This window comes from Vulpes vulpes, chromosome 5, assembly GCF_048418805.1.
Source record: "Vulpes vulpes isolate BD-2025 chromosome 5, VulVul3, whole genome shotgun sequence".
NCBI lineage: Eukaryota > Metazoa > Chordata > Mammalia > Carnivora > Canidae > Vulpes > Vulpes vulpes.
Window position 1 is genome coordinate 12807622 of NC_132784.1, and position 72089 is coordinate 12879710.

Below are 72089 nucleotides of genomic sequence, written 5' to 3' on the forward strand. Positions count from 1 at the left end.
CTGTGTGTCGCTCTGTGATTGTTATTGTTTTACTCAACTCGTGCAAATGCCCAAAAGACTATGGGAGCTCCTTTATACAGGTGGTTACTGGCATCCCAGGAGGTAGCTATGGCCTAACAATCCAAGCCTTGTAATAACTAAAATAACAGAACAAGTATTCAACAGCTGCCCCAGGAAGCCTGGCATACGGTCCTTCTTTTTAAAGGGTTAGTTCAATCTGAGAATTTAGATAAAAAACAAAGGCCTATCTACCTTCCTTTGTCTCAGAGACATGGTTCTAAAATTCTTGTTTGTTTTGCTCTGCTTTTTTAAAATAGAATATTGCAAAGAAGATGAATAGATGAGAAAAGTCTTTCATGAAGCAGAGATTCCTCATCTGAAAATATTCATCTTCGTAGGTAGTTTGTGTAATACAGGTGACTACAGCTCTAGCAGGTGGCCCCTTATAATTAATTTGATCCCTCATCGCCAGTTTGGCAGCTGTTATCCTAGTAGTTTTGACTTGTGGTTCCCACTATGTTAACTCATGGGTGCCAGAGATCTGTATGTAGTGCCTCCTCTCACCTTATCAACTCCTCTAGATTGTATGCCAATCCTACGTTAGTGCTGTTTCCAACCAGATAATTAACAGGGGGCACTAAATCTGCCCTACAAGTTTCTTGCTTTATATGTGGATCTCATCATTGCTACTCAGTAAATGCCACTGAGTTTGAGTCCTTTTTCATTTTCACACCAGTGTAGTTAACTCATTCACACCCAACTGTGGCAAAGACATGATGCTATGCACAGTAAGACGTAACCAAGTACATTATGAGACTCTCCAGAAATGGCATGCATGACAGTCATTTCGAGCTTTAAGACAATATCACTGGGAGGTAGCAAATGGGGATAAATGAGTTAACCAGTGCCACGCAAATCATACACTCCAGACAGGTGATATTCCTTATAGGCAGTGGCCTTTGGTGAGCTTTTTTTTCTTAATCATCATATGTGACAAATCACATCTTAATTTCAGGTTACCCCACAATAAATGATCCCTACAGCCAGCAAATCCAAGCAGCAGTGTGTTTTCTAACTGGTGGCACATCTTGTGACAAGAAATTAATTATCCTTGTCAGTCTCTTGGAAGCAGCTCTTCTGCTAAAGTAGGAATCGGACAAAGTAGAAGGACATCTCTTAAACTGGTCAAATGATTTAATACAATGTCTGTGAAGTCACTTTATCAGAAATCCTTTAACTCACATTGGGGTAAGTAGAAGAGCTAATGACTCTAAGATTAACTTCAAGTGCTGGTTTCAGCCTGTGATTCTAGGCCCAGCTCGCCAGAGAGAGCTGGCATCTCCTCATTAGGAACTGGCTCAGTGTGACAGTGTTCAGCGCCTGTGGCTGCCATGTCTGCAATCTGTCCGGTGGAGTGACATATGCTGGGCCCGGGTGAACGCATTGGGCAATTTGCAGTAACAGTTGAGAGCAAGAGAAATGATCACTGTCTCCTAGAATTTGTCAAAGTGATACAAACTTCAATGTCTTATGATAATTTTGAGAATAAAAACAGCAGTACAACTATTTTTTCCATTTGTTCACATGGGCTGAGATGTCAGCACTTAGCTCCAGCTTTGCCTCTTCCATGAAGTCTTTGCAAGTGACTCAAGCCACTCTCTCACCAATTTCCCAGGTCAACAGTTCCATTCGTTTCAGACACAGGCTAGTGGACATTTTTACTTCATTGTTTAACAGATTACATTATTATCTAAACAAAGAGGTGCTAACTTTCTCCTCGACTAGAATTAAGTGTAAAACCCTGTGATCACTGAGAATAGGCCTGCACTTCATACCTCTTCTATTTCCTGAAGATAACACAATTCCTGGCCCTCTCGTAATCACATTTTTGCTTCCAGCCACTATCTCATTCTTCTTCTTTTTAAAACAAAAGGTTTTAAAACATTTTTTCCATACACACTATTTCTAATTATTCTGTTCTGACTTCCATTGGGCCACCTCCCATCACGCAATGACTACTGCCCTTCCACCAACTTCTCTTACTAAGGTCAGCAGTAACTTCTACATTGCTAAATCCAAAGTTCAATACTACATCCTCCTGTTCCTTATCAGCTGCCTGTGTTAGAGATGTTCATTTCTCCTGCCTGAATCCACAGTTCTCCACTAGCACCAGGTTATCATAATCATCTGGCATCTCTCTAGCTTTCCCTTCTTTGTCTCCTTGGCAGGGTCCTGCTCATTCCCCTCAAGCATTAAATATTGGAGCACCTTTGGGCCTCAGCTCCTTTCACTCCACATTACTTTCCTGATGATCTCCCTTAGTCTTATGTCTTTTTGAACCTCTATATTTTGCTTACTTCCAAATTTATATCTCTAACCTACATGTGTCCCATAATTCCAGTTTTTTTCCTCTTCCCTTCTACCGACTACTTTACACCTCTATTCAATATTTAATTGGCATTCAAAGTGAACATGTTGTAATCTGAGTTCCTTATTGCCAACTCCCAAACTTGTTGTTCCCACTGTGTCTTCCATCTCAGTAAATGGCATGTCCCGTCTTCCACTTACATAGGTCAACATTTTTAGGGTCATCCTTGACTCTTCTATGTCTCTCAAAACCATCTATTAATATGTAGTCCATTAGTAAATAATTCAGCTTCTACCTTCAAAATATGTCCACAATCCAATCACTTATTCTTATCTCCACCTGCTATCACTCTGTTCCAAGCCTACCATCAATCTCTTACCTGGTTTTATTATCAAGGATCTCCTCAGTTTCCCTGATTCCACCTTTGGTCTCTTTTAATCTAATCTCCACATAGTAGTAACCATTGTTGTATCTGCAAAACATAAGTCAGTTCATGAGACATAGCTATTTAAAACCTTCCAATACTTTCCAATCTTCCTAGAATAAATGCCAAAAAATTCCTTAAGAACTTTCCTAATTGATCCCTTTCCCTAATTACTCTTCTGCACTCATTTCCTATAATTTAGTGTTAATTCCCACTGCCCTAGTCAGACAGTTGGATTGCTCTTCTTCAAATGTGTCAGCTATCCCCACGTTAAGACTTTCTTGTTGCTTCTCTCCCTTCCTGAAACTCATTTCCCTAGGAAAGACCAATGCCATCTCTCTTGACTCCATTAATTCTTTATTCAAATGCTGCCTTCTCAGTGAGACCCTGGCCACCCTATCTAATACTATAATACCTTTGCCAACTCAGATTTTCTATCCTCTTTCCCTGTTTCATTTTTTCTCTATAGAATCTAGCTCCATCCAAATACCATGTATTATACTTACTTGCTTTATTTATACTTTGCTCCTTTCCAACTAGAAAGTCAAATCTGTCAGGGTTCAGCCTATGCTCTGTTTATTGCTATATACCTCACATCTAGAAATATGCTTGACAGATAGTAGCTGCTCAATAAAATATCATTAAATGATTAAGAAATAAATACAATAGTTGCTTAGTAGACATTTGTTTGATTACATCCAAGGATGTTACCAGTAATCAATCACTTAGCAGATTAATGGATGGCCAGTTCCTTCCTATCTGATCACCGCTGATATCTGATTGGCTCCTCATCCTCCACTATCCCCCAGTTTTGATTACCCTGGCCTGCCTTCAATAAGAATTCTCTTAGGTGAGTTTAGCCAGAATCTCCTCTAATCCCTAACATTCCCTCTTAATAATTTCCCATCCATCAAGCCCCACCCTAGTCCTTCCATCTTATATTTGGAAGTGAGACCAGCTCTACACTGAGATCTCTTTTCCTCTATTACAAAATTTTTAAACAAAATTTGCTTTTAACATCTTAACTACTGTTCAGCTCTGATTGTTCTTTTATACTAGTAAAGACAAAAGATTTTCCTAGCAGAATAAAAGAGGCCAAGCCTAAGAACAACTATATGGATGTCCATAGGAAGTGATGACTTCTCTGAATGTCTACCCCCTTGCCAATTTGATGAAGGCAATTGCTGTGCCTCATAAGAGATGGGTAGATAGGAGATTGCTTGTGGGCTGTAGTTAGTGCCCATATCCATCACAATTTTGGAAACAGAAAATGGACATTAAGAAAAGAAATAAGACCTGTTCTCCATCTAGGCAAGAAGACTGAGGCATAGAAGATGTGCTACACTTAAAGGTCATGTATGATGAGGATATAGATTGCTCAGAGGCTGCCTTTTAAACTATGGGTTCATCTACTATACTTATGGAGTTTGAAAATAATTATATAAAGTCAATGTCTCCTTAACTTCCCTTAGCCTTCTCTTATTTCATCAATTAATAAATATTAAATGACAACTACTCCTAGATGCTGAGCACACATAAAAATAACTCATAAAACTTACTTTCACTATTTAAAAATTTTCACCATCAACAGTTCAAAAGCAATACTCAGACCACCAAATCCAAATTATCAGAAATCCCAGGTTATTTTTGGTCCATTAAGGCTGCTATGACAAAAATACTATAGACTGAATAGTTTATAAACACCAAACATTTGTTTCTCACAATTCTGGAGGTAGAAAGTCAGAGATCAAGGAGTCGCAGATTCAGTGTCTAGTGAGAGCTCACTTCCTCTTGGATGGCTGTCTTTTCACTGTAAAATTACTTGGCAAAGGGGGAAAATTAGCAATCCAGGTCTCTTTTACAAGGGCATTAATTCCAGTCAGGAGGACTTCACTCTCATGATCAGATTAACTCCCAAAGACCTCAGCATCTAATAACATCACCTTGGGGGTTAGGATTTCGACATATGAATTTCAGAGAGACACAAATATTCAGGCACAGGTCAATAGCTTCCTCATCAGTAGATCTATGTGCCACTTTTCAGAATTTAGGAAAGATGCAATATTTATGGAACATGTATTTAATTGTAATGTACTTGTTGCTGGTAGGGCCATTCTTTCTCTTTTTCTCTTTATGGGAAACACATAAATAAGTGCAAGATATGCCTCAGGGAGCCATTTACAGGTTTTGTTAGGGTAAACTGATATTAACAATTGTGTAAGAGATATCAATAATATTCTTTTGTCAGAAAATCCCCTTTCTATATATAGCCCAAGGCATTACTCCGTGAGCTGCAAATGTATTCTCTTCAAAAGCATGTCAGTCTAGAATTGGGTAACCCATATTTGTTGAATCCTGGAAGTGCAAGGGGAAAATGAGTAAAAGCAGATGCTACTGCTGTGGAGATACACATATGCAAGTAAGCAGAAATTAATTGCAGCATGTAGATAAAATAGATACAATATATTTAATTATCTCTAATGCTCCCTGCCTTGTAAATTATTACAAATCTATGAAGACAATGCCATATATTAGTACAGGGATTACGAAAACATGTCTGCAATTTAGATTTATCTTAAGCATAGGAGAGAGCTTACATTATTCCTATTATGCACTGGCATTCTTCCAAGTAGTTTCCACACCCTTGAGAATTTTCACTGACATATGCTAGGTAAATCCTTAGGTAAGTAGCCTCAGTTGGAATGATAAAACAAAGTTTGTTTGCTTGTTACTAATTATAGGTTATAGGCCCAGAGTCTGCCTATACTAAATTCTAAAGTTACTACTGATGAATTTGGGCGCAAACATCTAATGAGAAATTATTTAAATAGATTATATAGTAAAAAGAAGGATCATCAACGGTAACTTGTTCTAAATTAAGTCAATAAATTTTAAAAGCTACTTATTCTGCCTATTACAAAATTTCCTCTTCTGTCTATACAAAATTCCTCTGTGTCTAAACACTTCCCACTAACCCACAGACTAGAGAGCACTCTTGAAGTTTCCATCTAAATCATGGTTCGTGAACAAGGTTGTTATCCCTCCATCCAAACGGTTCATACTCAAGTAATTCCTAGAGTTATTTGAAGTCTGTAAATGTGTGCACAAATGGCTTAGAGACCAGGAATCCGTGGAAAATAGGGGATTTTTGTAGTCCTTAAGAGAGAATATTCAAACCAAATCAGGACTGGTGTTCTTTGAAAGGCGAAAACTCAACCTGCAGAGTTGACTCTGATGGCCCTTTGAGCTATGTGTAAATGAGTAAATGGAGGGAACTTGTCAATAGGGAGAAGAGATTTGACGAGGTACCTAGAGATAAGCAGAGAAGAGAGAAATGGGGAACAAGGAGTAGGTTTCTGACTTTCTGGTTCATGAGCATGTATTTCATTGCAGTTTATGCCTGGTTCCTTGGAATTGTGAAATCACTATCTACCAATAGTAAACCTTTCACTTGTTACATCAGTTATGCAGTGAGCTTATGTTCAAAATATGTTTTTGAAAAAGAATCTGGACTAGAAAAAGATCTTGAACTTGCATAAGTGAGAAATGTGTAATATAATCCTTCATGTGGAGAGACAGAAATAAAAGACATACACAGGGAGATGGGAGTTTGTAAAGCATGTTAGAAAATACGAAGGGTGTGTGTCTGTCATAAAACTAGGTCATATGGGGCAGTTTTTTACAATAAGCATACAAATAGAGTTTGGAGACAGATTAATACCTTAGTACCCAAATGAAGTGTTTGTATTGGATTCCCACAAGCAGCAGTGTCTGCATACAAAGGTTTTGAAGCTGGTGAATGGCACAAAGGAATTGGCTGATCCGTGAAAGAAAGGGGCCCAAAATTTTTCAGTTGAGTTGGTTTATCAACATCATCCAAAGAGAAGTGTCATCATGCTTCAAGAAAAAGAAAAGAAACGTAGTAATCAAAATTTTAACAAATGAAAATGAAGAGGACTGTATGTTAGGTCAGTTACAGCCCACAGTCTGGTAGAAGTAGGAGAAAAGAAAGAGATATGAGAACAAGGGTTGTGAGTTAGCACACGCTTGAGGAATTTTGTTTATAGGATGTTTAAAATATAAAGGGTTATAGAGATGGTCAATGTCAAAAGCCTTTTCAGAATCTGGGAAATTCCATATTGGAAGGAAAATGAGAGGGCAGATGAAGAAACTATGAGCCCAACTTTCTAGATTCAACTACAGCAATTCCTCTTTCATTTGATTTCCATATTGAGATTACACAAAATGTTTCATTTTTAAGGGTGCCATTAATTTTAAATTTAAACGGTATAAATCTGTCAATATTCTAGGGACAAAATAAGGGAACCCAAGTAACTGTGTTAGAACTACAACCTTTCATGGACTCTCAAGTCCAGGGCCCTCATTCTTGACTTTGGAGGACTCCTGCTCTTGCAGCATGCCTGTTTAAAATTAACTATAAATAAAATGAATAGCTGATATTTATAATTATAGTAGGAATTTTATTTCATCTTCTTTTTCTTAGATATGTAAACTATTTTTGTTTATAATATTCTATTTGCATAATTTTTGAAATTGTTTATGTGGACAAAATCATTTGATTTCTCTCTGTAAATGAGAAAAATAAGTTGGTAAATCAGCTAAATTTATATAGGACATTACTGGCTGCAACATATAAACTTTGCTAATTTTTTGTGGGATAGGAAGGAATATTTCATTTTCAGTACTCGAAATATAAGGATCTTGGAGGGTGACAACAAAATAATGATGGAATATGTCATTTATTTGGATATCCCAGAAACACATGTAGGATGATAAGAAAAATTCTCTTTGTAAATGAAATATCAAATGATTTTAAATGGCAATTAAAATGCTCAGTTTCAATTTTCTGAGTTATATTGTCATGCATTGCGATCACAGCATATTTTCATTTGCTTTAAGAAATGAAATGTTCAAGGAAATGAGGAAGGGCAACAGAGCAAATTACCTAATTTACTTTTAATACAGACAAAAATATAATAGAGTGATATTCAAAGAAAAGAAAGATGGAAGTCCCAGTATGCGTATGATTGTGTTTGTCAGGGCTGGTTGTCCTTGGATATTCTCTTTGCCTGTCCACCTCGAGATTGTTACCTCATTCAAGACTAGCTTTTTTTGAAACATCTGGAGGTTTAGTAACCATTTATGTTTCTATTTAAAAAATAAGTCAGTATTTAAGGTCAAATACTTAGCCTTGACTTTTACCTTTTTTTACAAGTGCCCAAAATACAATCTTGGATTCACTTGACAGAACTCTCAGTCAGCAGCCCACATACAACTGTCCTGCTTACATTAATCTACAAATCCACACATTCGATATGCAACACCACTCTTAGGGATCATGTTCCTGCTGAATGCCACTACCTTCATAGAGACAGAAGGAAAGAATATCGCCATTATAGTATCCCGTGCCTAAGGGTTCAGTTTAAGTTCTCAGACTACAACAGGAAAATAAAATCAGTACTGTGAATATTGTTTTTCCATCTTTCTCTACATATTCAGGACCTCTACCACTGATCTTGATAAAAAATTGTACATTGCATTTCAGTTACTTAATTCTCACATGTAAAACTTACTCCTAAATTAAATTAGATCAGAAATCACTCCTCACTTCATGTTTTATATTTTCTCTTATAAACCTCTAGCAGACAACGATGTGCTTAATGGTGACAGATAATTGTTGTTTGGTGCTGAGTGAATAAAAGGAGGCCATGAATGCTTATACCATAACTTTCCTTACACTGTTCATTTTTATCAACTTCTTTTCTTTTTTCTTTTTCTTTTCTTAATCTTTTTCTTTAATTTCAAGTAGTATATCAAAATATATGCTAAATATTGTAAATATGTAATAGGCCATGTGTAATGCTCCTAAAGACTAATTATTTGATAATTTATTGGTACACTTGAGAGTTATAAGTAGGTACACTGTCATAGTTAAAATATAACCAGACTAATAATAATAAATATGAATACTTATTTTGTATATTACTAGTAAAAAACTTTCAGCCCCACAATTCTTATGATTTAATTTCTTAATTTCTTCCTTCCCCAAATGTTAAGTTTATTGAGGCATAATTTACATAGAGTGAAGCTCATAGATCTTAAGTGTATAGTTTGATCAATTTTAACATATGGATACATCTACTTAACTACACAATAAACTTATTAATACACAGAGCACTTCAACATCCAAAAACTTTCTTCTACCCCCAAAACTAAAAGCTTGTGCATATTGAGGGAAACTATCAACAGTTCAAGACAACGTTGGGATAAAATATTCACAGATGATATATCCAATGAGGAGTTAACATCCAAAATATCCAAAGAACTTGTACAGCTAATTATTAAAAAATAAAAAACAATTAAAAAGTCAGCAAAGGACCTAAATAGACTCATTTTTCCAAGGAAGATATACAGATGGCCAACAAGTACATGAAAAGATGCTCAGCATTACTCATCATCAAGGAAATGCAATCCTCACCTACACTTATTATTCTTGTCTCTTTGATACTAGCCATTATGACAGGTATGAGGTAATATTTCATTGTGGTTTCGATTTGCCTTTCCTAATCTGTGAGTGGTAATATTTTCCTTCATGTTAAAAATATAGCTACCATACAATCCAGTAATTCCACTTTTGGGTATTTATCCAAAGAAACACAAACACTAATTCAAAAAAATATGCATCTCTATGTTCATTTCAGCATAATTAACAATAGTCAACATATGAAAGCAATCTAAGTGTCCATTGACAGATGTATAAATAAATATATATTACTCAGTCATAAAAAATAATGGAATCTTGCTATTTGTGACAACATGGTTGAACCTAGAAGGATTTATGTTAAATGAAATAAGTTAGCCAGAGAAAGACAAATACCACATGATTTAACTACATGGAATCTAAAAAGCAAAACAAAACAGAAACACATAACACAGGACGAACTGATCGTTGCCAGAGGGGAGGACTGTGGTGTGAACAACATAGGTGAAGGGGATTAAAAGGTTCAGTCTTCAATTATAGAATAAATAAGATATGAGAATGTAATACACAACATAGGTGATTTAGTCAACAATATTGTAACAACCAACTCTGTAAGGTGATAGATACTAACTAGACTTGTGGTTGCCATTGGATAATGTATATAAATATCAAATTAGTGTGTTGTACACCCACCTGAAACTAATACCATATGTCAATTATTCTTTAATAACATTTTTTAACCTCATTCGATTAGATGTATTGTCCTTTCCTTTCTTCTTTTTTTCTTAAAGATTTTATTGAGAGAGAGAGAGAGAGACAGAGAAAGAGGGCATAAGAGTGGATGTAGGAGGGGGGAGAGGTGCAGAGAAAAAGAAGCAGATTCCCCACTGAGCAGAGAGCCCAGAGGACTTGGAGCTCCATCCTAGGACCCCAGGATCATGACGTGAGCTGAAGGCAGACGCTTAACTGACTGAGCCACCCAAGTGCTACTGTACTATCCTTTTCACTGTGATTTTGTTTTAGGACTTCTGCATCTATGTGTATTAGAGATATGGACTTATAATTTTCTTTTCCTATAATATTTGTCTCATGATAGTTTCGGGATGATGCCTCATAAAATAGATTGGGAACGCTTACTTTCTCTTACTTTCTTAGAAACTTTGTGAAGGTTCATGGTATTCCTATCATAATGTTTGGAAGAATTCAAATGTGCAGCCAGTTATGCTCCAAGTTTCATTTATGGGGACATTTTATTTTATTTTATTTATTTTCATTTATCTTTTGTTTCTGAAACATTTTAAATTATTGATTACATTTAGCAATATATGTTTCATTCAATTTTTCTGTTTCTGTTTGGGTTTGTTTTGACAGGCAAAGTGTGTTTTGAAGTAATTCATTGGTTATTAAACTTAATCGTACTGTTATTCATAACATCATCTTATATTTTAGAGTCTGCAGGATTTTTAGTGGTGTTTGCCTTTACATTTTCTTATGTTTTTGATTAATGAGCTCGTTCACTCTCATTCTTTTCTCTCTCATTTACAAAGGGATTATCACTTTTATTAATGTGATACTCTGTCTTATAAGAGAACAAATGTCCAAGTATCTCACCAATTTTTATCATTCTCTCATTGTTAACATACAGGAAGGTGTGAATGTGGAGTTTCAGGATAACCATTTTAGGTTATCCTAAAGTGTCTTCATACTGCAGGCATCCAACTTGGAAGTATACAATTTAAATGTAGTCATACAGAATGTGAATAAAGCATGCACTGAATGGAACTAAACTTAGTAGATGAAAGCCACTTTGACTTATTTCTACACCCCGTGCAACTGATTTCTCATTTTTGAGAGAATGTAAAAGGGGGCAATGGATTGGTGTTAAGATATATAGTAGCAGAGGCACCAGGGTGGCTCAGTCTGTTAAGGGTCTGCCTTCGGATCAGGTCATGATCCCAGGGTCCTGGTATAGAATCCTGCATTTGTTGGCTCTCTCCTGTGTAGGGAGTCTGCTTTTCCCTTCCTCTCTGGCCCTCCCCTCTTCCCTTGGCTCTCCTCTTTCCTCTCTTTCCCTGCTCATGTGCTCTCTCTCTCTCTAATGAATAAATGAAATCTTTAAAGAAAAACACACATGTAGTAGTAGAGGAGGGTTCACAGCTTTGGAATGATTCCCAACATATTCATAATCCGAAAAATTATGTACTTTAAAAAAAGGAAAAGAGGGGAGGTGGGCAGGGGGATGGGTGAAATAAGTGAAGGAGATTAAAAGCACACCTATCATGATGAACATTAAGTACTACAGAGAATTGGTGAATCATTATTTTTTACACCTGAAAATAATATAATACTGTATGTGAACTATACTGGAATTAAAATAAAAAGCTTAATAATTTTTTTTTCAAAGAATCAATTCATGCCCTTAATATTTGCAGATGACTCCTTTGTTTGTTTTTGCATCATTGGTTTATTCACACATTCATTCAACAGATACATTATATTCCAGGAGTGAAGACAGATGGAGTTAAAAGAGAAGTTTTCTTCTCTGTCATTAATTGGAATAATATATTTTTAGTCTTTGAGAAATTTGCCTTTTTTTTTTTTTTTTTTAGAAATGTGCTTTCTTATATATAAGTGAATATTTTCATTTGTCAGGTCTGAGGTTCTAAAACCTAAAGAAAACCTATCAATGAACTGTTCTCATATGTTTTTCTAAATTTTGAAAAGTAGCCAAATGATCAGCATAAGGTAGAGTGAGTCATAACAAATTGTTATTGAAGTAACAGCAATGTTTTAGGAATTACAATGCATGGCAAAATTATATTGTACTGGGCAACAATTGTTAGAACCATATGTTAAAACATTCATTTAAAATGTTCTTTCAGTGATTTATGAATGAGAAACATGCCCCAGTGGTTCTTCTCATTGTTGACCATGATCCCTCTATATAAGGCAGAAGTATTTATTTTCTCTAGGGAGACCATTAATTAGAGACCTCAATTCAGTGAGTGAGGGTGCACATGTTGTAGTTCTTATAAACAGTGTTCTATTTCTATTTTTATAGTTATAAATTTATGATTGTAGACATCACAAAAACCTTGTAACACATAGAGAGTGGAAAGAGACTGAGAAAAAGAAAACTAGTGTGATAGAAGAGAAAGGAAGATAAAAGGAAAAATAAAACCAGGAGGGAATGAGCTAACCTGGGTGGAGAGACTAATCTAATACTGACAATAAACTGATTCTTTTTAAAACCCGAACTGGAGTGTCAGTTTTAATTTAATATATCATTGTCATTCTTATGTGTACTAAAGACTCTATGACCAAGCTTATCAAATTTTGGCCCATCACCTAATCCGGATGAAGTTTAAAATCCTATTAACTAATGAATACTTGCCTTAAAACTTTCTTGGATGAATTAAGTATTGCTGGATCTGTATTAGTTGAATTTGCATACTGCACTTTACTTTGGCCTCTTATCATTTATCAACTCAACCCAAGATACTACACTTAAAAAAAAAAAAATGTTTCCAAGGGAGGAAATATCATCAGTCTTTGGCTACTTATCATTTTCTTCTGTGGTCTGTGATTTGCTGATTTTTGTTATTTGCTACAATTTCGTGAGATTGGTTCCAAATTAAAATATGTCCAAGATGTCGAATATCCGAGACCACTTAAGCTCTGAAAAGTTTTAGGAAAGCAGCTTGCAGATGCTTTATTTTATGTTAAATTTTCTATTGGTAGGTTTGAATGGTTAAAGAATGTCTCATATGTCTCAGTTGTAACACTTTCTTCTAAATTATGAACATTTGTTATTGATTCATCTGGTCTCCTTGGCTGAGAAATAAAGACACTAAATATCCTCCACATTTTAGTATAAGGCATCAGAAGCTAAAAGTTCATGAATGATTTTGACAAGTATAATTAAAAATCAGGAGCTGGTTAGAAAAGGTGTTAATAAATGCGTGAGCAGACAGAAACAAAGCAAATCTATGAATTAAGAAAATAATTTTCAGTAATTGGGGATAATACAGTTAATTATTCGGTAGTACAAAGGAAATACATCACATATAGATCAAGAAAGGCAAACATTAATGTTTTCATGGGGCCACTAGAGTCAGAGAGGGCTTGACAAAATGCAGATTCCTGCTACCTTCAAGACCTCCTGAATCAAAATCTCTGAGGGTAGAATCTAAGAAAGGCATATTTCAAAAAAAGTTTATCAGATGATTTTTGTATAAGATTACAGCAAAACTTGAGAACCTATACAATGCAGGATGCTCATACAGAAAAACTCTGAGGCATTATATTATTTCTGGACTGGGAAGGAAGAATGAGAGAAATAACTATCGTGTATCATGAATCTTTCATGTGCCGTCATTGGATGATGAACTTTTTATACTCACACATTCCCACACAATCCGACCACAATTCTACATTGTAGATATCAGCAATTCAATATTAAAGATGAAGATTCCTGAGGTTAATTTTTTAATCTAAATTAATCACTGCCATAAGAGAGTAGAGAAATGGAATTCATACTCAGATTTACCTGACTTTCATTCAACTATACCACGCTAAGATTTTCTTCACCAGTACTTACAAAGTGAGTATTTTAGAGACTGCTAACTGCTATTGTAGTGATTTTGCATCATGTCTAGGCTGTGCTTCGGCATGAAGGAAAGTACATCAGCAATTCTGAAGAGCTTAGTCACCAGATGCTTTTTAAGACCTTCATCCATTTTTACAAGCCTTTAGATAAAAGTATCTTTCTCAATTAAGAAGGTTTCTACTAATATCCCAAAAAGACTGATCTGGGTTGTACACCAGCCAACTACATTATGTGTTGCTCTCCTTATAATCCAATAAAACCTCCCTGTTTAGAACACCATTACTTTCCCATCCAGCTGTCTTTCTTTCTGTATTCATCAGCATTTTTTAAATTTTGGGTCATGGTTTCCATGAATTACTTTTAAAGGAAAAAAATAGGGACACCAATTCAATTGAAACCAGTAAAATGAGAAATTAACTACCATGATTTTATTGAAAAGCAAAAATAAAATGTCCTTGCCTTTAGAGCTAATTGTCTGTTCAAGAGATCTTAGGATCTTTAGCTGTGGCCATGCCAGTCAGTACGTTCTAAAAATTCAAGAGAAACTCAGGCTGTTAGGAGACTATCCAAACAGTGAGTTGTCTGTTGTGAGTTCCTATGTTGCAATCATTGCTACAGCAATTTTGGAGTCAATCTTAGTAAGGAATTTCTGCAACTCTGTTACTTTGGATGTTCACCAAGCAGCACCTCCTTCCACAGCTCCTGACTTCAGGTTGGAGAGCCAGGTTTAAAGGCGATCCTGAGCTCTCTTATGTAATTGTATATGCTTACATCCTCCAAGCTGGAGAGAGCTGCGCTATGGGCCATCTCTGTCCAGACCTCAAACAGTTGCTATTTATGGGTTATTGCCCATCGTCTTCCTATATCTAGTCTCCAGTGATTATCATATATTTCAACTTTTCTGTTTTCTCTATATCTTACCGACAGGGGAAAGGTGGGAGTTTGAGTATCTGGGCTTTTGTGCAGGTGAGCTGTTCAAGGGAACGGCTGCACCTGATTTTAAACACTCATTCCCTTAAAATTGGCTTTCAAGTCTGATATTCTCTTCCTCCTTCTTTTCTTTTTTTCCCCTTCCTTCCTGCCTCTCTCCCTCCCTGCCTTCTCTTTCCTTCTTCCTTTCTTTTCTTTTTCTTTCATAGTACACTAAATGAAACTTACAGCCCACAAATTAGGTATTTACTTTTCTTCATTCACAATTTATTGACTAGACAATAACTCATAGATGTATGTTACCTACTGTTTGTATTTTGAGTTAGTGATAATTTGGGGGGTCTATAATCTAAGAAAACATTTGCTCAAAAAAATCTGATTCTTAAATGCCAATTTGCTTACACTAATGATATAGTGTCATATTTCTTTTTTTTTTTTTTTAGTGTCATATTTCTTACTCTCGAGGGAAAATAACCTAATTGGACTTCATGACTTAAAGACATCTCTACTTACTCTTTCTATACATATCCTAGTATTTCCAGGAGGAAATGGGGATATTTACTCATTGGGAAATGATTCTCAATTCCATAGTTACCTATCACTTATTGGCCACTCTGGCTAAGGAAATAATCAGAAATTTTAACAAAAAATCTCTATGTAAGGAAGCTCATTGCAGTAATATTTATATTGATTTATAATGATAAATAAATGTGCATCAAGAGTAATGTTTAAGTAAACCATGACATATCCAAAACAGTATATTTTGCATTGATTAAAATGTTTTTGAAGACTTGTTAATAATGTGAGAAAAAATGAAGTGATTGGTAAAAGGCGAAAGATTTATGTGATCTGAAGAGAAACCAGAGTATTGAAGTGACTGGTAAAAACAAAGACACAAATTATAAATGGGGGGCAAAATAAAGTCTTAAGGAAATGCATCTAAAATATAAGACGTATATGTCATTTTGAGGTTAAGTCTGACATTATACTACAGTCATCAAACCACACTGGCATCCTTAAACATTCTTGAACAAACCAGGCAAATTCTTACTCAATGGATTGACTTCTGGAATGTTCTTTCCCCAGGTATCAGCTTGACTCACTTTCTTCAGATCTTTGCCTAAATATTATCATCACAATACTTTTTCTGTGACTGTTCTTTAAAAATGGTGACCTAAATCCCTCTTTATACTTCTGCTCTATTTCTCTTTTTGATGCTCCATTCTTGTCAACCAGCTGTAGCACATTATTTCCCAAATTTCTTTTTATTCGTTTTTCCTCATAGGAATATATCCTTCATGAGGGTGAGGACTGGGTCCATTTTGTTCATATTTTCTACTCTATCTCCTGCTACACATTATTGCCAGGTACTTTGTGAACTTTTAATAAATATTTGTTGAATTAATTAATAAATAAATGGAGAATGAGGTAATTTTGCTTTTATACTTTGGTTTATACTTTTTAAATTTATACTCTGAATAATTTTGATGTTAATACTCTACCATTAAATTATTTTTTGAAAGATGTGAAAAAGTATTTTTTTTTTTTTGATATGAGTTTCATTACTATGGCTGTATCTTATTCTTCTTTTTCCTCCAGTCACTAATGGTAGGAATTTGTTATACTATAAAATGAAGTATTCCAGTTTTTTTTTCTAATGCTAGAAATGAAAGAAAATGTAAACGAAAAGTTGTTTCTTTAAAATAGATGTTTGTTAAGTCTTATGAGTAGAGAGAATTGCCATGTATATGTTACAAGGACATTAACTAGATAAAGGAGAATCGAAAGAATTAAGTTATCTACTAAGAATCTGTTTTCAAATGGCTAGAAACTTTATAAGTTCTGGACACTTTATAAGTTCAGTGCATAAACACTGCAAAGATTTAAATGACATGAAAATACTTGAAACCCAGGCAGCCCAGGTGGTTCACTGGTTTAGCGCCGCCTTCAGCCCAGGGCCTGATCCTGGAGACCCGAATTGAGTCCCATGTTGGGCTCCCTGCATGGAGCCTACTTCTCCCTCTGCCTGTGTCTCTGCCTCTCTCTCTCTTTCTCTCTCTCTCTCTATCTCTATCTCTCTCTCTCTGTGTGTCTCTCATAAATAAATAAATAAATAAATAAATCTTAAAAAAAAAAAAGAAAATACTTGAAACCCAAAATAAACACTTTGGGACAAAAATATGAAGAATTTGTTAAATTAGAAATGAATGTTGAAATGTCCACAAAAGACAACAGTGTTTCAGCTTCCAGCTCTTTTGCTCATTTTTTAGTCATATTTTTGATTATTACTTTTGAATAATACCTAAATACACAAAGACATAAGCAAAATTAATCAAGATTTCATTTTATGGTGAATTATTCAGTATGATCTTTAGCATTGCATTATGTTACCAGTTATGCTCCACCTACACATACTGCCATCTCTTTCCATTAGGAGATTAAAATTTTATTTGTTTTTCTTTTGCTAAAAGTAAAAACAGTCAAATATTCTTTGGGACTTATCCAAGAAAAAATTAAAGTAAAAAAACTTTGAAAAGAGAAAATGCAAACTAATCCATAGAGGTGAGAAGTAGAGGTTGATTCAAAAGATGCATGGTGGAAATCTGAGGTTAATGGAAATATTACATAAATTGATTGTTGTATGAGTACTTAGTGTATACATTGGCCAAAACTCAATAACTGTATGCTAAGATGAGTGCAATTAATTTTTACATAAATTATATTTCAATGATGTTGATAACATTAGAAGAAAACTTCAGAAAAACGAGTGTGGTTAAGGAAAACAATGTAATTTGCTTCAAACATCCTTGTCGTCCAGTCAATTCCTTATTCAAAAGCCATCTGGGGATCTCTGGGTGGCTCGGCAGTTTGGCGCCGAAGGCCCAGGGCATGATCCTGGAGACCCAGGATCGAGTCCCATGTCAGGCTCCCTGTATGGAGCCTGCTTCTCCCTCTGCCTATGTCTCTGCCCCTCTCTCTCTCTGTGTCTGTCATGAATAAATAAATAAAATCTTAAAAAAAAAAAGCCATCATGTCTCCAGCTTCACAATACTCTTTATAGCTCGCCTCAAGCCAAAATTATACAAACCCCATCTCTTATCATGCATCTACACAAACTCTTTATTCTAGACAGCCAGCTTTTTCACTCCTCCCAATATATGCCTTCCTCATTCCTAACATACCCCTCTTCTTCATGACATTCTTTAACCTCTGCCTTCAATCCTCCACACTTAGCCAGTAAATAAATACCTGTTCATATTACCATATATGAAATTTCTTTGTCCTCTGAAACCTCCCTGGATCCTAAGAAGGAGTCTTTCTAAAAACTTTATCCTTATGATTTTAGCTCCACTACTTTTCTCTATCTATAGTTTTTCTGTTTTGTTTTATTTTGTTTTTGTGTGGTTTTTTTTTGTTTTGTTTTGTTTTTTGTTTTTTTTTTTTTTGTAATTGGCTTTTAACGCATGCCTCATTATCCCAATTGGACTTTAACATCTCCGATCTCAAATATCTCATTTTCCTGCTATCAAATTCTCCAGCATGTTTTGCGTTTTGTAGGTGCTCACTCATTATCCATTGATTGATAACCTACATGCTGTACACAGCTTTACACTGCATGGAAATAAAAGATGTCAAAGAGCCAAAGACATATTGTTTCTACTTTTGCAGATGGGGAAGGTGGAGAACTATAATTAGGAACAAAGGAGAAACATAATGAATCAATTTGATAGCAAATAATAACACAAGAAGATTAGTAGGCTTTCCTTTCCTCATATAGTTCAATGGAACAATGTAGATGAAGAATGATGGAGGAAGAGATAAAACTATTGTAATTACAGTTGCCTTCAATTTCATCATATTAATTCAGAAACCCTGGCAACTGTGCTCCACAGGAGACAGAAAATGATGGATGTAGCAAATTACCACTTCCTATAGCAATGTGGGGGTATTTCTCAAATTGATTCTTATCAATGGACAAAGCAGGACCAAAAAATTAGTGTCACTGAAGTGAAACCTTTTCAATTTAATCATATAAGGTGAAACCATGAAATTGAAGCTGATTATTTACAAAATACAATTCATAACTTTGAAGACATTAGCCAGAGAAATAGTTTAAGAAAACAGGTAAGTTATACACATTGGAGGATGCAAGCTATAAAAAATAATGTATGTTGAGCATGTACATTATTTAGAACGATCTTTATTCTCCATAGTATGTATTTTTTATTTGGAAAAAAATTTGCATTATCTAATTGCCAATGATTATTTGCTAAATACCCAATATTTGTCAGATATTGGTGAGGTCCTGTGGTTGAGTTATGAATAAGACATAATTCCCTCCATTAAATAAAGTTAGTGGCTGATTAAAAAGAATAAATGAGAACTTTAATAGAGGATTATGAGTCCAATGATGCAAATAAGTGTAGTGAAACAAGAGCAAATATAAGGGGCTGGAGTATAATTGGAGTCAGGAATATCATCACACGCTAGGTAACACATGAATGCTGTATCCAGTAGCAAATAGAACAAAGGATGTTAGGACAGGCCTGACAGAGGGAACAATATGTGCTCAAGAATAGAGTCATGTGATATCACATTTGTTTCGATTTATTTGTAAGAAAAATGAACTTCCTAGAAGAAAACATGGGAATAAATCTTTTTGACATGGGCCTTGGTAGTGAATTTTTGGATATTATACCTAAAGCACAAGCAATGAAATAAAAAAAACAAGTGGGACTATATCAAAGTAAAAAGAAACCATCAACAAAGTGAAAAGATAGACTACAGATTGGAAAGCATATTTGCAAACCACATATCTAATAAATGGTTAATATCCTAAATATATAAAGAACACATGCCACTCAATAGCAAAAACCAAACAAATAACACAATTAAAAATGAGAAAAAAATACCTCAATAGACATTTTTCCAAAGAAGACAAATGAAAGGCCAACAGGTTCATAAAAAGATGTTCCATATCACTAGTCACTGAGGAAATACAATTAAAAGCACAATGAGATGTCATCTGTTAAATGTTAACAGATGCCTGCTAAAATGTCCATCATCAAAAAGATAAGAGAAAGCAAATGCTTGTGCGGATGTGAAAAAACAGAAACCCTTGTGCACTGCTGGTGGGAATGCAAATTGGTGCAGCCACCATGGAAAACAGTATGGAAGTTCCTCAAAAAATTAATCGAACTACCACGTAATCTAGCAATTCCACGTCTGGAAATATATCTAAAAGACACAAAAACAGTTCTACGCTAAAAAACATCTGCACTTCCACGTTTATAGTAACATTATTTACAATGACTATTGTAAATGACACATGAATGTACAATGACACATGAAAACAATCTAAGTGCCTATCAATTAGTGAATGGATAAAGTTGCGTGTGTGTATGTATGATGTATAATATACATGTATATAAACACAAATATACAACATATATATTATCTATGCTATATGCTATATATATAATGTTCTTTATAATATAATAATATATAATGGAATATTATTCAGCCATAAAAAATGAGGAAATATTACCACTTGCAACAATATGGATGGTCCTTAAGGGCTTTATGTAAGTGAAGTAAGTTAGATAGAAAAAGGCAAATACTGTATAATCTCACTTATATGGAATCTAAACAAAACGAAACCCTATCAAATTCATAGAAAAAGAGATCAGACTTGTGGCTACCAGAGGTGGAGGCTGGAAAAGGAGTAGTTGGAGAGGACGGTGGTCATAAGCTACAAATTCCGTTATACGATATATAAATACTAGGGATGTAATGTGCAATATGGTGACTACAGTTAACACTGCTGTATGATATGTAGAAAAGTTGTTACGACTAAATCCTAAAAGTTCTCATTGCAAGGTTGATATTTTTTAAATTTTCTTTTCTTTTTATCATAGCTATATGAAATGATGAAAGTTAGCAGATCCTATTGTGATCACTTCACAATCTATGTAAATCAGGCAATCATACTGTATGCCTTACACTTATATAATGATGCATGTCAATTATTTCTCAGTAAAATTGTGGGAGGGGAATGTGGTATATATGTACAATGGAATATTATTCAGCCTTAAAAACAGAAGGGAAGCTGCTATATACAACATGTATGAATCTGTAGGACATGATGTTAAATTATGTAAGTCAGACACATCATTGATACTATCTGAGGTATCTGAAACAGTCAAACTCATAGGATCAGAGTAGAATGGTGGTTACCAGGGCCTGGTAACTGAGGGAAGGGAGGGGATGTGGGTTGCTATTAAAAAGATAAAAAGTTTCAATTATGCAAGGTGGTAAGTTCTAGAGATCTGCTGTGCAACACCGTACCTTTAGTTAACAACACTGCATTGCATACTTAAATTTTGTTAGGAAGATAAGTCACCTGCTGTGTTCTTACTAGGTTAAAAAAATTATGGGAAAATTTTTAGAGAAAAAAATGACTCGTCTAAAGTCACACAGCTATTAAATGACAATTCTGAAACATGCACACATATGCAAACATACAAACACGCACATACACAAATTAATTTGTAAGCTTCTATTGATTCCTGTTGTAAACTGAATGAAGCAAGCTTGGCTGGTCAAAATAGTAAGTCCTCCTATGAGACTATGAACAGTCTCTGATTTGTAGAGTAAAGGAACTATGTGTCTTTTGAGTGGGTAGGATGTTCATTTGTAGAGTAAAGGACTATGTGTCTTTTGAGTAGGTAATGCTTGGTCTGCATTTTGTTACACATGTAATTATTTATTATAATCATGCACAAAACTGGCTACTTTTGGAAGCTCAGCTTTGTGCAATTCCTGCTCATTTTCTGTTACAATGACAAGTACTTGCATGAAAAATTCAATTCAAAATCCAATTCAAATGCAATGATATTCTGATGGAAGAACTAGTTAACTTTATAGATAAATCAGGTTCATAATTTTCCATTAAATGAACTGGTACATTATCAAGTGGAGGTCTACATTTATGGTGCTGCTCCAAATGTATTAAGGTGGTAAGTTAACCAGATTCTGTATTTCACTCACACTTAACACAGAATAGTTTGTCTAAATCTTTAGCTAATATTATGTTTTCAATACTTGTCATTTCAAAAAGAAAATTTAATTCTAAACGCAAATTACACAAGTTTTGTACCTTCTTTTGTAAATTTAGATAACGACTCAAAACATTTTCCAAAGGCATCTTAGGAAAGTGAATTGTTGAATAGGATACTTCAAATATTAAGCAACTGCCCCTGGATTTAGACTAAAATTAACTTACATGCATATACATCCTCCTGCCCCTAAAGAATTCTATTAAGCTAAATAAACAGATAACAATTTCTCAATAATATAACAATTTCTCAATAATACAATGTTTCCTGGCTTTGAAGTAGTTCACAAGGCAAATAGACATGTATACCACTAACTATAGTATATGATAGCACATAAACACTGCTAATTCAACTATAGCTCAAGTATAACACAGAGGGAAAAAATATTAAAGTCTGACTGGAGAAGAAGCTGGAATTAGGAGAGCTTTCATAAAAGGACATGATATTAAATTGGTTATTGCTTTATAAGTAGTATTTCAACAAGGAGAAAAAGAAAATTTCAGACCAATGGAATATTATGAATAAAGCAAAAGACACTAAGGTTTCAACTACAACAGTGGTGGTAGGAGTGAAGACGGTTTCATAACACTTTCCGTTCTTTTCCAGCTTAGAGGTATAATTGACAAATAAAATTGTATATGTTTAAAGTGCACAGTATGATGACTTGATATATAACATACACACTGTCATATATTTACCATAATCAAGAGGATTATAAAAACTTGCTCTTTTTGTTTTGGATTGACTAGCCTGGCTTAGGGTGGGAACCTCAAAGCACTCTACCCATGGACCCTAATGAAGACATATGCCCCGGGCTCAGCCATTCTCTCTGCCTGCACCCTGACTTGCTCTTCCCGTGTGGCCTCAAGACATGCCATACTTCTTGCAGAAAGTAATTAGACTGTGAGTAATAAACTTCTCTACCTCCATTCCCTTGTGGTCTTTTGTTGAACCATGGCTCACCATCCGACACCCTGGAGCTCTACTTAGCAAACATTAATTTAACAAAGTCACAACCCTCTCAGTATTTCACCAGGCCACTTCCTTTATTAAAAGATGCAATTACTGAGATAAATGACAGGTGGATGTGCTTTCCTCACATTCAAATGATATTTCAAATTTATATATTTGTTTGCAAAGTATCTGAAAATTACTGTTCAGATTTTAACAGACAGGTGAGCTGTTTGCAAATTAACCCCCAAATTTCTATGGGTTAACTTGACAAAGTTTATTTCACACTCACATTATAAGTCTATTGTGGGCTGAGGGTTATTTCACACAGAGTTAGTGTAGAGTCTATCATCATATAGCTACATCGCCTGGAACATATGGCTTTCAGCGTCCTCCAAAGAGAAAGAATAGAAGTGGTATATCAGTTTTTAAATACTTATTCTCACTATCCAATGACCAGAACTAATTACATGTTCCTCTCCCAACTGTAACAAAGGCTGAGAAATGTAGAGTTGTAGATAGAATATTTGCTGAGCAATATTATCAATGATTGACTTTTACGGATAAATTAGGAATTGATGGGAGTTGTAGACAATGTTTTATGCAGGGAATTCATTGTTCGAATTATACAGTTCAAGGGACCATCATATACAGAGGAAATGGCTTCTGGTCTATGTAGAGAATGGCACAACACTTTTTGAGGGATGGTGGAGTTTTGCTCCAGGGACACTTGGCTAAGTGCAATTTCCAACTGAGATTGAGACTCTGCTGGGAGATTTCAGAGCCTAGATGGAAGGGATGACTGGAAGTTAGCCTCAAAGTTAGGAACTGGCATACCTCAGAGACTGTCAGGCTTCTGTCTACCTCTTGCTATTCTAAGACAGCATGCTTTGTGACCAGCCTTATGTACAGGGCCAAGTAGGCCATGTGATAAGTGACCTGGAAGCTTTTGTGAGGCTTGCATGGAGTTAAACCTCATCTTTGGCTGCATTAACACTATTTGTTTGTCACCTGATTTAGATAAACATAATGCATTTGCACCTTTTTGTTTAATTTTTTTTAAAGATTTTATTTATTCATGAGAGACACAGAGAAAGAGGCAGGGACATAGGCAGAGGAAGTAGCAGGCTCCCTTCGGGGAGCCCCATGTAGGACTCGATCCCTGGGCCCCAGGATCAAGACCTGAGCCAAAGGCAGATGCCCAAGCACTGAGCCAACCACGTGCCCTCCTTTTTGTTTAATTTTTGTTTTAGTTTCTTTTGTCAATCAATGTACCAAAACTATATTTTAGGTCTTTGAAACTTCAAATATTTTCCCTATGGTCTTAGTAATTGATGATGATAAATGTGGAAGAAAATGTTCTTGAAGAAAATATATTCCTAGAATTGCTTCTGTGAATGAGAATTTAAAAGACAATCTTCAAAAAAGTTTTTTTTTTCTGTGTGGTTTACATGTGCATATTCATATCCACATGCCTACCTGCAAACAGTCCTTTTCGCCTTGAAAATCCTAGATTTTTCTGCTTTGTTTAAGCTTAATATAGCTCTGAATGGCCTAGCATGGCAGTGTTTGCAGAACCATGCCCCTGAGCATTTTTCATTTCATACATCATTTACAACTGACCCAGGTGATCCCATATATTCTGGCTCTATATTCTTTCACCACAAAAGTTAAAGTAAAGCATATGTTTATCCATAAAAAAAAATCCAGACCACTCATGCACTGCCTCTTCTTTTCTAGCATTCTACTTCACCCCATCAGATTGTTAGTTAACTGGAAAAAAAAGGTTTATACAAACCAAATTTCAGATTTCACTACCACTGCTTGTTTATATGAAGGAATTCATCTCTCTCCTGCATTCTGACTTGCTGCCTCAAAACTATCACTGAAAAAAGAAAAGGTTGAGAGAGAAATACCATCAGGCCACTTTCCAATCAAACATTCCTGTGCCCACTGTCACAGAGTTCAAAATAAGGTCTTTTCCAAGTCAACAACCTAGAATTACCATGGCTAAAGGGGCTGCTTTTCCTTGTATGACTGTAAGGATTTTAGTCCAAAAACAAATTTTAGCGATTATGTGGAAGTAATGCACCTTGACAGTGAGAAACTTGGAGCTTCTATACTTCCTAAAACAGACCCTTTATTCATCCTTTCCTCTTGGAGATTATGTCTACAATTAAAAGTAGTTTGGTTCATGATGTGATGCTGATGATTTGGTTAAAAAAAGGCACTATAATTTTAGAGGGTGTTCAAAGATTAAAGAGGGTGGTGAATATGTTGAAACTGCACAATTCATAGATCTTTGGGCTGTTTTTCTCTACAGTCTTATACTGAAACCCAACCCCACATCCCCTCCCCGCCACACACACACCATGAACCCAATGAGATCTTGGGTTAGAGTGGTTTCTTCAATATAATACTTAAAGCTCAAGCACCAAAGAAAAATAGATAAGTGGGACTTTATTAAAATTAAAAACTCCTGTGCTTAAAAGAACACTATCAAGAAAATGAAAAGATCACCCACAGAATAGAAGAAAATACTCATAAATCATAATCTGATAAAGGCCAATATTGAGAATTTATGAAAAACTCTTCAAACTCAACTGTAAATGGGCACTAACCCAATTGAAAAATGGGCAATGATTTGAATAGACACTGCTCTAAGGATGATGTGCAAATGGTCAATAAGCACATGAAAAGATGCTCAATATCATTAGACATCAGGGAAATGCAAATCAAAACAATAATGAGATACCACTTCATATCTCACTGTTGGCTAGAATGTGTAGAAATTAGGACTCTTGTACATTGCTGTTGGGAATGTAAAATGACAACCATTTTGACAAACAGTTTGGCAATTCCTCAAAATGTTAAACATAGAGTTACAATGTGGCAACAGGAATAATTCTACTACTAGTTATAAACCCAAGAGAACTGAAACCTATTCACAAAAAACTTGCACAGGGATATTCATAGCAGTATTATTCTTAATATGCAAAAAGTAAAAATAATCCAAAGATCCCATGCATTGATGAATGCACAAATAAAATATTGTATATCCTTACAAGGGATTATTAAGCTATATAAAGGAATGAGGTACTAATTCATGTTACTATGTGAATGAACACTGAAAGTATTATAGAGAATGGAAATGGCTAGCCATCCTATTGGAAATGAAAAAAAACAAACTCACAAATAGTATGATTCCACCTACATGACATGTCTGGAATAAGTAACTTACAAAGACTACGAATAGATTAGTGGTTGCCAGGGTCTGAGAGTGGAGAAAAGTAGAGAGAAATGGTACTCGCACATGGGTATGAAGTTTCTTTTTGGGGGAAAAATGTTCTGAAACTACAGAGTGCTGATGGCTATACAATCTTGTTAATATATAGAAAATAATCATTAAATTTTACCTTTTATTTTTTTTTAATTTTTTATTATTTATTTATGAGAGTCGTACAGAGAGAGAGAGAGAGGCAGAGACATAGGCAGAGGGAGAAGCAGGCTCCATGCACCGGGAGCCCGACGTGGGATTCGATCCCGGATCTCCAGGATCGCGCCCTGGGCCAAAGGCAGGCGCCAAAGCGCTGCGCCACCCAGGGATCCCCCTAAATTTTACCTTTTAAAACAATGAATGTTATTGTACTGAGTTATGCCTCAATAAAAATTTGAAAAATTAAAAAGACTTGATACTGTCTAGTTTTTTTTACCTATTAATATCTGGTATCTTGTGTAGTGCCCACTATTTAGCAGACATGTTATCAGGTTTTGATAAAACCGTATTTCTGCAGATATTTTTTAATATTGTTTCAATTAGTAGTGCCCCCTTATACTTTGTCTTCACTCCCAAGATGTCCATGGTACATTTCTCAGCCTCTTTGGTCTAACTAGAATTTTTCTATCCCACAAATTCATTTTTTTGTATCTTTGATGTGGATTCTGGGAGAAAGAAACAAAAAGAAAGAAAGAAAGAAAGAAAGAAAGAAAGAAAGAAAGAAAGAAAGAAAGAAAGAAAGAAAGGAGAGAGAGAGAGAAAGAAAGAAAAGAAAAAGAGTGATTCACTAACCTCATAAAATAAAACTATCCTGATATGTTCCTGGGAAAATTGGTTCAGATTCCTTCTATCTAGAGGGTCTATCATTCTGTGATAATTCTGTTTCCAATTTAGAATTTCTACCACCGTTTCATTCAAAAATATTACTGGAAAATGTCCACATTTTTAAGACCTAGATTTACTGTCAAAGTCGCTGTGTCCTGGACACAGATGGGCTAACAGTATGATCTCCAAGCATCAACAGTGCTATAGCTGGAAGTAGAAGACCATAAGCAGGGAGAAGTGGAGAAAAACAAAACAAAGGAAAACATTAATCAAACAACAAGACCATACATATATATTTCTTAACTGGAATAGGTACTGGAATCTTACCATAAAATGCAGCCTTGCTGAGAGAGACTTCAAGACATAATAGCATACAGGATTGGCTGGGATGTGAGGGTGAAGAAAGATGGAGCTGAGTCTCAGTGGTAGTTTCTAGCTAAGTTTCTTTCACCAAGATTTTATTAGCCTAGGTGATTACTTATCCTGAAAAGTCATTTCAATATTCTTGGTCATCATTCTTGACCTGGTAAATTGCAAAAGTTGATTAAGCTAACATAGGCATATTTAGTTCTAAAATTCACCAACTTTCTTATCTCACAAGCTTTTACACTCCTCTCAGTCAAAACTTTAATTAAGGATAAAGTGTGGCTCAAGGCTGGTGACTCATAAAAGAACCATTAAAAGAAATGTGAAGTTCAAAACTGGGAAGGGTCTGGTGTGCCATGTCTGACACCCACCTGCAAGGCAACAAGTTAATGTGCTGGTCACACATGTGTAGAAGGAGAAGCACCAAACCTGGAAGTCAGATCACCTTAGCCATACTGCTTTCCAAGCTCCCATTCCCCAGAAGACAGCACACTGAGGGCTTGATGCTGTGTGTGCGCTGAGGGCTGACACTACACTGCTAAATACAAAATTAGGAGACATGAGACCTTACATGGGATACAAATCTGTTCCTCCTCCATGAGTGGAGGTGGAGAGAGAAAGACAGACATACAGACAAAGAGACAGAGAGACAGAAAGAGACAGAGAAAGGATGGTGGGAGAGAGAAAGAGATATCCTTTTATTCTGGAATCCTTTGCAGGGAAAAGGCAAGGCATCTAGATGTATAACACTTGGAATGTAAGCAAATGGCTCTGAGGTAGATAGATGTTTTCAGTCCTTCTAATTCCTGAGGCATTTTTACTATTCGAATAATTTAACTCAGGTTACAAGTATTCTTTATTCAGAAAACCCAGGCTTTTCAGAAATATGAAAATATTCATAGAAAGTTTAACATCAAGAGAAGGCATTAGGATTTCTTGAGATTTAAAACAAACAAATTGCAGGGATTTGGGGTTGTTTATTTGGAGGTAAAGAAAAAGAAAGGAGTTTCCCTTTTTATAAACAAACTTAGTTTACTAGAGCTTAACTAAAAGATGGTATTTTGTTGGGAAACACACAATGACAAAATAAACGATAATATTAATAGAATCTTCTGGAATTCCAGCATGTAAGTTACTGGCATCATCTCAGGCACTATTTTTGTGATACATTTGGAAACACTTTGCACGTTAACATACATCTATTTGACATTTTTCACACCTAGTGTGGGAGTACACGTGGCTGAGAGCATACTGTGTTTTCTTGTCGTGATGACTTATCCACTAAGATGTCATATTATATCTGATCTCAACTTCTTTTTGGGCATCTTCCCTCTGTTCTGTTGTCTTAGGGGCTCCATCTTTATTACAAATAGAAACATGCAGCATCTCTAGGAAATTCAGATCCATCCAGGTCTCATTGACACAGAACCCAGTTGCCATTATCAGTGAGAGTCACATTGATAATGTAATTGATCAGGTTGGGGTACCATGTCTTGCCTGAAACTTTAACCCTATACTTGGAAATATTTTGATCCATCCACTTCATACCTCCTGTGTTCTCCTTGAATACACTCATTACTGCTCCTTGATTGATCTGAAGCTTCTTTTTGGCTGCTGAATAGTGCTTGGCCTTTTCCAAAGGATCAATGCTCATACCTTTGGGACAGATGTTAATGATGCCAATGCCATGCTGGTGCCACACTAATATCTATTCTTATTCATCCATTTGGGATTTAAACACCTCTATTTTCCAAATGTTTTTGATTTCTGTGCTATTTTTGAGAGGGTGCTATTTAGCCTTATACTCATGAATCGTTCCTGCTGCTTTGATTCTTATCTTCTTCCACGCTGCCATCAGCTTCCCACTGGTGGAGGCAACAACAAAACATAAATGATAAGGAGTATTGGCTTCATTTCTGAAGGGTATTAGCAAATTTCATCATCAGACTCCCCCATAACCCAAGAATCTAATTTATAGGAACTAGTGACAGCATAGTAGGATTCAAACTAAACCAAGTAGCCAAGTTTAGTTACCCCACACCAAATTTTATAACCAAAATGAATTGGTTGAATCACTGATGCCCAAAACACTCAAGGACATGTCCAAGGTGTAGGATTCTTCTAGGGGTGCCTATGATCCTTATTCATTCTTGTAATGAAAGGCTTGATTCTTATAAATGTATTCATTTCCTCAAGATAGTTATTATCAATGGAAATGGGCAAAGATCATTTCAAACCTGTGTTTGAAATGGCATTTGTGACTAGGCTATGATGTATATACAGAGAATTGTCTCAAAACAAACTCCTCTTTAGATATAGCACATATCTACTCAAAATCAAAACACCCCAAATACACTTCAGTTTCTTGAAGTACACCTCTGGTATAGCCTTTTTTGAGTACCATAATTGATTCCATTCATAGTGATGTTGTTTCTTCATCCAGAAATAATTTGAACAATCCCTTGAAACAGAGATACTTACTGAATTTTTTTAAATTTGAAAATCTGGCATGGATCACCTTGGAAAATCTAGGCTGATGTCTCTTTTGATCCATTTCTGTAGAACTCTTGCCTCCTTTGGCTTCTTTCTTGCAGGTTTTACTCCTGGGTCAGTGATGCTGCCACCTGGATAGTAATCCATTGGAACTATGGTACTTAAAGTATGCTACTAGGCAAGTTGCTCACATTGCCTGCTTTCTCTCCTCCTGGTCTTCCTCAGGCGGTCTCCTGTGATGTTGTCTGGGAGTTGGGAGGAGGGTGGAGGTGTAGATAGATTGGTCTCTTGAACTGGGGACGTCTTTTTGTCATGCATTCAGAATATCTATCAACTTCATAGGTCAGCTGAAATAATGGCAAGGCTCTCAGGTGATAAGGTCCTTGAAATATAGGTTGTAGATTATTGTGGAAAGAGAGGTGAGCCAGAATTGGGCAAACCAGACATTATCTTTTAAGGGATACAGACTCAGGAGAGAATTCTGGTCTTCTGGAGGCACAGCACATTGTTGCAAACGCTTCCATTCAGAATCACCCCCTTGGCTGCAGCTAAGTTGAAATCACCATTACAGTTGCTGCACCATTCAAACTTATCAAGGTGCAGCAACTCATTTATTTAAAACTATAATGACCGTGTCTTATACATATCTCTGTATCAAAGAGTTTATAAGAGTTTAGGGGAAAAGAAACTGAATGTCATGAAAGATCAGGCTACAGTACAATTGAATACACGTAAGTATAGACAAACCTGTGTCTATACTTTCAGAGCACACTGAAAGTTTGAGTGTGGATATAGACTCGAGTTCACAAGATAGCATGGAACACTGGTTTAGGGTGGTTGGGAGATCTATCCAGTTCTTAGAGACGTTAGGTCATGTTACAGGGAAAGAAAGGCATATTGATTATTTCTCAAGAAATTACATCCTTCTTCAAAACCTGGACTAATTCCAATCTGGCCTCCCAAAACAAAAGTCTATCCATCAAGTACAGTGAATTTATAGGAAGAGTGAAATACAAAATCAGCTCCCTAAGGGTAAAGTCATGGCTGTTGGCCAAAGAAGTTTGCTTTGTGAAAATGATGATCAAGGCCAATTTTGTTTATATAATTGCTTTTCTTCTCTTCTTTCTTTCTCTCCCTCCTCCTCTTTTTCTCTATATATTTCTGATTTGTCCCACATGAATTACATGATTGTATGATTATGAACAACTCTCTCAACCTTTTCTGTGTTCTTCCATCTGGAAATGCTAGAATTTAATTACAGGACTTTTTAAACTCCTTTTCAATTCGGGGTGCCTGGGTGGTTCAATCAGTTAAGCATCTGTAGTTGGTAAGGCCATGATCTCAGGGTCCTTGTGTGCTCTCTCTCTCTCTCACTGTGTCTCAAATAAATAAATAAAATCTAAAAAAATAAAATAAAAAAAAATAAAACCCTCTTTTCGATTCTAACATTCTACTCCTACATCAAATAATTAGGCATTGGTCCGTTTTTCCAAACACTCAAATCTGAATAGAGGAAAACTAAAGAATTGAATAGCAGACTGATAATATTCTAACTAGGTACTGATTCCAGAAGTTCTCATATCGTGAGCTTTGGGCTTTTTTTTTACAAAATAAGGAAGAAAGATGAAGGAATTCATCATTATACTTTGCAATATGTTGGCCTTTTTAAAAATAGTTTTCAGTGACTTCTCATATTCATCCACACCACAGATAGGCCCGAAAGAAAACTAAACATTTGGAAAAAGTATTTCACCATCTAACAAAAAAGAAAAGAGAGAGACTAACTGCTTTTCACAGATTTCCTCTGGATGCAGAATTTCAGGACAACTCTATAATCCATCTCGATTTAAGAAAAAAATACATATATCATTAATTGTTTTCAAGCACTTCCTAGGTAGATCACTGCAAAGGGAAGTCTAGGGAACACGAAGGTTTATAGAAGACACCCCTTGCCTTGAAAATCCTGAAGATCCATCTGGAGAGAGAAAACACGTTCATAAAAAAGAGCAAACAATACGTCGTGTGAGGCGGGACAGTAAGCCCCATAAACACAGCAACAAGCCGCGGAAGGACGGGGACGCGGCGCTCAGGTGCGGCTCTTCCCGCCCCCCCCCGCCCAGGTGCTCAGCAGAAGCCAGACTGTGGGGCCACCGCATTCTGCACCAGCCCCCCCCGCCCCGCGGCCAAAAGAAATCTCTGACCTCTCTTCTCCGTCGTCGCCCTCCTTGACAACGCGGAAAATGAAGCCCATCCCCGCAGGTCTCCAGAGGTCGTCGCCTGCGTTACGGGAGCGGGAGCGGGGGCGGGGGCGGGGCGGGGGCGGGGGCGGGGGCGGGAGCGGCAGGTGCCTTCGGCCTCGCCTGGCCCGGGAAGGGGAGCGCCCTGGGGCGGGGCGGGGCGGGGCGGGGAGGGGCGCGGCGCGGCGGGGCGGAGCCTGCCCCGGGCTGGAGCCACAGGGGAGAGCTCGCGGCCCAGGGACCACGCTCCGGTTGCGCTCAGCCTAGAGAAAACAAAACAAGGGTGTGCAAGTAGAAAGGTTGTCCTTCCTTCCCTCCCTCCCTCCTCCCTCCTTCCTTCCCTCCCTCCCTCCTCCCTCCTTCCTTCCCTCCTTCCTTCCCTCCCTCCCTCCTCCCTCCTTCCCTCCCTCCCTCCTCCCTCCTTCCTTCCCTCCCTCCCTCCTCCCTCCTTCCTTCCCTCCTTCCTTCCCTCCCTCCCTCCTCCCTCCTTCCCTCCCTCCCTCCTCCCTCCCTCCTTCCCTCCCTCCCTCCTCCCTCCTTCCTTCCCTCCCTCCCTCCTCCCTCCTTCCTTCCCTCCTTCCTTCCCTCCCTCCCTCCTCCCTCCTTCCCTCCCTCCCTCCTTCTTTCCCTCCCTCCCTCCTCCCTCCTTCCTTCCCTCCCTCCCTCCCTCCCTCCTTCCTTCTCTCCTTTCCTCCTTCTTTCCTTCCTTCCTTCCCACCTTCCCTCCATCCTTCTCTCCTTCCCACCTTCCCTCCTTCCTTCTCTCCTTTCCACCTTCCCTCCTTCCTTCCTTCCTTCCTTTCTTCCTTCTCACCTTCCCTCCTTCCTTCCTTCCTTCCCTCCTTCCTTCCTTCTCTTCTTTCCACCTTCCCTCCTTCCTTCCTTCCTTCCTTCTCTCCTTTCCACCTTCCTTCCTTCCTTCCTTCCTTCCTTCCCTCCTTCCTTCCTTTCTTCCTTCCTTCCTTCCCCCTTCTTTCCCTCCCTCCTTCCTTCCTTCCTTCCTTTCTTCCTTCCTTCTCACCTTCCCTCCTTCCTTCTCTCCTTTCCTCCTTCTTTCCTTCCTTCCTTCCCTCCTTCCTTCCTTTCTTCCTTCCTTCCCACCTTCCCTCCTTCCTTCCTTCTCTCCTTTCCTCCTTCCTTCTCTCCTTTCCTCCTTCTTTCCTTCCTTCCTTCCCTCCTTCCTTCCTTTCTTCCTTCCTTCCTTCCTTCCTTCCTTCCTTCCTTCCCTCCTTCCTTCCTTTCTTCCTTCCTTCTCACCTTCCCTCCTTCCTTCTCTCCTTTCCTCCTTCTTTCCTTCCTTCCTTCCCTCCTTCCCTCCTTCCTTCCTTCTCTCCTTTCCACCTTCCTTCCTTCCCCCCTTCTTTCCCTCCCTTCTTCCTTCCTTTCTTCCTTCCTTCTCTCCTTCCTTCCTTCCTTCCTTCCTTCCCTCCTTTCTTCCCTCCTTCCTTCCTTTCTTCCTTCCTTCCCACCTTCCCTCCTTCCTTCCTTCTCTCCTTTCCACCTTCCTTCCTTCCTTCCTTCCTTCCTTCCTTCCTTCCTTCCTTTCCTTCCCCCCTTCTTTCCTTCTCCTCCTTCCCTCCCTTCCTTTTTTCCTTTCTTCCTCTCTCTCTCTCTCCCTTTCCCTCCACTTCCTTCCTTCCTTGAATTAATTTAAAAGTCTCCCAGGAATCCACAGGTAGAGAAAAAAAGGCAGCGCTTCTCAGGCAGCTTGTCACTTCAAACAAGCTCGCCTCTTAGGCGCCCCAGCACCTTCCCTCAGCGTCCAACAAAGCCAGCCAAGAAAACAAAGGTAGAGAAAATTGAATGCTTTTGAGAGTCAGCAAGGCCTATCAGGGAGGCACTTAGAAGACATCAGTGGCTTTTTTTATTTTTTTTATTATTATTTTTTTTAAATTTAAATTCAATTTGCCAACATATAATATAATGCCCAGTGCTCATCATATCACATAGTGCATCAGCGGCTTTTTAAATGCGTCCCTGAAAAAGCCCTGCACTCCTTTCCTCACAGAAGGCCGAAAAGCTCTTTGAATTCCATGGGAAAAGAAACCCTTATTTCAAAAATAAACTTTGAAGTTGTTTGAAGATGAAAGGGGAGACTTGCCTCTGAGCCAGAGCTGAAGCAGTGGGGAGGGACTACACCGGTATTTTGAAATATGCTTCAGAGAAACTTATTAGAATTTAAAAGGACTGTGCAAACAGATCCCCTATGGCTCTGTCCCACTGGAAGTATGTGACAGGGTTTTAAGAGCATAACCGAGGCTAAGGTTGATGCTGACTACTATCAAAGTCTTATTTGATTATACAAAATGATTTTTCATTCAACCGAGAATATAAAAAGCAATTATTTCAGAAACTTACCTGTGAACTGAACTCTACTCACTCTCTCCATGTGATTTCATATTAGAGAGACAAGAAGGGAGCAGCATTGCGTTTAGCATGATCGTGGTACACCCAACACATTATAAACAATGTGCCCTCTGACAATCCTTTGCTTTACCTCTTGGTTCCAGATGGAACCATCCTAATTTACAAAATGACAAATAGAAAACTAGCCTTTTCTGCTCAATGACCTTAGGAATCATAAAAAGCTCTTTGTATAGGCTCCCATTAATTGAGCATTTACTGTAGCTGAATTCAACGGGTTCAGCCTTTAAGGTACATCACATTGAATACAACCCAAGGAAATGTTGAAAGCAAAGAACTTTTTTCAAAAATTTTGATTTATGTATGTATGTATATATGTACTTAAGAGAGAGCACAAGAGTGCAAGTGGGAGAGGAACAGAGAGAGAGGAAGAGAGAGAATCCCAAGCAAACTCTGCACTGAGAACAGAGCCCAATGCAGGGCTTGATCTCACAACCCCGTGATCAGACGCTGACTCTTGCTAACTGAGCCACCCAGGTACCCCTGAAAGTAAAGAACTTTTGGTCACTTGTTACAAGTATGGAGACGGGGAGTAGTTCTCAAAGCACTGTCTCCCTGTAGGGTCAGTACGGGAAGTTTCTATTTAATATCCTGGGGGTAGGGGCAGGGAGCTTGCACAGGCACTTTTGGTTCAATTGCACATGCGTGGTGTGTCAACATACTAGTGCATACATTATACATTCAAAAGTTAGGGGAAATTTTTGCCCATAGGAGGAGATCTTAGTATTATAATGAGCTAAAGTTCAGTTCTGGGGGGGGGGGGGGGCAGGGTGGTGGTAGGGCTCCTGTACAGATCTTCAGTTCCAGTTTGGATCAAACTGACTTGTGTACGGGGCTTTCAGGTGAGACACATAGTTGGGAGTCCCCTTGGCTGGAACTTATGTTCTGTGAAACAAAGCACATTCCTTCCATTCCTTTTTTGCTTTGTCCCTTACTCTCCTCCCTTCTGCTGGCAGATTTTAGCTGACCGCTTTGAGTCACTTCCCATTGTAGTCTAGCTATATTTTAGATGATTGATACATCTAATACCTATATATGTAGGTATATACCAATTATATATACTATATTCTAATATATATGTGCATGTATATTTATACTATAGATACTAAATATAAGTAGATAGTCTTTATAGATATAGGTACTATATTACAGGTAAAAATACACACACATATATACATGTATATATTCCCTCCTCATACCAGTCTTGAAAGGTGGATGTTATTAACTATTACACAGATGAAGAAATTGAGATTCAATGAGATCAAGCAATCCCTTCTAATATAATCAGCTGTAAGAGATAGAACTAAGATTTTAACCCAACATAAATTTATCCTTAACTTTCATAATAATGCCAGCAGATTAAAGATTGGAAACTCTCACTATAACCATCTTACTCTTTCGTCAGTGTTCCAAACTGTTAAAATGCTGAACTGGACCAAGTTTTAAAGATTATCATGCACAGAACTGAAATGTCTTCCTTTCCCACTACTAATATGACCAATGAGAGCTACGAAGCAGAATGTAGATTTGTATAGATGGGACCACAGAAATAAGGGATTAGCACCAACTGGGTACTCAGTAGATTGTCAGCAAACCTTTTGGGTGGCTGACTTTCTTTCTGCTTCAGTAAAACACAGAAATGGCCTTATAATAAATAGTTTTAGGAGGAATTTAGTGACATTTAAGTATATTTGAACAATGTGTCTAAAATTCTTGGGACTTTTCCAACATATATTCCCTTCCTTATAATTTGCATTTTAGTCCCACAGCCTTTCTGATGTTAGGACAGGGCCACGAGGGCAGATTAGGAAAAAGGAAGATATGCCATAAATGAAGAAGTAGAAAGAGTCAAAGGGAGGAAGTTTAGAGGACAGGGCATTGCATGTGAGTGGTCTAGCTTCTAAACATTGAGGGTTAAAAACTCTAGAAGTGGGGCACCTGGGTGGCTCAGCGTTTGAACATCTCCTTTTGGCTCAGGTCGTGATCCCAGGTTCTTGGGATCAAGTTCCACATCAGGTTCCCCACAGGGAGCCTGCTTCTCCCTCTGCCTATGTCTCTGCCTCTCTCTCTCATGAATAAATAAATAAAATCTAAATAAATAATGAATACCCCAAAAGTGGATTTAAAACAATTGATGAATTCTGAAGGAATCCTCAGACAGGTCTTGCTCTCATTTCCTAATTGCTCATTTTAGGAAAGTCCATGCTCCTTGAGAGAAGCTTTGTACTCAGCATGGTGCGGGAATGAACCACAACAGGCTGATCAAAAGGCAGGTTTGAAAGAACTTGAGGGAAACAAGATTGGGTTCATGGACAGCTTCCCCAAGAAGTGCAACCCAGAATCCAGCCCAGAAAAGAGAAGGAAGGAAAGAGAGAGGTCTAGAACTCTGAGAATCAGTTAGTTCACTGTTGGAGGCCTCTGGCTACAGGGAGCATGGACCTTCAGACCAGAGGATAGGGCGTGCCACATGGACTTCGGAGGTGTATGCAGCACCATTTGCTAATGAAGCAGGGGTCATAAGAGGCACACCTCAGGGAACATCACCTCAGATTACCCAGTGATCAAATAGGTCAAGGGACCTATTTTAGGAGATAAGCCGGGATCAAAAGAACAACATATGGACTGGAAGCATGATGGGCCTCCCTCTCTCTGACACCAAGACCGATTATATTAACCTTTGTCTTATGGCCGACCCCACATTTTACTCATACTGTGCTCATTTTTTAAAGCTTTTTTATTTATTCATGAGAGATACAGAGGGGGAGGCAGAGACATAGGCAGAGGGAGAAGCAGGCTCCCCCCAGGGAGCCCATTGCGGGATGTGATCCCAGGACCCCGGGATCACACTCTGAGCCGAAGGCAGATGCTCAACTGCTGAGCCACCCAGGAACCCATTGTGTTCAATTTTTGTTCTATGTAAATGTCCATACCTGTGGAAGAGTAGAAGTGAGGGAATGCTAACATTATGTTATAATATGTGGCTTGTGAAACGATGCTCTGTGCATAAATCAGGTGCGGCATTTTCCTTCTTAGATGGGAATACCTTCAGTGCAGTAGGGAACCAAACTACCATGCTTCAGCCCTTCTGTGCCTGAATTGCCAAAGGTTCACCTGACCCTCTGGAACTATGCGGCCCCTGTCCGATATTCTTAAGAATCTCTGTGTGCCCATTAGTATACAAGACAGCCAGGGGCTACCCCTGCTCATTCCTAGTTCATGAATTTAAAAACAAGCCCACGACCTGCTTCATGGACTGAAGGACTGGCTTCCACACAAGGAAAGCACTTGTGTCAATAATGTAGTTTCTGGAGTCCACATGGCTCTTAGGATATTGTCTATAATTCACCATCTTGAGGACCAAGGAGCACTCTCACTATCTCCTTGTCTGTTTGGTCCAACAACTTGCTCTCTAGTATGATGTATTAGAGACAGAATCACACAGCAGTTAACAAAACAGACTCTGAAGCCAGTTTGTCTGGGTTCAGACGTTGGCTATGCCGGTGTCTTTGAACAAGTCACCTAACTTTCTGTGTGCCTCAACATTCTCGTCTATAAAAGGGATACAAAAAAGATCCCTACCACAAGCTTTTATAAGGATTAAATAAAGTTAATACATATAAAGCATTTTGAACCTTATCTGACACAGAAATTTCCTATAAATGGTACCTAATATTGTCAGTGTAACTGTCTTTTCTCTCCTCGTGGCAATTTTTTCATCCTTGTTGATCAACATTGACTGAGGATTCTCCTAGTCCACTTTGTCTGGGTTCCTTAATTTTGACTCTCTGGGAGAAGGTTTTACTGTATAGAAACTGTCCTTCCAGTAGGTTGCCTGGAACCTTGTGGAAATTGGCTCTTCCTTTTCCAAAGCTCTGTTTTCCAACACATGTGAGGGTAGAGAGCCTTTCAAAGTCCCGTCCACATAGATACATACCTACATCCTCACCCCTTATATATCTGTTCTTTAGGAAAATGCATGCCTACTTTTCTTGCAGGAACATTGCTGAGACGTCACTCAACTGGTATTTCTTTCAAATGGAAAACGTCATCATTCTGCCCCTACTCTGTCAATGTTTGTCCATTCACGGGATACAGTTAGATATTTGATCACACATGCACAGCTTTGTGAGGTACATATCGATGTTTTCATTGTATAGATGACAAAATTAGAGTTCAGATATATAAAAAAGGGGAAGCCAACATTACTAAGTACAAGTAGTATGCTGGATACTTTACATATTAAAACTCACTGAATTTTAGAAGACAGATATCATTGCCTTCATTTTCAAGATATGGAAACAGGTTAGTAACTCAGGATCATAAAGAATTTACAGATGAAAGATGATGAACCTAGGTCTTTTACACATGATCAGTGCCACTTTCCAATATGCTTTGATGCCTCTCTACTGAACAGTGATGCCTGGTTTCCTGTTGCAGTTTTTCAAACCCAAGTATTTAAGGGACAATTAAAAAATCATTATTACAGCTATTCCCCTTTGATTTAAAACTATTTCATTAGTGTTACCTAAATATATATAAACAATAATGAAGCATAAAATATTAATGTTTATATAGCTTATCCAATTGTTAAAAGCAAAATAACAATATATTAAATAAAAACAACTAAAAACATAATATTCAATTAACTACTTTAGTGTCATTATTGATGTCACACATCAGAAACCAAAGAGAGGCTTAAAATATAACTGGGAGACTCAGTGCTAAGAGAAAGGTCTATGAGTCCACTGTGCCTTCCATGGTCATCTGAAGACTCCACTCCTCATCATGAACTCCATGCCAACTACAGAGGGCCTCTATTCCTATGGCAACCAAGCATGTGTATTCACAGTTATCAATGTCCTCTGCAGGTTATGACAAATGATCATGCTAGGTATTGATTCAGCCTCTGATTTTTTGTTACAAGCCAGCAGCAATGAAAGAATAGCATTTTACAACATTCTGTAGTTTCAAGATGCCAAGCAAGAAATCTCAATTTATTAAATCCAGAAACTGAAGTCTTAAATCTATAAAAATAAATTCAGTTATACACAGTTACTGGGGAAAAATTACCTAACTGCTAAGTTTATTCAGAATGTATGTAAAGGTAAATGGGATAATTTTGAGTATTTTTCACATTAGACTATACTAAATTAATAATGGTGAAATATCCTGACAATATATTACATATACTGTAGTATTTACTTATAGTGCCATCACTCAGATAATTAAGTATTTACATGGGTGTGCACATAAATGATCATAACTCTTGGATTAAAAAGCACAAGGTGTTCACATTGTTTTCTAAATTATTATTATAATGTAAATGCACACAGCCTATAAAAACATCCTAGCTAGGTTAACTCTTGCTTCTGTAAAAGTGTATATGAAAACTCTAAACTCTGGACTCTATATGGACTTTCAATCTTATCTTCTATAACTCCACAATCAGCCTTTTATTCTTTGCTAGCACCAAACTCCTTGCACTTCTTCGCACTTGATATATTATTGCAAAACTCCATACCTTTGTACATGCTGATTCTTCACCTTCAATACCCTCTTTTTCTCTAATGCTTTGCTAACTCCATCTAGACCAACCCAGATGTGTGCTTTATAGGAATTTATTTCATCATTGCCCAGACTAGAGATGAGTTGAGTATTTCCTGCTTTGTGATACTCTGATCCTTTGTACATTCCTACTTCAAAACATTTGTCCCACTGCCTTGTACTTGTTTGATTACTTGACCATCTTTCACATGAGGCAGTTTGTTCCTTAAAAATAGAGACTATCTTATTCATTTGTGCCTACCTGGCGCTTCATACAGTGTATGGCACAGAGTGTGTTCATTTAGTGATCATGGAGTCAATAGATGAGCTTGGTTCTGCAAAAACAATCAAAGAAAATATGAGCTTTGGGATGCCTGGGTGGCTCAGTGGTTGAGCATCTGCCTTTGGCTCAGGGCATGATCCCAGAGTCACAGGATCGAGTCCTGCATCAGGCTTCCTGCATGGAGTTTGTCTCTCTCTCTGTGTGTCTTTCATGAATAAATAAATAAAATTTAAAAAACAATATGGGCTCTATCAATAAGAAGCTCAAATCCAAACTATATAAGGATTTATACTCCTGCTGCATTAGCAAAGACAGATGTCTCGATTGAGTAAGACTCAGAGCAGAATTGCTTTGCACACTTATTGAGGAAAGTAAGGGTCATGAGATGCTTCATTTTGGAGAGATACTGTACAGCAAAATGGACTGCACAAAAACGAATTTTATCATCCTCACAGCCTCTATCTTGGGCAAAAAATGTGAAATGCAAAACAGACACTGCAATGACAATGAGTCTGAGACAGAGAAAAATCCAAGACAGAGAACTATGTGTGTGTGTACATACATTTGAATAATTTGGAGGACTTTTGAGAGGCTCTCAGTGCATAAAATATCTATTATGACTCAACAATTCTCTCATTTAGCATGAAAAACACAATCTCTCTCTGTTATGCTGCCAATATGGTGGTGCTCAAGTGGGAATACACAGATTGTCAACACTGCTGGTTATTCGTGTCTGCAAACCAGCCAAAGATAAAACATGTGCAGAACGGAAAGAATTGAGTTTGGGGACTCTACAGAACTATCATTGCTCACTCACTGAATAAAACTGGTATGCAAAAACACATAAGCCACGTAAGTCAAGTTAGGAAAGCAACTCGAAGCAGATTTACAGAAGTTAAACAAGGAGCCTTTGGAGGGAGAATATTTCAAAGCAATCTGCTTAGTGAATTTTACAGCCTGGGGGCCTGACATCTGTAGACAGCCAAGTGCCTGTAGGAAACTAATGAGGAGAACATACAAATTAACTGCACACAATCTAAGTCAATAGCATTCCTTGAGAGATGTAAAAACATTATCAAAAGGCAAATAGGGGTGAAAGGGGATGAAAATTATTCCAGCATTCTCAAAAGTATTTTTCTCTATACTTATGCTACAGGGATATAGCTCCTTTATAGAAGTTGGCATTCCTTTTTTCTTCTGTAATAAAAATGAGATAGTAATGAACAGGCTCTGGAACGAGATAGACTTGAGCTCGATCCCTTGTCCTCCCCACTACAAATTGGGTGTCTTCCTTGAGCCACTGATACTCTCATCTGCAAAGTGAACAAAATGACTTCTTCCTTTCAGGACTGTTGGAAAAATTAGAATTTTCAGTATTTCAACACAGTAAATGAAACTCGGTAAACACTAAAAAAACAGCAAATGTTAATATAACCATTTTCATTATTCAAAGAGTTCTGTTAGAGAGAATGTTCTGTTAACATTGACACCAAGAATTGCAAGTCCCTAGCCTAGAGTACCTTTTTTTTTTTTTTTTTTTTCTGAACTGAAACAGCAGAATGTAATCTCCCAGACTTGGCTACACTGTCCACTCTCCTTGTTAAAATCTAACTTAAAGAATATTTATTTCCAAACTTGCTTATGTTTATGCCAACTGATCAGTGACATTTGTCTTGGCCCTCTTGCATTCTTATTTCCTTGTTCTTTCTCTTTTTTTTTTTTTTTTTCTTGGCCAACACCTAAATCCTCCCTTTGTTGTGCTATGCTGGTGGTCTTTTTTCAAGGACTCTAGGTATTTTCATTACTTCTACTACCTTTTATAATAAATAGCAGCTGACCACAACAATTCAAGGTAAACTACCCACAAAAAAAGAGTGATATTAATTATTTATTTAATTTGTCAAAGTGAATTCTGATGCTAGTAGTGCTTCTTATCTATTTTGACATGTAAAATATGACCCCAAATGGCTACACTTCTGGTCGGTGTCCATTTCTGTCTCATTTCTTTGCTTGGGCATGTTCACATTAGAAGTGGCACATCATCAACCAAAATTGAGTGGTAAGGAGGGATAACTTCTGAAGTGACATTTCACTTGCTGTGAAGGTTTAAGTTTTCTCTTCCTCTTATAGGTCCAACCATGTGTGAAGTATGATTGAACCTGAAATATTTTTTTTTGAATTTTTTAAAAGGTTTTATTTATTTATTCATGAGAGGCACAACGAAAGAAGCAGAGACATAGGCAGAGAGGGAGAAGCAGGCTCCTTGCTTCCTGATGCAGGACTTGATCCCAGTACCCCGGGATCATGCCCTGAGCTGAAGGCAGATGCTCAATCACTGAGCCACCCAATGGCTTTCACTTTTTCAGAAATTTTTCACCACAAAACTAATTGGAATTTATTAATTACTTTCTACAGTTCTTGGCTGTATCTCTTTCATAGAACTTACTGTGTGTGGCAAAGTATCTTTCTCTGTGTGTACTCAATGCTGTTGTTATGTACTGCTTGCTTCTCTGGCGGGGGAGGGGGGGTGTATTTGAGTTTCCGATGACTAATTAGTCCAACACCATGCTTCTTTAGGATAATGATGATCATGTTGTTGCATTATTCTGCAAAATCTAAACTTTTTCCAGAAGTTTCAGGAATCCATCTCTTACTACTCTTAAATATATGATCACACATTTGTGTGTGTTTAATTTGTTTAGATTTATTTAAAGCAAATTAATGATAATGAACAATTTGAAACATACAAAAATATATAAAGGACCATGAAGCTGATGCATAACACCCATAGATGACCATTATTAATATTTACATGGGTATATAAAATATAGAGAGGTATACTTTATTTATATATGTATATATATTTTTTAATGGAATAATGATTGTTTTTTACAGCGTTTGTAACTAGTATTGACGTTTTTGTTGTTTTGAAAACATCAGTAATGATGCAATATTAGCAATTTGTTCTTAAAAAATAATTTTTAGTGATTGCTTATTTTATTGTATAAATACACTATTGTGAATTGAATTATTCTATTCAGTATGGGTGGGAAAGCACATTCTCTTCTGTCACTAGTGAAGGACATTTCTTCTGCTTACTCACAATGGTGGGGGGTGCACATTGATATGAATATTTTCAGTCTCTATCTCCCAAAGGTTAATTATTGGGTCCCGTTTTCAGTGAAAGGGGTCATGGTGTTAAAGGTTATTGTTTCTGAAGGAACTGATTCTTTTTCATTTTGATCTTTCAGAGCCCACTGACACACTTTCTTTGAGTTTCCTTCCTCAAAGCCCTTTGCTATAAAAACCTGAAGCAAAATCATTCTCTGAGGGTGGGGAACTTAGCTATGTCTGCGGTTTTTGTTTGTTTGTTTTTGTCTGTATTTCTGGGTTGTCTCAAGGATTACTCTCCCAGGCTATTCTCAAGACCAGGAGTGATTAGAAACTAATCTTGTCATCATGAGAGCTTTGAATTTAGAGCTCATTTAGACCACTGCATTTAGAGTGATAAGAGTTCATTTTTTCAAACATTGCTAAAGACAATAGTTTGATCTCTGTTAACAAGTGATTATTTGGTCTGTTCTAGAAGTTAGGACCAGAAGGAGATGGGACTTTCCCTTCTACATATTGATACAAATGAATATCAAAAGGCAAATTTGGAGCCTAATGTTATAGTTCAAATTATTTTATTGTGAAATGATTTACAAACAATCAGATGCATAGATTTAAGATATTTAAGTTCAAGAAATTCATCTGAAAACTCCTACCACAATCATCATAAAAATATCCTTTGTGACCACTTCCAATGAATGTCCTGCCCACAACAGGAAGCTATTATTCTGGTTTCTATTGTTATAAATGAGTTTCACTTTTTTTTTTGATTCATGTAAGTAAATTCAGAAAGTGTATACTGTTTTGTGTCTTCTTTCACTCAACATATTACTAAGATATATCCATGCTGTTGTATGTATGAGGAGTTTATTCCCATATTTCATTGAATATGTGAAAATCCATTCTTCTCTTGGTACATATTTTGTGTTATTTCTAGTACATTCCTGTTCATGTCTTTATTTATTTTTTTTTTTTTTTGTTCTTTTTTGTTCATGTCTTTAATACACATATTTTTTATAGTTCTTGGATAAAGACCTAGAACAGGAATCATCAAATATAGGGTAGTGTGGTTTTAGCTTCCTTAGAATTCATTACAATGTTTTCCAAAATGATTGCAACATTTACACTGCTGCCAGCATTGAATGAGAGTTCTGGTTGCTCCAAATCCTCATGAATATTTGTCAGTAGTTTTTATTTAGGTCATTTTAGTGTGTGTAAAGTAGTATTTCCTTGCTTTTATTGTGGTTTTAACATGCATCTCTATAAAGATTAATTATGTATGGTAGAAAGAATTGAGGGGAATTTATGTTATAACTTGAAGACACTGAGAATGTAGAGCCTAGAGAGATTTATAACTAGTTGTATGTAAAATACAGGAGAGACCAGAGCTGATGTCATATTAGTGTGAATTTTTTTTAATGGACTAATGACTAGAAAGTAACATATTAGCCCCTCTTTGAGAAGATAAATTATAAAATCATACATGTGGATAATTCCTTAAAAGCAGATCAATGTTATTTAAAAGGGAACTTGGAGCAAATAGCTTGGAACTAACCATATTTTATCTGTGTAAACCCACATTTGAAATCCAGTTTTGGGATCCCTGGGTGGCGCAGCGGTTTGGCGCCTGCCTTTGGCCCAGGGCGCGATCCTGGAGACCCGGGATCGAATCCCACATCGGGCTTCCGGTGCATGGAGCCTGCTTCTCCCTCTGCCTGTGTCTCTGCCTCTCTCTCTCTCTCCCTGTGTGACTATCATAAATAAATAAAAATTAAAAAAAAAATGAAATCCAGTCTTAATGCTATAAAAATGATGGCATAAAATGAAATTTTATTTTATACATTCTATTTAAAAAATTCAGCAAAATATTTGATTTTTGAGATGGCTGCAATTTGTTCTCTTGGCTTCCTGCTCCATTGTTTACAATAAGCCTCTACCAATACAAATACTTCTGACAGTTTCTAATGTAAGATTCAACGTGAAGCTTTGTTTCTTTCACAATACACTATCCAGATTGCATTCAATTAGGAAGTGATTATGTAGTGAAAACATTGACACAAGGAGACTCATTTTATAATTTTTCTTCCAAATGAATTTTAAAAACATATGTGAAGGTTACAGATGGAGAATGCAAAATTTTGTGTATCACTGATTATCCACTGGGTGGCATGCCTGAGTGTGTGTGTGTGTGTGTGTGTATGTGTGTGAATACAGTCTAAAAATATCTATCCATTATGCCTTGAGGATGGAAGAAACCATCACCTAAACCTACCTAGGTAGGTTAATCAGTCAAATAAATCAACATTAATGGTTAATTAGCCAGGAGTGAAGTGTCAAGGGACACTTAGGTTCTTCATTTGTGAAAGGACAAATATAAATAAGGATATATTAAATAGAACTGGGAGAGTTTTGCAAATGGCTTTTTGGGGAGGTAGGGGCAGTGTATGATGGCTTTTCCTTTCAGGATAGGGGACATAAGCAATTTTAGATGGAAACACGATGCATTAAACCCTAAGAGATGATTTAGGAATGAAGAGACTGGAGAAATAAGAATGGGTTAGAAGGCATATATAGAAGGGATTTGGGAAGGTGTTTTGTAGCTAGTGGGTAGGCTATTTTGACTATGTTTTCCTAACATATAAATGAATATAAGACTAGTTTTTATTGCTGTGGCTATTACCAATATGATTTTCCAGTAAAATGGCCAAGAATGAATGTATAAATAAGAACTCAACATTTTAGTTAAGCATCCCACTCTTGGTTTTGGCTCAGGGCATGATCTCTGGGCTGAGATGAACCCCCCCCCCCCCCCCCAATCAGGCTCTACACTCATGGAGTCTGGTTAAGATTCTCTCTCTCCCTTTCCCTCTGCCCCTCCTGCTCATGCTCTCTCCTTCCCTCAAATAAATAAATAATATTTTAAAAGAATAATTTTATATGCAGACTTGTTCGAAACCTAGCATCAATATATATATTTTTACATTCTCCTAGATAGCTTCAGATTGAAGCTAATAGCTAATCTCTGTTTTGGACAGTAATCTATATACATGGTTAAGAGTGATTAAGAAAATGGATTTGATTCTTTGTGTTTAGAATAGCCCATATTTTCTCATCTTTAGTCAGTGTCATCTGAAATATTGACATATATTGGTTTTATTAAAAAAAATAAACCAGGGCACATATTGCTAACTTGTGCTTAAGGAACCAATATAAAATAATAATTGATCCTTAAATAATGTGAAGGTTAGGTGTGTTGATCTTCCACACAGTCAAAAATCCATATATAACTTTTGAATCCTAAAAACTGACCTACTAATAGCCTACTATTGGCCAGAAGCTTTACCGATAACATATTCGATTACACAGATTTTATATGTTATGTGTATTATGTGCTGTATTCTTACAACCTAAGCTAGAGAAAAGAAAATGTTATTAAGAAGATTATAAAGAAGAGAAAATATATTTATAGTACTGTTGGGTAAAAAATCCACATATAAGTGGACCTGCACTTCAAACCCTTATTCTTCAAGGGCCAACTGTAATTCAAAAGCATAGTGGCACTGCCTGTTTGGATAGCTTAGGCAACTCAGATATCTGGAACTCTTAGCTATGTAAATTATTATGATGTAAGTTACAGATAAACTTATTTCAAAACATTTGGGAGAGAATTAAGTCGTATTTTCAGTGCATTGGCTGGATATAAGATTATTCCCACTTGCAATCCAGAGGAGGATCTCCTTAGATTCTACTTTCCCCTCAACGTCACAAAGTCCATGTCTAAAATCTCATTTATTTACTTATAAATCTCAAATCTTTTCAAAGTTTTTATACTTTTGTTTTACATAAAATGCTTCATTGTTGAGTGAAAAAAAAACATTAAAATGACAAAACATGTGGCACCTGGGTGGCTCAAGTGGTTGAGCTTCTGCCTTTGGCTCAGGGCGTGATCCTGGAGTCCTGGGATTGAGTCCCACATCAGGCTCCCTGCATGGAATCTGCTTCTCCCTCTGCCTATGCCTCTCTCTCTGTGTCCCTCATGAATAAATAAAATCTTTTTAAATCGTTTAAAAAATAAAATCTTTTTAAAAAATTTTTTTTAAGATTTTATTTATTTATTCATGAAAGACACTGAGAGAGAGAGAGAGAGAGAGACAGAGAGAGAGGCAGAGATGCAGGCAGAGGGAGAAACAGGCTCCATGCAGGGAGCCTGATGTGGGACTGGATCCTGAGTCTCCAGGATCAGGCCCTGGGCTGAAGGCGGTGCTAAACCGCTGAGCCACCCGGGCTGCCCTAAAAAATAAAATCTTTTAAAAAAGACTATAAATATATTAGAGAAATAATAAAATCAAGTACCTATTTAAACTACATGTGAATGTACAAGTATCTCAAAATGAACAGTTTAATTAAAATTGTTTGATAAAGGAGGTACTAAATAAGAAAGCAAAACCAATGAAAATAAAATCAAAACTATTATAAAGATCACCAAAAAAAAAAAGCTGACATAAAACCACTGTAAGATACCACTGCATATACACCAAAAGGGCTATAATTTAAAAAAATAAATAAAAATTAGTGATACAAAGTTACAAGCAATGATATGGAAACTCTGGAACTCTCACACAGCACAGTTGGGAATAAAATTCATTACAGATACTTTGTAAGCAGGATTTACGAAATGCTATCCATTTCTGGGTTTGAGCTCAAGAAAATAAAATGTATATGTCTACCAAAGTACAGGTGCATAGCAGTCTTATTCACTATATGCAAAGAGTGGAAACCATACAAATCTCCATTAATAAAATAATAAATAAATTATGGGAGATTTTATATAATGGAATGCTATACAGCCATTAAAATATAATAATTACTGACTCATGCAACAAAATGAATGAGTTTCATAGACATTATCATTATTATTTAGCAGAAATGTCATTGCCGAAAAATACATACCCTATTGTCCCATGTGTATGAAGTTCAGGGACAGGTAAAATCAATTGATAATGTAAGGTAGAATAATGATTACCTCTTGGAGATATTATTGATGATAAATAAGCTCAAGGGAACATCCTAATGTACTAAATAGTTACTGGATCTGACTTAAGCCTAAACACTTAAGATCTGTAACTTTTACAACCTTTATTATATATGTTTTATAGGTCCTTTTAAATAGCTTTTTAAAAATGAATAAATATGTGTAAGCTTCCTAGAAATCAAATACTTACATGGGGCATCTGGGTGACTCAGTTAAGTGTCTGCCTTCAGCTCAGGTCATGATCCCAGGGTCATAGGATCTGCCCCTGTGTCAGGCTCCTTGCTCAGGGGAAGTCTGCTTCTCCCTCTCTCTGCCCCTCCCTCCTGCTTGTGAGCTCTCTCTTGCCTCAAATAAACACACAAGATCCTTAAAGAAAAAAAAAAAGGAAAAAGAAAAAATAAATCAAATATAGAAAAAAAATGTGCAATTCATTTCACATGATCAAATATCTTATAAAGTTTTCATTATACTATTTTTCTTACCTCAGTTGAAGCATATTGTTTGTGAAAAATTACTTTAAATTGTAGATAAATAAAACTTCCTACATGCAAAAAAAAATCACAATCTGGATATAATGTGGGAGAGAAATTCTACACTGCTCCAACTCTTGAGGGCATTTCTCTATTACTGCACAATGCAGTTAGCATGCCTGTAATGACAACTCTGTCTCAAGGATAATATTTTTTTTAATGCTCAGCTCAAGAAGGTAAGAAAGGGTGTAATACATTTTGGAAATATTTTCATCAAAGAAGAGGATAGCTTGAGGGGTGTGTTTCAGTGTCTCAGAACATTTACTTATTTGCATTCTTTCTATGCTGGGTGAATAAGGTTTCCATAAGGTTATCTGCAACTCAAAAAGGTTTGTTGCTTGGAGAAATAGATGTTATTACCTAACTCCCTGGGAGTTCTGAGTATACTACTTTATGACATGGGATTATGCAGGAGTCTAAAGAGCTAGGTTTTTACCTTAGCCATTAGGAGGGCTTACGAGGGCTTTAAGTGACCTTTGTGTAATTCTGTTCATTGTATTTGACTGACTCTGCTGGATGGAAATGGAAGGAGAATTCTAAAAAGAGAGAGGGGGGGGGGCGGGGATAGGAAGTAAAGAAGATGTATAAGTGTCTTCTCCTATCTACAAAAGGACTTCAACAGCAGGGATGCATTTCTCTGACACAGGTTTTTTTTTCTAACTTCAGGAGATTCAGAAGTTGCAGATTTTCATAGAAACATCTTTTTTCTGGCCTTTCCTCTTCCCCTGGGCAAGGAAGAGGGGGGGATGTAAAGAATTGCTGACAAGGAAACGATGTAAGATGACTGAAGATCATACATGGTAAAATGCAGGAAGGAGTCTGAGGTCTGCTGTTCTTCTATGGAGACTGGTATCACACACCTGTCACATGCTGTCTTGACAACTGATCTCTGAGCTTCTAGAAACAACACCCCCAGAGCCTGGTAGCATACTCGCTGTATGTACACTACATAGGGACTTCTTGTCCTCTGAATGATGGGTTACCAACTGGAGGCTGTTTGAACTTGACAACCTAGTGTCAGAAACAGTGAAGGTTAATTAAAGATTTAAGATGAAGGGATGCCTGGGTGGCTCAGTGGTTGAGCATCTATCTGCCTTCAGCCCAGGGTGTGATCCTGCAGTCCTGGGATCAAGACCTGCATCGAACTCCTTGCATAGAGCCTGCTTCTCCCTCTGCCTATGTCTCTGTCTCTCTCTGTGTGTGTGTCTCTCATGAATAAATAGATTAAATCTTTAAAAAAATATTGAAGATGAAAATATCTTTCCCTCAATTTACCACCAACTACTCTATTTAGAAACTGCCCAGAGAATGCACTACGACTAACCTTGGTGAAAACAAAAGCAATGCCACACTGAGCCTCAAGATGAATATGCCCAGTCCAAAACAATGACAAGAATACAGAACTACAGAAATGTGTGAAAACACATTTTCCTTTAATCATTCTTGATGTAAATATTAAGACAAACATTTCATAACCAAAGAATGAGTGGCATAGAACAGCCCCACTCCCCTGCCATATTTTCTTAAATGATTGTAAACTTACTGGACACAAGGGAATTCAATGGATATTGATATCACTTCATCTCTACACTCTCCATTTCTGATAATTATCTGAACTCTTACCATTTTACAGAATTTTTAAAAGATATAAATGAAGGGAGCCCGGGTGGCTCATTTGGTTAAGCATCTGCCTTCAGCTCAGGTCATGATCCCAAGGTCCTTAGATGGAGTCCACGTTGGATTCCCTGTTCAGTGGGAGTCTGCTCCTCCCTCTCCTTCTGCCTTCCATTCCCCCTGCTTGTGCTCTCTCTCATTCATTCTTTCTCTCAAATAAACAAATAAAATCTTTTTAAATAGTTATAAATGACAGAAATTGCAGAGACTCTGTCAATGCCTTTATTATATGGGATTGCCCAAGGCGTGTGCGTAATAGCAGAGTATAGAGTAACCCCAAATCATAAAAATACAAGTCGTCTCTTTGTCCTTAAGTAGAGTGATGTTTTCTTCTCTTCCTCTGGAGTTATGATTATCTGGATGGACTGAGAGAACCACACTCTTCAATTCATGGCACAGGAATCACTAGCCCTTCCAAGACTCCTCTCTATTTTATTCCTTTATAATTTTTTATTTCTCCCTTATACTTTGTATTTTTTCCTTGATTTTCTTTCAATTTTTATGACTATTTTATCTCAAAATAATATACTACTTAATTTTGTATATTTCTGAAAGTTTCATGCAACGTAGAACGTTTTCTAAACTTTTCTTTCCTCAATATTATGTTCTAAGAATCATCCATGTTGGTGGGTAGAAGTCTAATTCATTCATTTTCACTGGTGTATATAGTTTTTTTTATCATATGACTGTTATTTATCTACCCTATTCTTTTTTTTTTTTTTTTGAAAGAGAGCATGGGAAAGAGAGAGAGTGGGGAGGGGTAGAGAGAGAGAGGAAAAAAAAAATCTTAAGTCTGACATGTGGCTCAATCCAGTGACCCTGAGATCACAACCCAAGCCAACGTCGAATTGGCTGCTTAAACAACTGAGCCACCCAGGCACCTTCACCCTATTATCAATGGTCATTTGAGTTGTTTCAGATCTTTTTTTATATACCCAGTGCTGCAATGGACATTTTGTACTGATACTCTGGGGCACATCTTCAAGATTACTTCCACGTTATGGAGTTAGGAGAGGAATTTACAGATCTTATGGTATACATTTTCCAACATAATGCCTTTTTTTCCTCTTCTTTTTAAATAATGTGTATTCCCACTAGCGGCATGTTATTATTTTTCTTATTCTCTACCTACACTACATATTGTCAGACTTCATCTTTGCCAATTTGCCAGATGTGCAATGCTATTTCATTTTGGCTTCAATTTGAAAAATTGCTGATGATTTTGAGATCGAGCATCTTTTTATATATCATTTGGCTACTTGTGAATGCTTCTCAATAAGTTACCCTTCCAAGTCTTTTGTTAGCTTTTCTATTTTTTTCTCTAATTGATATGCAGAAGGTTTTTTTTTATATGTTCTGGATACTAATTCATTGTCAGTTATCCATGTTCTAAATATCTTCTTCCATGTGACTTGTCTTTTCTTGTTCTTTCGTGTGATTTGATTAGCAAATTTATTTGATTTGAATAAAAATTAATATATAGTTAAATCTATTCTTTGGTTTTTAGTGTTAAACTGTCCTGTTTAGGAAATACTTCTCTACACAAGATCTATATGTTCTGCAATGTTGCCTTCTAAAATTTTAGTTTTGTTTTGGCATTTGTCTCTTCATCCAACTGGAATTAATATTTGCATATGGTAAAACTAGAGGGACAAACTTCATTCTTTTCATTCTTGTTCATTTACATAATAGTTACCCAGTAGATTTACTGCAAAGTCTATCCTTTAATCCATGGCCTTTGAGTTCCATCATTCTGTGTTCTGACTCTTTATTGTTTTACATTATTCAGTACCATGCTTTCTTCATTACTACAGATTTAGAATACATCCTTGTGACAAATTTACATTCTTTGTTCCTTTCCAGGATTCATCTTATTTATTCCTGGACCTTTGTTCATCTATATACATTTTAGATTCTACATGTAAATTCCGCCCCCCCCCCAAAAAAAAACTATTGGGTTTTGCTTTGGATTGAATTAAATGCTTAGATCAATTTTAGGAGAATTAAAACATTAAAATTTTGTTTTTTAGTCAATGAACACAGTCTGTCTCATAATTTATGATATGGTCTCTTATCATGGTTCTTAATCATTTAAAAAGACCTGTTTGTAAGTTCTTATACATATGTTTTTAGATTTATTCCTAGGTTATTTATATGTTTGAAACAATTATAAAGAATATTTTAAACTATGGGGGCACCTGAGTGGCTCAGTCAATTAAACATCTGCCTTTAGCCCAGGTCATGATCCCAGGAGTCTTGGGATGGAGTCCTGCACCAGGCTCCCTCCTCAGGGGGAGTCTCATTCTCCCTCTACTCCCTACTCATGCTCTCTCTTGCTATTTCTCTCTCTCAAATAAATAAATAAAATCGTTTTTTAAAAAAAGAATATTTTAAAACACATTTCTCTGTATTATGGCTGCAGAAGAACCAATATAATTTCAGACATTGATTTTTTTTAATCACAAATTTTAGAGAAGAATTTCTATGATCTCGGGGTCCTAGGATCAAGCCCTGTGTAGGGTTTCTTGCTAGCAGGGAATCTGCTTGTCCCTCTCTGTCTGCCCCTCCCACTGCTTGTGCTGGCTGTCTCTCTTTCTCTCAAATAAATTTTTAAACATTTTTGAAAAGAATTTTTTAAAAAATCTAATAATTTATAGTAGTGCTTTAGTTAATCATATAATATACAATTATGTAATCTATATAGTCTTATAAACTACACATAGAGTTTTATTTTTTCTAATCTCCATATTTTTATTTATGTTTTTATTACCTTACTTTCTAATCTGGTACTTCCAATTCATTGGCGAATAGAAGTGTTTATAGGCAACATTATCTTATTCCTATTTTTAAAGAAAAAAGTTTCAGTTAAGTTATAAAGTGTATGTCTTGTTTTTTTTTTGGTGACATACAGTAAAACATTTATTTTCTATTTTTACACAGTTAAATATTTATTTTCTATTTTTAGTTTACTGAGTGGTTTTGCCAAGAATAGTACTGGATTTTATAAAATGTCTTATTGGCATCTATTGAGATGAAGATAGTACTTTTCTTTTAAAGTACAAAATCACCTTAATCTTTGAGCTAAGACAAAAGAAAGTGATATAATTAGTCTTTTATATATTTTGGTGAACATGTAGAATTCACACTCAGAAGTGAAATTTCTAGGTTATTCTTAGGGTATATGTATGTTTAGGGTATGTCCAACACTAAAGATACAAATTTTCCAGAGTGGTTAATGGACTTGTGCTATTTATTAGTAGTGAATGAAAATTTTGCTGCTAGAAATTCTTACCAAAGCTTCATAATATCAATCTTTTTAGCACTTTGTGGTGGGAATGTAAAGGCATCTTCTTGTATTTGTAATTTTAATCTCCCTCATTACAAAAAAAGCATAAACATGTTATGTTAGCATTTCTAAAAAATGTAGACTCGTGCCATGTTAAGGGATCAAAAAAAAAAAACCCTAAATATCATTAAGACATAAATTCTCCCCTTACTTATCTACAAACTCAGTGAATTTCCAAAGTAAATTGATCATTATACCACAGAACAGGCAATATTGGTCTCCACATATATTAAAGAATCAAATGAGTACAGTAAAATCATAAAGGTTATAATAGAAGATTTAAACTAGAAGGATTTAATAAAGGGGTTTTAATAAAGGAATTTAAAAGCACAAAGCTTAAATAAATAGTTGATGGATTTATTTATTTATTTATTTATTTATTTATTTATTTGAGACACACAGAGAGAGGCAGAGACATAGGCATTCAACAAAGAACTGCAAATGTAATTTCAGTAGAAGAGTGAAGAGTGGAGATATTTCACACTGGTTACAAATGAGAATTAACTAATCCTTTTACTTTGCTAGGAACTTCTATAAATCAGCAAACTAAAGACAGAAAATACAATAAAAAGTGGGAAAAATCCTATAAAAAGACACAAATCCCAGAAGTAAAGAAGAAAAAAAAATCAGTTAAAATAATTATTGTTAGTTGTTTTTTATAGAGGCTATATGGTTAGGTACATATATGGTAATGACTGTTGAATATTCTACTTCTATTGTTTCATTTACCAAGTTTTCAGACTTAAACCCTCTTTATTTCTAATATTTAAATTACCACCCCCCTCCCTCCGCTTTAGCTTTAGCTTTCCTCGATTCACATTTGGTGACATTATTTTCTTGTCTATTTTATCTGTAATTTTTTACATTCTTCAGATATTTCATTGTTTTTCTTTGAAAGTTTCATTTCTGTAAGGACCACCTGTGATTTTGACCTGTCTGTGGGACAGAAACAAAAAGGTAGGCACTAGCCTGTGCTCTTTCTTGTGTCTCTGTTAGGGAGGACAGCTCATGGGAAGGACTTCCTAGAGTGACAATCTAGACCAAACTACTCATATGCTTCTCTAATGCCCAGTGTATCCTGCCCCAAATTCAAGGTACTTCTGCCTCTTCCCTGCTTTTTTCTATAGATGGCCACGGTTGGCTGACACTGCTCAGCTCAGGACATGGGAAGGGCCTGGGAAGCAGGAACACTCAATAGTAGCACTTTCCATCTGTTCCCATCATCAGCTTTCCAGCCTGGCCGACCTCTAGCACAGCCCTGAAGCTTCCTACCTGCCTCTCTGCTGCCACCAGCTATCACTGCTGCGTTCCTACCTTACATGAGGGTTGAGGAAGGCCAGGGCGCACCCAGGATAACAAGACCTGCTTTCTTTCAACAGTTGTGACATCTGGTCCCCTCCTACTCTAGGCTGCAATTTTCCCTTATATGTAAAGATGCTTCTGGCTTCTACCAACATAAGGATTTTCAGCAACAAAATCTGGACAGGCTCTTAGTATGTGCTTCTCAATTCTGTGGTCTCTCCTGGCTTAGGTTTAGGGCATAATCTAGCATCCATGTCTACCTTTCTTTGTGTTCTTTTTCTTTAAAAATTTTAAAGATTTTATTTATTTTTTCCTGAGAGACATAGAGTCAGATACATAGGCAGAGGGAGGAGAAGCAGGCTCCATGCAGGGAGCCTGATGCAGCACTCGATCCTGGGACTCCGTGATCATGCCCTGAGCCAAAGTCAGATGCTCAACCACTGAGCCACCCAGGCATCCCTCTTTGTGTTCTTCATCATGGTACTTGCTGAATCATTGTGTCATAATTACGTAAGTATCTCTTCTCCACCTGTCATCTGCATCCTGTTAGGAGCAAGGCCTTCCACCCATCTATCCTTAACTTATAGATCAAGGTTTGGACACAGAGCGGGCCTCAACATGTTTCTACAATGAATGAGAAAAATGGAGTGCAGAGATGAAGTAGCTTGTATAGAGGCAGAACCAGGGCTAGAACACAAGTTTCTTAAATGCTGGATTAGTGCCCTTTACACTGTATCTTACTGCATTTGATTTAGCTTATTTCAATTCAACTTAATACAATTCAATATATTCCATAACAGAAGGAAATCTGCCAGATATTTTCAGATGCATAATAAGACACTCCCATGATCCCTAAGGGAGGTGGCAGGATGTTTCAATAGCATGCATCTACACATTAGGAAATTATATATACATTTATAACAATAATCAGATTAGAGATAATAAAAGTAGCCTAAAGAAGTATTCTTACAAATTTTACCATTAGCTAACATGTATTTTTTGAAAGAACAAACTAAAATGGAACATGCATATCACTTCTGCCTCAAAGCAAATCATACTGAAATGACTACATGAATTAAATCAACTTTCTGACTATATACTTTGCACTTTTTTTTTTCATTTTCCACTAATTCGTTTAGGTGTGAAATGACTTTATATTTGAATGATTTTATTTATGAGTAAAAATAGATATACTAAGTTTGAGGGAAAAGTCAAAATTTTGAATATGTGTTTTTCTTTTACCTTATAAAACTAATATTAAGTGTAATTTACACATGATAAAATGCACACATTTTAAATAGTTTGATGAGTTTAACAGGCCAATATACTCATGTAACGACTGTGTTGCAATCAACCACCACTACTTACCACCCCAGGCAACCACTTGTGTGATTTCTGTCATTACAGGTTACTTTTGCTTATTCCATAACTTCATATAAATGCAATTATGCAAGATGGATTCTTCTATATCTGGCTTCTTTTGCTCAGTATAATATTTTTTTCTGAGATTTGTCCAAGGTGTTACATGCATCAATAGTTTATTCCTTTTTATTGCTGAGTACTATACCATGGGAGATACAATTTGATGACCTACTTTCCTAGTTGATGGGCATTTATTTTTGTTCAATTCAGGGTTGTCATGAATAAAATTGCTGTGGGTATTTGAGTATAAGTCTTGGTACGTACACCTTATTTTATTTCTCTGGAGTAAACAAACACCTAGGAATGGCATTGTTCATTCATATTGTCAGTCTATATTTAGCTTATAAGGCACCACCAAACTTTTTTCCAAAGATTTGTACCATTTTCACTAGCAATATATGAGAGTTCTACTTCTACACCCTTGCCTATGTTTGGTATTCTTGAGGCGAGTCTCAACTGTTCTCAGAGACAGACAATATTTTTCAGGTTGGCTAGATGACTATCAGGAGAGGACAGAAATGATATAAGCTTGGTGATAAAGGAGGCTTTGTGATTTATGAACACAATAGCTTCTCGCCCAAGTGTGAGTATAGGTGGAGAAACACGACAGAACTGATCAATTGTTCCTAACATTCCAAAAAAGCAGTTTGGGAATATGATTTTTTTTTTTTTGGTCAGTGTTGCAGTGAAGAAAAAATGTCAATGTAGTGAGTTTAATTTAATTTTGAAGCTATATGCTTTATTCTGATGTTTATTCTTTTTTGATAATAAAATTGTATCTCTTTTGGGGCACTTCAGTGGCTCCTCTGGTTAAGCACCTGACTCTGGATCTCAGCAGGTCTTAATCTCAGGGTCATGAGTTCAAGGCCCACATTGGGTTCCATGCCATGTGTGACACGTACCTAAAAAATAAAATAAAATAAAATAAAATAAAATAATCTTTTTTTTCACAATGATGGATGACATATATTAGCTTTTCTTTCTTTGTATTCTTCACTTTTCATAAATCCCCTAACAAAACAAGATTAAAATATGGCCTCACTTAGTTAATTAAGTAAGGAAGGAAAAATGTAATTCCCGAATGTTACTCTTTTATGAAATCCAAAATCTGGGAAAGCTTGACATAGGTATTCCATGAAGGCTCCGTGAAACTGCTTTCCCTGCTCAAGCTCAGAATGGACTGATATTTGTCAAATTCAAATAGTTTAGAACCATAAAATATTTAAGCTGAAAAGGGGCCTTAGAAATTATCAATTCCAAAAAAAAAAAAAAAAAAGAAATTATCAATTCCAAATAACATTTTTTTTGTTTTGTTTTTAAGGAAGGAAATTGAGGCACAAAGGGAAGAAGTATCTTTCCACTCAACTTCTTTTGGCAGCTTTGGTAGTGGACCTGACGTGATGGGTGTTTTTTGTCTGTGTTTATTTTATTCTGTTTGGTTTTTTATGTAGTTCTTCATGATTGTTGCTACATATCAGAACAGTCAGCCCCGGTCTTACCATTCCCATGTCTCCACAATTATGTTACAGTTTCATCTTCCTGAGGAGCTCTACCATTCTTCGATGGTATTAGAGCATATGTAGAACAGAAATCCATTCTTTTGGGAAAACTTAATTGTAAAGGCAAAAAAGCCAAGGTGAGAAGAGAATTCGCTCTCTCTCTCTCTCTCTCTCTCTCTCTTTTTTTTTTTTTTTTTTTTTTTGGTCAGTCTTTAGATTTCTGTTTCGGAAGACAAATTACAGGATGAAGGTTTTTTGAGCAAAAACCCTTTGGTTCTCTCTAAGCCAAACACACGTGCTTTCGTATAGCTGGATCTCCCGCCTTGAAGTTGAGAATGGTGATAGTTTTTGTGGCATTAATCCAGTTTTCAAAGAAAACATGATGTGGCTAGGAAGAGTTTGTGAATTCCCTCTCTGGCTCATTCCCTTCCAGGATACTCCACTATTTTTATGATTTCAATGGTTGTGAAGAAGTTCAGACCCCAGTGATGCCTAACACTTTTGAAGTGGGGAAAAACCAGTAAGATGTAAAATAGTAACATACACAAAGAAGAGGTACATGGGTGGCTCAGATGGTTAAGCATCTGCCTTCGGCTCAGGTCATGATCCCAGGGTCCTGGGATTGAGCCCCACGCTAGGCTCTCTGCTCAGCAGGGAGTCAGCTTCTCCTTCTCCCTCTGCTGCTCCCCTCTGCCCATGCGCTCTCTCTCTCTCTCTCTCTCTCTCTCTCAATAAGTAAAATCTTTAAAAATATATACAGAGAAATCTTACACTTATCAGATCTCAAGTTGCTGAACCATCTATCAGGGCATATGCAAACTTCATCTCAGTTGCTCCTCCACACCTCTCCTGCTTAAGCACATCATTCAATTATTGGCTGCTGAACTGTCAGCCCAGCCTTTCTAGTCCTCCCTCTTGTCCTGTATTAATACAGCCAAAGTGTTCCCACGAATAGTTAACACTTCACAGACCAACACTGAACTGTAAATGACTTTCCTCAGTCTTTCCAAATAAGTATTTAAGCTTCTTGCTTCTCCTAAACACGCATCTTGGAGAAATTCTCTTGTTGAACCCTTTTAATTAAGACCTGAGCAAATGGCTGTTCTTCTTTCTCACCATCAAAAATACCACTATCATCACCTGTGTTCCATTTTAAGCATTATAATACAGAAACACTGTGTAACATGGTATCTAAACCCCACACTCGGGGATCCCTGCGTGGCTCAGCAGTTTAGCTCCTGCCTTTGGCCCAGGACGTGATTCTGGAGTCCCGGGATTGAGTCCCACATCAGGCTCCCTGCATGGAGCCTGCTTCTCCCTCTGCCTGTGTCTCTGCCCCTCGCTCTCTCTGTGTCTCTCATGAATAAATAAATAAAATCTTTTAAAAAATTTATAAAAAAATAAATAAACCCCACACTCTGCAGCTCACTACCTATAGTTGAATCTTTTTTTTTTTTCTACTCAGATCTGTGCAACTTTTGTACACTTACCTGAATTATTTGGGCTTTGATTTCCACATTTATGAAATAGGGATGATGATATATTTACCATACTGATTTCTAGTGAGAATTAAATAACGGCTCATTTCTCAGGGATAGAATAGAATATACCAGACAGGAATAATAGAATGTTACTTCCAAGGTCAGGTTGCCAAAAGCTATGGGTTCCATGATGATGCTTATGCCCTCATGGCTGTCTAACTCTGGGAGGAGCCATTTGCCCTGTTGTGAGGCAGTTTTGTGGAGAGACCCAGGCTATAAAAGATTGAGGCCTGATAACAATCTAGTGAGCTTAGAAGCTACTCTTCCCTTAAATCCAATTGAGCCTTCAGAACCCCCTGACTGTGACCTCATGAGAAACCTTTAGCTAAAGGCATCCAACTAAGACATGCCCTGATTCCTGACCCATAGAAATAATGAGATAATAAATATTTCTTATTATACATCACTGAATTCCTGGATAGTTTGTTACATAGCAATAAAAATGAATACGGTAAGTGTGCAAATTTTTCTGAGTATTTTTCTCTTCATATTGTTACATCAATAATTCGTTATCATTTTAATGTTTTTGTATGTAGAAAACTGTATTATAATGTTATATACCTTCATTGTATTGAGTTTAACTCTTTCTTAATATTTTCACTAAGTGCATTAAATTTCAGATGTGTATTAAAATTCCAGGATTTCTTCCTTATTATTCTCTTGTACCTCTTCTAAGTGGTGGCAAACTATGGTAAATATAAGGACAGAAAATCAGTCAAAGTCCTAGGCCGATCCAATAGCTGTAATCTCAGGTCATTTTGTGCAGGCCATTTAGTGAAAAAGTTTCCTCCACTTTGCTGTCTCGGAGGTTCTTTCTAAATGGCGCTATCTAAGAGGAGAATGGGTAAGTCCACGTGGTTATGTGAGTGCATGAACCATAAGTCACACAGATTTGAAAAAGTGATTAATAGGTGAAATAAAATTTTTAAAATATTTGGTAACACAAGTTTCCACAGGCATACAGAATTAACTTGATACTTTTCTTTGTCCATATAAAATTTCCCTTATTTGTGGCTTCATTCCTTATGGTTCTGCCCTTCTTAAATTCCTTTCCAAATCTTCCCACAAGAAAAAACTAGCTATACCACTTGCATGTCAGCTTCTTATTTTAGCTTACTCTACTGGTAGATAATTTTACCTAACATTATTACCGTAATTGGGGGTCAATTGGCTGTACAATTAGGAATATAGTGACACAGTGCAAATTTACCTGACATAGTAACTCTATTTGGTTCCATAGCCACTGTACTTTGCTCATCTCAATTTGGATTCACAAGGATGTAGATATACCTGGATTCTGTGTGTGTGTGTGTGTGTGTGTGTGGTTTAATTTTTTAAATGTGTATTTCTTAACTTTCGGTTTTGGCCTACAAATATGATTTCTCCTAAATGTATTAAGCAACTCCATTTATTTCTACTAAGCCTCCTATATTTAGCTTTTTTAAATAATAAATTTCTTTTCTGAAGAATATTCAACTATTTCTAAAATTATATTTCTTTATAAAATGGTACTACTAATTAATGATTTCTTTCTGTCTGACTTTCTAAGTTTGTTTTCTCAGATTATGTCTACTCTACTGTTCATAAAAAATTACTTATTTTTATTATATTATTTTCCATAATAAATCACACACACACGAAAAATAAATAAATAAATAAATCACACACACACAAATTACTAAATGTCCCAATCCTTTGGGTTGCAAGGGTTTATATTCTCTCATCCCAGGCCAAATTGCTGGATTCAAAGGCAATATATTTTGGTTTCCAAAAATAGCTCCAATATTCTAGTCTAGTTGTTTGAAGGGTTAACTCGTTTCTTTCTTTTAAAAAAATATTTTATTTATTCATTCATGAGAGACAACAGAGAGAGTCAGAGACTTAGGTAGAGGGAGAAGCAGGTTCCTCACAGGAAGCCTGATGTGGGACTCAATCCCTGGGCTGGGATCACACCCTGAGCCAAAGGCAGACGCTCAACTGTTGAGACACCCAGGTGTCCCAAGGTTAACCCATTTCTATTTAGCTCCCAATATATGATTTTTTGCTATTCAAATAATTGTGCTATGTCAAATTCTCCCAGACACCTACTGTCCAGTGTTTCTCCTACCACTAATTAATCTATTGTCAAGGAGAAGCTTGGGTATGGGGCATTTGAAGTGAACCTACCCCTGCTCTATATATCACAATTGCACAAGAGGCCTGTGTGTAACAGTTTTCAGATATTTGTTCTGTGCCTTTTCCATAGGGTCAGAAATCTTGGGTTCAGGCTCACTACTTTAATACCTGTAGGAATGTAATAGGATTTTCATTTCTCCTAAGGGGGTCCTAAATTCTACATTTCTGATCACTGGGTTCAAAACTAATGGTGCCTCTTGCCCAACCACAGTTTTAGACCCTATTGCATAAAAGTTTTATTTCCTTGAGTGTGGAATGATTCCTTAATTCCTTGATTCATATGACATTTTTTTGAAGTATCAGCAATTGTCCCCAATAGGGTATCCATTATTGTGAACCAATTAAAAACTACCAAGACCACCATGTTTATCAAACAATAAATCAAAAACTACCAGACCACCATGTTTATCAAATCAAACAATAAATAACATTGGTCTTAAGTGAAACAATATTCATGTCCATGTGCTAAAATAAAATTAAACCATAGAGGTTTGCCTCATGTAATTTAAAATATATTAAGTTTAAACAATGACCACTATCCTAGTCTCTGTGCTAACTCCAGTAAAGTTGAGAGAAAGATATAGAAACATGTTTAGGGGGAGGTGGAGGATATCTTCACTTCAAATGTAGTCCTTATGGAAATTTTATACAGAAAGGTATCATGTGATTCTGAAATATTGTTTTAGAATTTTCTTAAGGCTGTTTTGTTTTTTTTTTAATCAAAACATCATTAATGAGAAGGCAATATGCTTAGATGTAAAAGCCCCTGGATTTGGAGTCATGACACCAGGGCTCTAGTTCTGGTTCCTCAACTTACCAGTCACAGGATGTGGGTAAGTCACATCCCCTCCTGAGATTCCACTTTCCTCATTTGTGAAATGTGAACAACAGATCAGAACATCCCCCAATGTTCCTTCTGGCTCTGTACGATTCCATTTTATCCTAAGTGCTATGCATATCTAAGCCATGCTCATAACCAAACTAATGGATAAATATTTGTGAGTTAAACTCAGTGACTTTTTAGTGATTACCATGCATTAAATGTTTGTGTCGCTCCACCCAAATTAATATGTTGAAAACCTAATGCACTTGGTGATGATATTAGGAAGAGGAGCCTTTCGGAAGTGACTAAGTCATGAGGGCAGAACCCTCATTATGGGATTAGTGTCCTTAAAACAGAGGCCTGAGAGAACTCTCTAGCCCCTTTGCCATGTGAGGCAAAGAAGTTGGTCATTTATGTACCGAGAAGTAGGCTCTCACCAGACACAGGACCTGACCACAGGCACCCCCAGTACAGGACTTCCAGCATCCAGACCTGTGAGCAATAAATTTCTGTGTTTCTAAACCAACCAACCCACGCTATATTATTATAGCTACACCAATGGACTAAGACAGTGACCAATAGTTACTTTCATCTGCTTGATGAATAAAAATCACCTCTTTCTAGTATGTATATTCACAACACAACCCTTCTAAGAAAAAAATTCCTCCCATTTCAGTTACAAAGGCAAGAAACTGACAAAGAACATTATACTGGAATATTGACCTCATGGCCTTTTTAACATTTTATGAGACAACCTAAAGCTTTATCTTCTTGAGTATCTTCATTGCTTCTAAATATTTAGAAGTATCAAAACTCCTTTAGCAAGAGGCTTTCCCATTGCAAGACTCCTGTTGAGAGTACAATAGGTAATGCCTTACATAGAACATGAATGCCACTATTACAGCAATTATGGATGGTTATTACTTTTGATTAAAATTAAATTAAATAGCACTTGAGAAATAAGGAGAGATTTAATTATACTATAAAAACTGTCAGCGTTTCATTTTTAACATCTGTTAGACATGCATGCCAGTAGCAATGGTCTGGAGTATTTGCCAGACACCTAGTCAACAAACCACTATGAATCATTGGAGAGCCAAGGCAATATGATTTCAGTGTGCTTTCCAAATCTGATGACTGGATCCAAGTTAAATACATTTAAGGACTTCCTGATTCTAATTTTTCTTCATTTTATGGGGGAAGGGAGTGTTTCCAGTTTGGGTTTTTTTTTTTTTTTTCACTGTTCATTAGGATGGATTTGATCTGGCACATGTCTGTACATCAAAGACCTGGAATTCTGCAGAGGAGGGAAGCTTGTTTCCCTGAAAGGTGCCAAGTGTGGAATGTTTTGTTGCCCTTGTGTAGTGTTTTTATAAAGGTTATTTTTAACTTTGATATTTAAAAGGCAAAATCATTGGATCTCTCAGCTCTGGAAAATGATTTTGGCCCAAAGTTTTGGATCAATGCTAACTAATTAGCAGACAGGCAGGAGGGGCCCAGGCAGGGGCCAGGGATGCATTGCTAGAAAGTAGATTCTCCTTTCAATTCTTTTTCTTGTCATCAATATATGGACCAGTGAACTGGAATGCGACTCTGTTAAAGTTTAACAGCCTCTCTGGGTCCCTGTCCCTTCATCTGTAAAAAAGAGGATCTGGAGTAGATAAGCATTCCTAGATTTAAAATGCAATAATCTCCAAGAGTGACGATCTGAGGGCCACATAGTTTATGACTCTTGCCTTCTTAATTTTTTTTCTTAACTTACAGTCTTTTTCTCTTATTTCCCTTCTGAAAGAGAGAGAGAGAGAAAGGAAGTTTCCATTTCTGAGTTATTATCTCTCCCCTATATTGTTTTCAAGTGTACCCCTGAGACATCTGAGGTCCACTTCCTCTGTAGCCTCCCTCACATTACTGCAGATGAGGAACACAGGTCTTTGGTGATTATGAATTACAGAAAGATCCCTTCTCTGCCTGCACTACTACATTTTCCGTTGCAGTCCAGTCTTCCCACTTCCCTGCAGGTACTTATGCCTTAGAGGTAACTGGTGCTTTCTTGGACTCCAAGACATCCCCTGTGCCATCATGGCAGTCATAAAGGGGTACAGATTCAGTGATATCCATCATAGGTGTATTTGAATCCCATCTCCTGCTTTTTGTTCTCAGGACTTCTGGACTTAATCTCAAAGGAATCTGGGCCTATTTATTTACTAATTTATTTAGCAAATATTTACTGAGCATCTTCTGTGTGCTAAGCAATGTTCTAAGGCCTGGGCATGGAACAATGAAAATAACGTGATCTATTTCCTCACAGAGCTTGTGTTCTAATTATGAAGTCATCTGTGACTCCACAGTCACATTGCTGTATGTGCTCCCCTTTGAAGACAATTGAGCTTGATTCCATGGGTTGTCATAAATTTCTAGAAAAGTAGCAATACCAATTTGTGGAATGATAATGGAGGCTGTCATTTATTTGAGTTACTTAAAAGTGTAGAAACAAACCATATTTTTTTTCTAATCTTCTAAATAATATAGTCATATAGGTGCCATTACATTAGAACAATTTAACACCATGTCATAGGGGAGGTAACTGAAACTAAAATAAAACTATATCACTGGCCCAAAGTTATACAACTTTGAAGCTATACAATCATAATTTGATCCAGCTTCTCTAACTTCAAATCCTTGCTTCTACCTTTATACCATTTTGCTGCTAAAACAAACAGCTGGATGAATAATACGAATTGAGAGAAGTCAGAAATTTCTGCCACAAAATATTTTTCTCATTTATTTGATTAATCCTACAGTTACCCACTTGCTTATTATTTGGATTAAGGTATTTCCATTTATTAAAATTATAAAACATAAATGGGTAATGAATTAAGCTATTACCTTTTATTAACACTTTGTTGAGGGTTTATCATGAAATTTCCTGCTATGCACAATAAAAGAGAGTACTGACTTTGGAGTCAAATGGTCTGGGTTCTTTTCTCTTTGTCCTAATGATGGATAACACAGGGGTGCCTGCGTGTCTTAATGGGTTAAGCATCCAACTCTTGGTTTTTTGCTCACGTCATGATCTCAGGTTCCTAAGACTGAACCCCATATGGAGCTCTGTACTCAGTGGGGGTCTGCTTCTTTCCTTCTCCCTCTCCATATGGACCCTCCACCTGCTTTCTTTCTCAAATAAATAAATAAATCTTAAAAAAATAATGGGGGCATCTGGGTGGCTCACCTGATAAGTGTCTGCCTTCGGCTCAGGTCATGATCCTGGGGTCCTGGGATCAAGCCCCATATCAGGCACCCTGCTCATTAGGGAGCCTGCTTTTCCCTCTCCCCCTTGCTGTGCACTCTCTTTCTCTCTCTCACTCAAATAAATAAATAAAATCTTTTTTAAAATAAAAAAAATAATTTTAAAAAATAGTGGATGACACATAAAGATAGATTCTTAGATTCTTAAGATAAATGTTACTTCGATATTTGTTGTACATGTATTGTGGAAGTGCTCATTGTTAAAACTTGAGCAGGTTTGAGAGGCTTGTTTTTTTGTATTTTTTTTTTTTTTTTTTTTTGCAAGCTAGCAGGTTAGCCTGCTGAAGTTTCATGGATGACAGGAGACTCCTGGGTCAGAGAGATGACTTTATTGCTCACATCACAGCCAACAGCACAAGCAACAGCATGGCTTGGCACTGGTTCCCCTAACCTTACTACCTTCAGGATCTGTAAAGAGGTGCAGATGGTCCCTGCACACCCAGTGAGTCATATTATAGGAGTAGAAACCTGAATTTAAGGAAACAAAATATTTTAGTCTCGTAGTAAACATGCCTTCCTTTGCTCCTAAGAGGATATTGTCTCTATATTCCCACGGTGTTCACTATATACACATTTCTTGAAAAGATAGCCCAGAACAAAGGCAGACAATGCCCCTCCTTGCAAAACATACAGAAATGTAAGAGACCCATAGAGAATTGTCTTCCAAACCTCATTAGGTAATAGTGTCCTTCCTTCATGGAACAGCATCTCTCAGGCCTCACTGGCTTAAGTATTCCATCTGTTTCTGTTTTAGGACATTGTAAAGCACATGCTCAGATACGAATCTATTTTTTTCTCTACTTATATCCCATCTTTTTCCTTTTCTTTACTACCTTTACTTTACTCTTGATTTTGATATCTAAATTATTTTCTTTGCTTTTTAAAATTAAAATGTATATATTTTTGTAGGCTACCTGAAATGCCTTTTTGGAGGGAAATCAACTGCTATAGAGCATACAATCTTAAAATTTAGTAACTTAAAACAATAATGATCTATTAATCCTCACAATCTATAGGTTAATTGGATAATCCAAATGCTCCTTCACTTGGGCTCATTTCATACTGCTCCATTCACTTGGAGGGTAGAGACTGGTCTGGAATGTCCAAGATGGTACCATTCACATGTTGAATAATTGGTGCTGGCCTTGGTTGCCTTTCATGTGGCTTCTCATCCTATAGTAGGCTAAACTGTCTTCCTTACCCAGTGGGTTTAGGAAAAAATTCCATGAGGAAAAAAGCAGAAGCCTTTTTACACAACATGATTTGTGCCACATTCTATTGGTCAAAGTAAGATACTGTACCAGACCGGATTCAAGGGCATAAATAAAGCTCATCTTTTGATGGGAGGAACTACAAAGAAATTATGGCCACAAGTACTCTATCCCAAGTGAAAAGCTAATGAATAAATATTTACTTGTGACTTTCAGTAAATCACCATATCTCTTTGGATTTCATTTCACTATAAATGAAATCCAATGCAAATTTAAGTGACATGCAAGATCCCTTTCAGATCTCAGTATCTATGCTAAGAGATTTTCTAACGTGCCATTTTCTGATACTAATTAGACTGAGGAAAAGGTAGAAAGAGTTTGTGGATATTGAGCTACTGGGGCTGTGTCTAACTTGCAAGTAGTTGAGGGCATATACCTGCATTATTGTGAGTATACTACAGATGTCCACTGAAAGGGAAGATGGAAAAAGAGTTGAGATAAAGACAAACTAAGTATTTAATAATTTTGTTTATAGTGAGTTATATAAACTCAATTATATCTAGATCGTTCTTGACACTGCTATACAGAGAAGTTAGATTCTGTATTTCTAAAGCTCTCCTATCCTTTTTTTTAAATTTTTATTTATTTATGATAGTCACACAGAGAGAGAGAGAGAGAGAGGCAGAGACACAGGCAGAGGGAGAAGCAGGCTCCATGCACCAGGAGCCTGACATGGGATTCGATCCCGGGTCTCCAGGATCGCGCCCTGGGCCAAAGGCAGGCGCCAAACCGCTGCGCCACCCAGGGATCCCAAGCTCTCCTATCCTTAATGTAAAAAGTTACACTTAAAATAATTAGACATCCAGGGTGCCTAGGTGGCTCCATTGGTTAAGTGTCTGACTCTTGATTTCAGCTCAGGTGTTGATCTCAGGATCATGAGTTGGAGCTTCATGCTGGACATGGAGCCTATATAAAAATTAAAATAAATAAAATAAAATAAAATAAAATAAAAAATAAAATAAAAATAACTAGACATCCATGTGACTTGAAAATGAGCCTTTAAAAATGGCTGGAAGTTCATATCAAGACCTCATTGATGATTAAATTTGCCATTACTAATTGTCTCTGTGTTTCAGAATCTTGAGGTGCTAAGAAAATAAAGATAATAAGAATAAATTCAGGGGCACCTGGGTGGCTCAGTGGTTAAGTGTCTACCTTTAGCACAGGTGGTGATCCCAGGTCCTGGGATCAAGTGCTTCATCGGACCCCCTGCAGGGAGCCTGCTTCTCCCTCTGCCTATGTCTCTGCCTCTCTCTCTGTGTCTCTCGTGAATAAATAAATAAAATCTTTAAGAAAAATTAAGAATAAATTCAGGTAAAGCCAATTCATGGAAAAATCAATTTGTCTGTTGATTAAAATAGCAAATAGAAAATGAATTGTCAAATTGATTAGTATTTTTTTCTCAAAATTTAATTATTCCTTGCCTCTCAGCCTTTTAGCGATATAGTGCTTAGTTTAGCTTGATTTAATGTCAGGATCATTCATCTTGCATATTCCAGCCAGCATATTTTAAATTCAGGTAAGTTTTCCCATACGTATAAGTACCTATCTTTACATTTTTAAGTGCTTTCCCTCTGCTTTTGTCTTCTCCTCAAGGCACAATGGCTGAAGAAATTGTCCAACTTTCTCTTTAAGCTATTGGATATGTTTTGTAACTAAGGTCACTTGGGAATTGATCATATGGCACATTATTTTTCTGCAAGTTAGCTTTTGGAAAATTGGCTTTTGACAAATTTGTCATTTTGTAAATAGGTTATTTGACATATTTGTCATTTGATGAGTTGGTCATTTGCTGAGTTTGTTATTTATTGAATTGGTTATTCCAATAACTGGCTATCATTTAATTGACCTAGAGTCAGGCATGTGCAGGAGCCAGCATGCCCCGGTCCATGAGACCAGACTGTGCATGTCTTTCAAACTTCAGACTCAGTGACATGAAATTGGCCATGGTGGAAGACCACAGAAATCTGCAAATGCTACAAGTAATGGCTCTTTTCGGAGAATCAGTTTACCAGAACACCATTGCCTAGAACCCATCAGTTCTTATTAGTAAACCAGTTAAAATTTAACTTCCTATGATAACTTTCTAAAAATAGAATATTCATGTATTTGGACAATTGTCCGAAGAAGTCACTTTGATAAATACTCACTGGTAGGTGATAATGATTATAATTTAATGATAAAAAAAAATACCAGCTGCTAAAATTAGCCTCTTTTTTGTATCAAACACTAGATAGGTCACATATGTGTGTGTGTTACTCCATTCAATCTGGAATATGAATAAGAGTATTATCATACCCATTTTAAGAGTAAGAAAATTGAGGCTCAGGAAGAACCAAAATCTAATTTCAAAATTATTTTTCACTCTGCATCACAGATTTTGGGAGCTAAAATTTAGAGGTTCTACCTCTAAAAGACAATGATCTCATCTTTAGGGTAAGGAGATTAGGGAACTAGAAGAAAGTTAAATGCCATTATGACTGTATTGATCGAGACTCCTAATGTGATATAACTTGTATCAATTCACATGTAGACTGACAGTGCTATGATTCAAAAACTGTACAAAGAGACTGACTTTTTGCATCTTTGCTGCAATCTGTTAGAATGTACCTTAATTTAAGCCATTAGTTTTAATTTTCGAAGCATGGGACACCCACCTCTCCCCTAGTGATATATTTATGCACCAGGAAGGGACTTCTGAAAATGAAGACTGCTCAAAAAAGACATTTGAGAGTTAAACGGTACCCTTGTATTTTCAGATATATTTGGTAATGGGACCATAGCTTACTCTTCTCCGTTGATCAATAAATACATACCTCCAAGCACTGTAGTAAATTACTAGCCATTTTATGCAGAGAAAAATCACTTAAAGCTACTTTCATCTTGGGACAAAGGACATTTATGGTGAACTCTAGTATGGGACCACCAATTGGTGAACAATTATACAACATGCCTGAAAGTAAAGGAATTCTTATAACCACCATCCACCAAATACCATTTTGCATACAGGCATGATGAACCGGATCATTTGCTAGCAGCCCAGAAGCTTCACATTAGTTTCTAGAGAATGGATTGACAGGGCTGGTTACAATGTAGCAGGCTACCAAAAAATTAAGATTTTAAAAGGCAAATTGCTTGAGTCTTCAGTGCTATTTTCCTAGTCAATCTTTAAAATCTGGGATAAACTTGTTTAATATAATTTCTTAAGTTTGATTCTGTTTATTTCTTCTACAGATTTAAATGTTTCAGAGAAGATTTCTTACTCTTTAAAAATTCAAATCAAGCCTTGGAAAGAAATCAGTTTTTAAAACCTCTGATGATTTTCTAAAGCAGTTAATGGGTATTTAAGCAACTGATGCAAAGTTTTTTTTTTTAATCCATATATAAGATAAACAGCAAGTTATAAGTAAAGTATACAGAAACAGCTGGAGATGTAGCTTGGGGTGTAGTAAAAGAGAATTGTAGAAAATATGGCCTCAGTCTCATATCTTCATCTCTTCGTTTTGCTTTCTTGAAAGATTAAAGAAAAAAGAGTCAGGAAAGAGTTATCTTTTCTAAAGAAATTTGCAAGTTACTAAAAATGAGCATTAGTTGACAGTTTGGAGAAATACTGAATATTAATAATTAGACAATTATGCTTTCTATTTGAGTAAAGACATTTTAATAGACAAATCCTTTTATTAGGTAATTATTGCCATAGTCCTGTTCACACAAATGCCTGATTAGGAAAACATAGCCTAACATTGAAAGACAAGACACATTTTATGGCATCCAGTTGCATTCCCATTGTAACACACAAGAAATGACAAGACAGGTTTGCAAACTCTCATCTATAAATGTCCAACCATAGTCCTTGTAACTCTTAAAGAATTGATTTGATTTAGATGGAATTTTTCATCTATCAAAAAGCATATGTATTTTCATGCCCAGACACCAAATAAAATTCAGAAATTACCATATTAAAAGATAAATAAGAAATGACCCTAAATGAATGTATAAATTGTATGAGATAATAAGGATGTTCTTGTCTTTATATTTCCAATGCATCTAATATAATGCCTTATATTTAGTATGAATTCAATGAGTTGCCTTGACTATAATGACTTTGTGAATAGGGTTTGTCTCAAAGCATAGAAATGATGGGGAAAAAATTAAAAAAAAATAAGGGTGAATAATTTTGCTAATAAATATAAAAATAAAATCTTGCATGCAAGTCACATCTATATATGCATATGGTACACATTATATATAAAATATATAACAAAAAATACAAGAATGTGAGCCAAAACCTGGGGAAATCATTTGTTGCTAAATCATGTTAAATGGACTGTTTCAGAACACTGCTACTCAGCATGTGCCAAGGACCAGCTATATTAGCAGAACTTGGGAGCTTGTTAAAAATGCAGACTCTCAGGCTTATTCTATCACATAGAAATCTGCATTATTATAAAGTCCCCAGAGGATTTATTTGCATATTAAAACTTGGAAAGCAGAACTTCAGAGCAGGTCCTTACACCTACTGCTACATGGCAGACCTGGCTCTACTCTTCCCCAAGGCTTGAGAGTTCAACCCAGCCTTGAATTCTGTGAAATGCTCAGGGTCCTTGCAGTAAATCCATTTTTTTCTAAAGATAATTTTTTACTTATAACAAATTTAGCAAATATAAATATAATGCTTAATAATAAAAAAAATAGTTAACTATGGT

At 36.6% G+C, this 72089-nt stretch overlaps 1 long non-coding RNA gene across 1 annotated transcript; it reads right to left on the minus strand.

The window, feature by feature from the left end:
- Positions 1–25344: 25344 nt before the first annotated feature.
- On the minus strand, positions 25345–32222 carry LOC112912849 (uncharacterized). The gene is made up of 4 exons (XR_012001498.1): positions 32065–32222; positions 29852–31838; positions 26525–29235; positions 25345–26318 (listed from the first exon to the last, which is right to left on the minus strand). It is a non-coding gene; the product is annotated as an uncharacterized lncRNA (long non-coding RNA).
- Between the last annotated feature and the right edge of the window lie 39867 nt (positions 32223–72089).